We start from the raw sequence: 72,089 nt of genomic DNA on the forward strand, positions 1-72,089 counted from the left end.
CACCGTCAAAAATCTGACTCAGACCGTCAAAGCAACTCGACGGACCGTCGCAACGTCAATCCTCCCCAACAGCAAACAGTATAAATACGACACTTCATTCTAGAAAATTAGTTTTCATGAATCCCAAGCCTTAGCACGAAGGTTTTCTCTTCCCAACCATCTCCTACATCAAGGTAAGTCCTTTCCGCGCATTTTCAGGCACTTCTATCATAGTATCAATTCCTAAGCGTGCTCCACGATTCTTAACCTAGGATTTTCAAGCAAACCCATCTCAAGGTTCAAAGTTCAAGCTTTTGGAATTCCATTGCAAGTTTGGAGCAATAAAAAGTATGTAGGGTTTCTATCTACGTGTGGGAACAAGTCCACGCCACGTTCTTCCATGAAAGTATGAAGTTACACCAAAACTAGGGTTCTAGCCATGTTCATGATAACCCTAAGCATATTTACTATGATATACCATGATTGTACAAATAATTCATTATTGTTTTCTTAATACTCCATTTTGGTTAATGAGAATTTGACTGTAATCCATGAAAACCCATGCTTTGAATTCCATGGGCTCTTAAATACAAGTTATGAACTATGATGCTTAATTTCATGAACACGTCTACACTTTTTCATGCAAGTATGTTATATAACTATATTCATGTTATAATACAAGTCATTTTATGAAATTCATGGGCTTCTTAGCCAACTATATCATGTTCATGTTTTTTAGAGTTGCACAGATTACCTAGAAGGTTTTATACCTGAAACTACATTTGCCAGCGTAGGATAAGGATAGCTCCGCCCAGTTAGGACGATTCCTTCATATTGTCCCATTGAGGGATTTGGATCCATTCATGTTATGTTTATGTCTTGTACCCGGACAAGGTACAAGATGGCTTAGTTGATCAGGCAGAGATCAGACGCCACATACTAACGTGGTGGTTTCCTATGTCATGCTTATTTCATTCAGTTGCTTTACATACTAGTACATTCAATGTGTTGATGTCCCCTTTCTATTGCCCAGGAGCGTACAGTTCCCGATGCAGGTACGGACTTACAGGACAGCGCATCTGCTCAGTAGGACATTGCACGTATCAGCTGTTGGTGAGCCCCATCTGCTTCGGGGTCTTGTTATTATTTACTTTTACAATAGTTATGCAGTTAAGGTATGCTGGCCTTGTCCCAGCAATCATGTTTAGCAGTTCAGACTCATGTTAGAGGTTTCGTAGACTAGTCAGTTATGTTATGTCAGATGTTCAGAGTCGTCTAGCATTTTGGCTCATTATTATTATGATATTTTCAAACTTACGATTTATGATCTCACGCTTTACTTAAATTATGCATGTTCATAGTTTATTCCGCATCAGTTCATGTCCATGTTGAGTCAGCAAGCCATGTGGTTCACTCGGTCACATGCAGTCAAGCATTGGGTGCCATGTTACGCCTAAGCCATGGCTCGGGGCGTGACATAAAAACTCTCTTATTTTTGGCAAAAGAAAAACTGCCATAAAATATTTTGTATATTCTTATATTATTTGTTTTGTTTTGGTTTAGTCGATCATTGTGAATCCTTTAGGTAATTGAGACGTTTAATTATTTAATCAAGAGGCATGTGTTACGCTGACTAATCTTTTACTTACGTATATATATATTGTAAATATTTATTGTCAAATGATGTATGCGTGTTGATCACGCGCAAAGCACGTACTCTGAAACTAGCATATGAATAAATGTGACCATTTCCCTTTTACTTAATGTGTCGGAAAAAGGAACAAATATTTCGCCATGAGCCAAAGGAAAACGAGGCAAAGCAAAGAAGAGAGAGACACAGTGTGGTCATTATTAGCAGTCACTAATTGACTAGAATAAAAGGGCAGCCCGGTGCACTAAGCTCCCACTATGCGCGGCGTCCGGGGAAGGGCCGGACCACAAGGGTCTATTGTACGCAGTCTTACCTTGCATTTCTGCGAGAATGAGTTCCTCAATTTAATCATATTTCGTTTCTTAATGCGTACTAATCATTATGTTATCCCTTCACTATCTCTTCATTTCTCATTCCTTTTTGCAGCTTCCTGTTGGGATAATGGCACAGAAGAGTTAGCATCACATTTATTTAGTGAGAGAATGAGATCCTCGTTGCAAGTTCAGAAAGAATACACAAAAAAAATATTTAAAAACATATGAAGGGCCAAGCACTCTTGTTTTTTTTTTTTTTCTTTTTCAGAATCATTTTCTCTCGCAAATATTCAAAACCTAATGATTAGTGATTACATCAGTTTCAACTTCAAAACTACGCCACTGGCTCTACAATTTATTATAGTAGGAAGTTTTAGAATAAGACAAGGTTGTAGCTTGAGACAGTTTAGTTTACAACCTGACCTATGAAGAAAGCAAAAGCTACTAAATAATTGTCAAGACGTTACTAGAAACCACAGGGTCATTTTGCACTTTGAAAATTGTCCGCAGTTCAAAGATTCAGTTACAATGAATTAAAGTTACATGAATCTCGTCTCTTATTCTACCTCAAATTAGAGAACAATATTTTTAGCATGTACAGATTGCCAATAAACAGCCAATCTCGATGTGAATAGTTTCATAACAAAGCTTCCTGAAGAAATATTATCCGGTGATCATGTCCCTCTAAAAGCATTTTAAATAAGTGAAACTTCTAATTGACAACCTCAAGTACCAGCTTCCGCGACTTAAGAACAGACCACCTCAAACGCCTGTAGTAAGCATTTTGAAGTGGCGCAAGGGGCAACATTTGAATCCCATCTGCAATGGAATACAAGTTCATCAGAAACTGACATTTAGTAACATAAAATGTATTCTATAGAATACAAAAACCTGAATACCAATTTTCTTTCTTCCATCTCCGGTTCAGCAGCCCAACCTAAAGTGGATACCACATCTTTTCCCATCTACAATATCAATATGGAGGACAAAGTGAGTTTGTAGTTTTGCAAACGAACGTAACAGAAGTGTGCAAAAATATATGCTGTCCTAAGTAAGTAACATGGGAGCCAACCGGAGAAACCATCTTCATATTCGACAGCTCCTACAGAAAGCATTTTAATCATTGTAATGGTACCGCCAGGGAAGTAAGGATTATAGTGCAGTCCATTACTAATTTACAAAAGGTATGAGCTTGACTGGTTGGAGATAACAAGTTCTGCTTCAATTAAAGATAGAAAGAATGCGGAGAAAAGAAAACATAAGGGGGGAATAGGAAAGTAGAGCAATTGCAAGCATAGCAGCTACACGCAACAGAAATACACAAATAAGAAAAACCAGATGATAAAAATGACATAGTAAGGGTGCAAGTGGAATTGAATTGTGGATGTACGGATTCCACTGCAATCCTATGTGATCCTGCCATTCTAAACAATCCCAGGTTGATGCTACTCCTACCACTTTTTAGCTCCATTAATGATATGCAATGAGATGAACTTAGAACATACGATTATAGGATCATACCCTCCAGATCCTGATTCCAACATCAAATAATAAAGATGCCTAAAGCTTGAGGTAAGGAATCAGTTAAATAGATAATACCACCCCCTCTTCTCAGTGGGATGAAAGATACTTTAACTGAAAAAGTCTGCAAGCAGAAGCAAGAAAGCAATTAGCCATCAAGCTCGTAAATCAGAAGTTAGCGGTAATTTATTTTTAATCACAGCCACAAAAAAAAATTTATAAAACTCTAGCTTGAAAGTAACAGATGATTTCAGGTATTAGACAATTTTAGAGGTATGGCCATGAATTATTAACTAACCTCAACATGTGCTAGAATTAGTCAGATGTCTTATTTAGACAAGATGAATCTTGCCAGCAGCTTACGGATTTTTAGCAAAGAGGATGATAATTTGGAACTCTACCAATATATACTTAGCATTCAAACTCAGTATGAGAAACAAGAGTTAAAAAGTCGCACTAATTTGGAGACAAAGTTTTAACCATGGCCAGGATATGGAAGAATTTTGAATGCTCATGATGTTCAGAATATTGGCTCTTCAAATTACACAACAAAACAAAACACAAACTGCTCTCTTTCCTAATCTGCTACTCTTCCCAATAACTAGGAAAAATCATATAAATATGAGGGAAGAGATGAAGAAATTCTGATAGAAACATGAGAATAGAAAAAATACTTCTACTGTGCAAAGTTTACTGGCTTCTATTGCGGCACCACCTGTAATAACTTAAAAATTTATCATTGGGAAAGTAGAGCAGTTCAGAGCTTTTAAGACTTCATGAGCACAAAACTAGTGTTAAGGAGAATTACAAATGTTTATGAAACTTATCATACCCTACCACCAGCAGGAGGATCACGATAACCAGTTAGAAGAGCAAACACATAGTTCTGACCATTATGATGAGCCTGAGAAAAAGGAATGAAAGATAACTCAGGCAGACAACAGGCCTGATTTAAATTAGAATGAGAAGGAAGGCAATACTTTAGTAATAAGAATTAAATCTGGAGGATAAGCGCCCCCATTAGCAAATCTAGCTGCTTCATTTGCATATGGCTGAGGAAAACGATCACTCAGCTTACCAGGACGAGTAAACATTTGACCCTCATAAATAGGCCCATCAACAAACTCAATCTCAGCTAGCATAGCTTTTACTTCCTCCACTGTATAGGCCACACCAACCAAGTCACAGTATGAAATAAGTGACACTGAGTGGCAGGATGCACACACTTGTTGTAAAACCTGGTGACCATGAAGAATCCTGTTTGCAAAAGAGCGACCAGAGTGATCCAACTGAATATAAGTTCAAATCACCAGTTGAATTCCTTAAGCAAGCTACATAACTGCTTGATCATTTCCCAGAAGGTGGCAACAGAATAACATGGAGTTCGGTTCATTAAATAGAATCCTCATCCAACCCTTCCTGATCAAGTCACAAATCACTTCGCCTTGTTCTTCCTTAAGATGCTCATTCCAGCTATTTTGGTCCTTTGTCTCCCCATTCTTCATTTCTTTTGTGAAGATTCCATGTTTTCAAATTGAAAATTGAACAAGCTTCTTATTTGCTAATAACTATCATTCCATGGAATGCCTACCCGAGCAAAATGTCACATAATGTGAACAATTCGGAGTTCTTATAATGGATCAAGTGCACTTGACAAAAATCCTTATCAGAAAACCCACAACTAGCATGGAATTAACATTTTTGAATGGAGAAAGGGCATGAGGGGACAGTAGCATTAGACGCTCAAAACAGTGTGAAAACGAAGTTATTATGAGTTTTACAGCTGAAAGCAGAGACCAAATAAGGCAGGGGAGCAATGGAGGAGCTAGAGATTTAGCTGAAACTCATGAAGCATGATCATATGAGCTGAGAATGCCTTTGTGGGGCCAAGGATAGCTTGGACACTCCAAACTTTGTTGAGCTTCAGCAGCTGATGCTATTGCTGCAAAACTTAAGAGGCCCGATACACCCACTCCTATGAGTGTTAAGGCTATAAGGGACTTCATGCCAAAAGATCCAACTACTTCTTGATCTACCTTTGAAACAAAGCATGATAAAATTGGAGAACTTCTCATGACATGAGCTCAAAGACTGCCACTCTGGATTGCTCAATAACCAAGATCCATTTGTCTTGTCGTTGCAATTAGGATGCTACATAACTAACCATATAACTTCCTGCACAAGCAGGAAAGATGCAGACTCCAATTGGAAGGAAAAAAACAACTCAACATTCCAGTCCACTCGAAGTCAACTTTTACAGTAACTAGACAAAATTCAACCACTACCACATTCTTTCAGCAATATGAATTTGCCAGTTCTCGATCATGTGAACAATATAACCCAATAATTCAGTGAAATATGTGGTGATCATGTTTAAGCACTTAAGTTTGTAAAATAATGTCCTCTTTCATCCTTTACAACAACAACAACTACACCTTAATCCCTAGCAAGGGTCGAGTATAGGAATCCTCACAAACCATGTCAACCCAATTAATCTCATATCTCAAACCGATACTGCATCATACAAAATGAAATAAAAAGGGCCAGAAGTTCGCTATATTTTCTACCTTTAAGTGGTTTTTTATTTCTCTATCCATTCTTACGACCTTTATCAACTAATTTCTAATAAAAATTGAAAAGCCGCTAATAATAAAATTGATCTTCATGTTATATTCACAGTGCACCATTTTTTCATTCTACCATTTATCTGAAACATATAAGTCAAACCTGAATTTATCAACTAAATGTTTTTGTTGCCTTCAAATAATTCCTTTAATTTCGAAAAGTTTTTATATCAGTATCATTTGTTTCTTTCAGGCCAACTTTGCTGTTACCACACTGTCCAAGTATGCACAGCATTCTACCTGTACATAAATACATTATTTTTTTTTATTTTTTTTTTAAAACAAACGACCATTTTGAAGAGAATGGCAAAGAATAGACATTGTTAAAAGAAATGAGGCTTTCTTAATTAAATGACAATAGGATGTGAAATAAGGCCATATTGTGAATTGAGATTGAAGTTTCCTGCCTAAAAACTGATAGATCCTTCTTCCTCCCAACATGTTAGTCAAAGCCTATGTAAATTAAATCAACAAATAGTCAAATAGTTAAAGAAAAAGAAAATAATTCAAGGAGGACAATAAAGTGCTACTTTTTCGACTTAATTGTGTACAAACGAGATATCCTTAAATTCCAATTTTCTAAACGCATGACATATGTAGAGTCGAAGCATGTTTTGTTCATAAATCAACACAACAACAACAATTGTGTCTATCCCAAACTAGTCAGGGTCGACAAAATCGTTTCTTTAGAATCAGAAGATTTGCGACCAGCTTTAAGCTATAAAAATGGACACTTTTAATTTTCATAAAATATTTTAACAAAATTTATCTATTAGAATAGAGAATTGTGAAAAAAAATAACCAAAAACAACAGGAGATTTCCATCAAATGTTGGAAAAATGCAACACAAAAAGCTGCATTGTACATGTTAGTAGAATTGCAGGAATTCAATACAATTCGAGTAATTCTGTGCCAATACAGGAGTTATTCAGAGATAACTCGAGTTGATCAGCTATAGAAATGAAAGAGAGGAAATGGAATAGAAGTAGAATAGAATTTGTGTATTGTATTTTCATAGATGATTCCCATGTAGTGTATTACAATGCTTTATAGAGAATGGATTACTAATCTAAACTGAATCTAAGTCATAACCAACTAACTAACTTCTAACAACTTGCTCTAACTAACTAGTGTAACAGTAACTAACTTTCCTGCCAATAGCTAATTCAACTAACTACCAACTAACTTTTGGAATTTCACTGTAACTAACTCATTTCCAACTGCTTATACTAATTCATGTATCAGTACTCCCCTCATCAAGAGATCCTTGACCTCAAGGATCGAATTGAGGGAACCTTGTCTTGAGACTGTTGAAAAATTCCCAAGTAGCATAGTCTGCAGATAAACCATGCCATTTAACAAGCACTTGAGCCACAGCTTTGTTCCCACGCTTGACCATCCTCCTTTGTAAGATAGCTTCAGGTTGAGGGCAATTAGGATCAGCAATATCAATAGAAGGTGGAATAGAAATTTGAGCAGGTACTGCGTAACACTTCTTAAGCAGGGACACATGAACTGTAGGGTGAATCTTGACTGTTGCTGGTAACAAGAGAGTATAAGCCACCTGACCAACTCTTTTAGTAACCTGAAATGGACCATAGAACTTAGCAGCAAGTTTATGATAAGGGTGTGTAGCAATAGACACCTGCCTATATGGTTGAAGCTTGAAATAAACCCAATCACCAACTTCAAAGTTTCTGTCACTTCTATGAGAATCAGCTTGTTGCTTCATTCTAAGCTGAGCCCTCATTAAATGATGCTTCATTAACTGCAACTTGAATTCTCTATTCAACAAGGTATTATCCACTTCAGCTGAATCAGACTCACCAGGAAGGTATGGCAAGTGTAGAGGGGGAGGTCTACCATACAAAGCTTCATATGGTGTGGTCTGTATAGCACTATGAAATGATGTATTGTACCAGTATTCAGCCATAGGAAGACAGTCAAACCAATCAGTAGCACTCTCATTACATGAGCATCTGAGATAGGTCTCTAAGCACCTATTCAAGACCTCAGTTTGTCCATCAGACTGAGGATGGTAAGCTGTAGAAGTATTTAATTGGACTCCTTGTAAGGCAAACAACTCTTGCCAAAAAGAACTTAGGAAAACAGCATCTCTGTCACTAGTAATAGCATCAGGAAAACCATGTAGTTTGACAATATTATCTAGAAATGCCTTGGCTACTGTTTGAGCAGAATATGGGTGTTTGAGAGGTATGAAATGACCATACTTACTCAACCTGTCCACAACTACTAAAATAACCTCATGACTTTTGGACTTAGGCAATCCATCAATGAAATCCATGCTAATCTGAGACCAAACCACATCAGGAATAGGCAATGGTTGTAATAAACCTGGATAAGCTGCAAGATCAGCTTTGTTTCTTTGGCATATGTCACACTCCTGCACAAACACTTTGGTATCTTTCCTTATGCCCTTCCAGTAAAACAAGGTAAGAACCCTTTTTAATGTGGCCTCTACACCTGAGTGACCACCTTGAGGAGTGCAATGCCATAGTGAAATGATGGAAAACCTCAGTTGTGGTACTCTACCAACCACAAGTTTACCTTTCCTTCTCAGCTGATTCTGCACCCATGAGAAGTGAGTAGGACCCTGACCAGCCTGTAATTTTGCAACAATGGCCTTCAAATCAGCATTTGTTTCCCAACTGTGAGCAATATCACCCATTAGCTGAGAACTAGTTGTTGAAACTACAAGGGTGAGTAACTCAGCACTAGTTACCCTTGACAAAGCATCAGCAACCTTATTCTCAACCCCCTTTTTATACTCAATAACATAATCAAAAGGCATGAGCTTAGTTAACCACATAAGTTGGGAGTTTGTGTGTAACTTTTGCTCCATTAAGAACTTCAGGGCCTTCTGATCAGTTCTTATGATGAATCTCTGGCCAAGCAAATATTGAGACCATTTGGAAACTGCATGAACAATTGCCAGTAATTCTCTATCATAAACAGACATTGCAACATGTCTATTAGATAAAGTCTTACTAATGAATGCAATAGGGTGCCCTTCCTGCATCAATACAGCACCTATACCAAATCCACTAGCATCAGTCTCCACTACAAAAGTTTTATTAGCATCAGCTAGGGCCAGAACAGGAGCCTTAGTAAGTGCTTCTTTCAACTTCTCAAATGCAGAAGTAGCAAGAGTAGACCATTTAAAACTATCCTTCTTTAAAAGATCAGTTAATGGTTTGCTGATAATCCCAAATCCTTGAATAAATCTCCTGTAGTACCCAGCCAGACCAATAAAGCCTCTCAGTTGCTTGATAGTAGAAGGTAAGGGCCACTTCTGAACAACACTGATCTTCTGAGGATCAGTAGAAACCCCATCCTTTGTGATAAAATGGCCCAAGTATTCAATCCTTGCTACTCCAAAGAAACATTTACTCTCTTTGGCTAGAAGCTGATGTTTCTTCATCTCAACAAAACACTTCTAAGATGTAACAAATGATCCTCTACTGTTTTACTGTAAATGAGTATATCATCAAAAAACACAAGCACTGATTTCCTCAAAAACTTCTGGAAAACAGTATTCATCAAGCCTTGAAAAGTAGCTGGTGCATTAGACAAACCAAAAGGCATTACTAAGTACTCAAAATGGCCTGAATGAGTCCTGAATGTAGTTTTGGGAATGTCCTCTTCAGCCATCCTTAGTTGGTGATAACCAGCTCTTAAGTCAATTTTTGAAAAGATTGTAGAACCGCCCAGTTCATCTAGTAGATCTTCTACAATGGGGATAGGGAATTTATTCTTAACAGTGTGCTTGTTAAGATCCCTATAGTCTACACACAATCTCCAAGTCCCATCCTTCTTACCAACTAAGACCACTGGTGATGCAAAGGGGCTGCAGCTTGGTTGAACAATGCCTTGTTCCAACATTTGTTGCACCAAATTCTCAATAATGTCCTTCTTAACAGAAGGATATCTGTAAGGTCTCTTGTTTATAGGTTCAGTACCATTATGCAACACAATTCTATGGTCAAATACTCCTCTAGATGGTGGCATTTGAGTTGGTTCTGCAAATAATTCCCTAAATTCCTGTATGACTACCAAGATTCTAGGGTCTGTATTTGCCTCTTCTTTAGTCTCCAAAGCATATAATTCAGTACACATGGTAGGAACTACTTGAATCATGCATAGCTGAGACTGATTACCTGAATGTTTCTCCAATTTGCCAGCATTAGCAGAAGTGATTTGCTTCCCTGCACCTCTGAGTAAATGTTTCTTCCCTTTGTACCAAAACTCCATAGTTAACTTGTTGAAATTCATCTTGATATCACCCAAAGTTAATAGCCATTGGACCCCTAACACAACTCCACAAGACCCCAATGGTAATAGTAAGAAATCAGCAGCAAATTCAGCTCCTTGCAGCAACCATGTGACATGGCACACCTTATCCACTCTGATCATATTACCATTTGCTGCAGTAACCATTTGAGGTGTAGTTGACTTGGTAGCACATCCTAGAGTCTTTGCTAGCTCCGGATCCATGAAATTATGTGAACTGCCAGTGTCAACTAAAATATTCAGAGGTTTCTTGGAGTGATAACCTGTCACTCTAAGAGTCCTGAACCCTAGTGACCCATTCAATGCATGAACAGAAATCTCCATCTGTTCTAAAGGTTGATTCACTTCTACCATCTCCATTCCTACATCACCTATCAATTCCCCTTCTTGTTGGGTGTGTTCTTCCTCCAATTCCTCTACTTCTAGTAAGTAAAGTTGTTTTAAGTTTTTACACTTATGGCCTGGAGCATATTTTTCTGGACAAAAATAACACAGCCCTTGTGCTCTCTTATCATTCATTTCTTCTATGCTAAGCCTCCTTCTGATGAACCCTTTATTGCTTACAGAACTTTCAATTGTAGGTGTTGACAACAAAGGTTTACTTTGGAATTTCTGATCACTACTTCTCTTATAACTAGGTCCAGAATTTGCTGTTGGATATGGAAATTGTTTATAGAACTTAGCTTGAGCAGTTAAGAATGCTTCTTGCATCCTAGCAGTTCTGTACAACTGAGATAAGGTGGTTGGATTTGTCAATTTCACAGCAAGGTTTAGTTCATCTTTAAGGCCTCCAATAAAGCAACTAATTGCATTTTCTTGAGAGAAATTTACCCTAGTCAACTTACTTTCAAAAATTGCTTGGTAATCTTTCACAGAACCAGTTTGCTTAATTTTCTTAATTTCTTCCATTGGGTCATCATAATCAGCCCCAAACCTTTCTACTAGTGCCATAACATACTCATTCCAGGTGGGAGGAGAAGTATATTGCATGTACCTCATAAATGACTGATGCCACTGTATTGCTTCACCCTCCATGTGAATTGCAGCCAATCCCACTCTTTTGTCCATAGCAATGTTGTCAAAATCAAAGAATTAATCAACTTTGAACAACCAAGACTTCAGATCTTCCCCATTGAATTTAGGAAAATCCAACTTTGAATACCTGGATATTCCTGGGTAATTCTGGTAATTCATAGTTGATTTCTCCCTAACTTCTTCTTCATTTACTGGTCTCTCCCTTGAGTTCCTTTCTCTTGAAGTTCCCACTCCATTAATCACAGGTGAATCATCACTCCTAGTTCCTTCGATGTGTTCCTTCAATTGGGCAACAGTTTGATCCAATCTTTTCAAGGATGCCATTTCTCCATTAAGAGTACCAATTTCTGCCATCAGTTTCTGCAACATTTCCCTCACATCTCCACCTTCTTGGGCAGAACCAGTGGGGCCTTGATCTCCATTTGATCTAGTTCCCTTAGCCATTTATGCCGAGAATCTAACTGCTCTGATACCAATGTTAGTAGAATTGCAGGAATTCAATACAATTCGAGTAATTCTGTGCCAATACAGGAGTTATTCAGAGATAACTCGAGTTGATCAGCTATCGAAATGAAAGAGAGGAAATGGAATAGAAGTAGAATAGAATTTGTGTATTGTATTTTCATAGATGATTCCCATGTAGTGTATTACAATGCTTTATAGAGAATGGATTACTAATCTAAACTGAATCTAAGTCATAACCAACTAACTAACTTCTAACAACTTGCTCTAACTAACTAGTGTAACAGTAACTAACTTTCCTGCCAATAGCTAATTCAACTAACTACCAACTAACTTTTGGAATTCCACTGTAACTAACTCATTTCCAACTGCTTATACTAATTCATGTATCAGTACACCAAAAAAGAGCATAAGTTATGCCTCTAACCGGTGCATCGGACTCTAAAAAATAGACCACAATAATTAGCAAAATTTGCACCTCCAAATATGAGTTTTTGGTGGATCTTTTTCGCACAATTTTTAAATGTTACTTTGAACCAAACTCAAACGTAAGATAAGTTGGACCATAGGCGATTTGCTCGGTATTCTCCTACTGCAATTTCAGTCATAATTTTTTGTCTTTCTACTCAATAAACATTCCAAAAGGACACTGCTACGATTAAGATGTCATATTTTGGACTGTGGTGTCTTGATTTCCACTAATAGATGTTATTCAGTTGCATCTTCTCTGCTGCAACTTACCGGTATGTGGAACAAAAGTCAATTGCATTTCTTTTAATTAAAAAAAAATATATATGTTAAAGCAGCTAAAGCTGTTGTCTAGCGATCAATAAAGTGAAAAGAGTATAATGAGGCTTCAACTTCAAATCTCATAGAGGCAAAAATCACTTTTGGCATGAGTGATTTTTTCTCATTTGCCCAAGCCTTGATTACACAACAATTTGGCACAAAACTAAGTGAATTTTCTGTTTTATACACAATTGTGCATGTGTTGATGAATACATTTTTCGTACCCGTATCAACTGGGAACTAATCAAGCACTCATAACGTTTGAAGTTAGTGCAATTGACATATTCAAATTTTCAAGCCAACGTATAGCCTCTTAAGAAGTTTATTTAAAGCTCTCCTACACCATTCATATTTCTCATTCAGTCCCACTTTAACAATCATTACTATTCCTAACATTGATCTTACAGCCAAAAGATGCCAAGCAACAGCACAGGACAATGCATCATCTCTAAAGCAAAGCCCGTCGTTACATCCGAAGTTTTAACTAGCTACAAGTTTCCAATACAGGTGAAGATTCCAAGAAAAAAGATCACAGATCATTTCTCCACTGCCATTGGAGAGTTATATTTCTGAAGAAAAGCCCAGTTTTCTGCACTCTTCATGCACTCCGACATTGGTAATACCTCTCTTTGGTAATACCTTTCTCTTGTGAAATCGCTTTGATTGAAAAGCAAGTCGATGATGCCATAAGTCAAACGGGCGGGTGAGGCAAAGGGAAACAAAGCTAGATCCTAATAGCTTTGAGTCCATCTGTTTATGTAATATCATCTCTGACAAATGTGGTGCTCAACATACGATGTCGACTTATGAACATGTTCATAGTGCATTACATCAGATTGAATATGGTACATCAAGACCAATATTTACAAAGAATGATTAAAATCACATAGATGGCAACACAATGATGCACTGCATCGAGTAAGAACCTTCTCTTTATACACCTAAATGCATCATCATTGTAACTCAATGTGTACGAGAAAAAAGAAGAAAAGAAGACAAAGATAAAGAAGGCTAATACACAGTTAGGCTCAAGGAGAATGACAATGAAGAGGAGAGCATTGGTCTAAGACGGATCTTATAGAACTGCCAGCATATTGTACAGAGCAAACGTGTATATATCCTTTTGGACTACTCCATTGGTTCAGTCTCTTTAAACTACCGTCTATAAGTTTCACCTGAAAAAAATCAAAAGCAAACCCACATTAAGCATAGTGCCAAATAACTTCACCGCTTGCTTTAAAATAAAAAAATAAAAAGAGGATAGTATTTTGCAGGAATTCAACTTCTTGGAGAAAATATAACACCGGTACCATGACATCTAATTATGCCAAAACAAAACTAATTTTGATTGCTTATTATCTCTCACAAACGTCAAGAAGTGACACGTGACTCCATTTAAACAAATTCAAGCTAATTTCACAGCAATTTCATGAAATCCATAGTCCATTTCTTGTTCTGGACCAATGGCTTTAATACAGCGTTTAATGACCAAATTACATGACAACTGTCATCTTTTTTTCCTCCCAGTTCTCAGTGTTTCATTAGAAGATACAATACGAATACTTAAATTTAAATTTGAAGCAAAATCATCAGTGACACCGAACCATTTTCTAGTAAAGGATGCACAAAAAATCATTATGAACATTCTAGATACAGTTGAAACACCATCTCCACTGACCTCATTGAGGAGCAGTCTAGTTGGCCCAGTATCAATACACTTGAGAAAGATGCTCAATCTATCCACAGCTTTTAAAGTGAAGATTCATCCAAAATCTCTGCAATTGAGTGTTTTTTCAGAAAAAAAATAATAATAACAATCGATGTAGAAATTATTCTGAGGGGAAGATAGGAGAGAGAGAGAGAGAGGGAGGGAGGGAGGGAGGGAGGGCGGGGGAGAGAGAGAGAGACCTATATCATTTCAATGTTGGAGCAAAAGGAGCCGGACACGGAGATATGGAGTCATCAGGTAATTGATTAATGAAGTTCACTGCAGTTTCCAGGCAAGCATTTAGAATTTTCTTTTCCAACCTGACAAGCTGTGTAGCAACTCGCCTTTTTGGATCCAGATCAGCATCAGCCAACTATGAGAAGTAAACTGACATTAGACTCATGCTGATGACCATAGATCAATGTTCAACCTCTAAAAAGCATTAGAAGATTACCAAAGCCTCATCTTCACTTAGAGTGGTCGGATAACAAGCCAGCCTTGCCTTGAAATAATCACTTAGCTGGTCAAGAACTGCTCTTTCCATACAAGGACTCATCTGTATTGATTAAAAATAGAGGTAAGATTTTCACATTTTGTTAATGTGTAACTGGATAACAGCAAATTTCAATTGTGGTTTAAGTTGGGATGCTATGAATATTTTTCTTTCTCCTTTTATTCTCTTTTTATCCAGAGTATGGTCTTCCATAGTTACGAGCTAGACGCCATGAAATAAGTTTTAGTAGAACTGGGAGCATGATATGCATAAAATAGGACACCATGCTTCTCTGGGTGGCATCAAACTCCTCACTTAGAAAAGCACCAAATGATCCATGCTACATGACATGATACACTACTGAACTACATCAACAGCTAGCTGACTATGACATGTCAGTGACATGTAAACAATCATCTGCACTTGGCAGGAATTAGTAAAAGAGTATCAGATGACACAGGAATTGGAAACCGTGCTTCTCTGGGTAGCATCCTTTTGTGATTTCAACCTGTTCTACAACAACAACAACATACCCAGTGAATCCCACAACATGGGGTCTGGGGAGGGTAGAGTGTACGCAGACCTTACCCCCACCTTAGGTAGGGAGGTTGTTTCCGAAAGACCCTCGGCTCAAGAAAAGGCATATGAAAGGTCAGATACGGGCAAACAAATCAAAGCAATTATGAAAATGAAAACAATGAAAGTAAATAGGCCATTATAAACCAACAGATACTCGCAGAGATACTCGCAGAAATCAAGAGACAAGAAACTATAGAGCACTAAAACTACTCGTAAGAAAGGATAAACGCGACTACCTACTAGCCTTCTACCCTAATATGAGTCCTCCATACCCTCCTATCTAAGGTCATGTCCTCGGTAAGCAAGAAATGCGCCATGTCATGTCTAATCACCTCTCCCCAATACTTCTTCGGCCTACCTCTACCTCTTCTGAAACCGTCGCTAGTCAGCCTCTCGCACCTCCGCACTGGGGCATTTGCATCTCGCCGCATCACATGTCCAAACCATCTCAGCCTCGCTTCCCGCATCTTGGCTTCCACTGAGGCTACTCCAACCTTGTCTCGGATGACTTCATTCCTAATCCTATCACTCCTAGTGTGCCCACACATCCATCGCAGCATTCTCATTTCCAACACTTTCATCTTCTGAACATGAGATTTCTCTTGACTGACCAACACTCCGCCCCATACAACATAGTTGGTCTAACAACCACTTTGTAGAACTTGCCTTTAAGTTTTAGTGGCACCTTCTTGTCACACAACACTCCGGAGGCAAGCTCCATTTCATCCACCCTGCACCAATACAGTGTGTGACGTCATCATCAATGTCCCCATTTCCTTGTATAATAGACCCAAGATACTAGAAACCATCTTTCTTCTATATGACTTGGGTGCCAAGCTTCACTTCAACGTCCGCCTCATGCACTATATCACTGAACTTGCACTCCAAGTACTCTATCTTGGTCCTACTCAACTTGAACCCTTTAGACTCCAGAGTTTGTCTCCAAACCTCCAGCTTAGCGTTAACTCCGCTGTGAGACTAGTCAATCAGGACTATGTCATCCGCAAATAACATTCACCATGGCACCTCATTCTATTGAAATTATGTTGCCTGGTTACAGCTAAATATATCACATCGTTTACATAGGCACCTATTTGATTCAAACGAGAGAAGAAGTTAAGGTCAACAAGAATCTCTACTTTCTCTGGTCCATGCAATTATCGTTTCACATAACTATGCTAGAAGCTTACAACAGCCAGAAGATTTTACCGGACAAATAGGGCCTTGAGATGATAAGACAGTCTGCATTTCCGAAGGATCTGAAACATATCCCAGTCTCAGATAAGGAAGCATCTCCAACACAGCCTCTCTTTCTTTTCCCACACATACCTGTTGTTGTATGGGAATGTTAAAACTTTTTAAATTAAAAACAAATCACAGACAATATTCCTCAAAACTGAGAATTCTACCTGGAAAGCTTGCACTGATAGTTTACCATTCCGTTGAGCAGCCAGTCGCTTGTCCTGATATTGTGGATCCTCTGTATTTAATGCTGCCTGAATTGTATTAAAGGCAATTATTTCAAACTGAAGACCTAATACAATTGTGTGAAGATTGGTTTAAACAATAAATATTACCTCCACCATGAGACGGTCGTACGGATTATCTTCATCAACAAACCCATAGTTAATAAGTAATTTTGAATTAGGTTGTGGTCCACACCTAAAAAATGCAGTAAAATATTGTTAAGAGATATCTTGCCAAACAACAGCCATAGGACAATACATTTGGTTATGCCTAAAGCAAAGTCTATCTATCTATCCCATTTTTTATTTTTATTTTGATAGTTAAGTCAACAATCCATACAAAGTTTTAACTAGTTACAAGTCTTCAATAGAGGTGAAAATTAAACAAGAAAGGATATAGACCATTACTAGTTCTTTGTATCTCCACCATATTGGAGTGCCATCCTAGATTTGAAACACAACCATGTAGTAATTGCTGTGGTCTGAGTTGAAAGAAAAACTTGAAAAATAACAAAAAGTGTAGAAGGCAGATTTCATACCACACGACAATTGGATCTCCTGCGCTATAAGAGCGGTCAACGGCCAGTTGCACTGCACCATTAACAGCTGCTAGCATTGCTTTGCAGTTGCTACAATAGGACAATAGTGGTGGTCCCAAGGGAACTAGTGCAAACCTCCGGGCAAGACTAACTTTCTGGTTTTGATAAGGACTTCAATTGGCTTAGTCATTCTTACACATGGAGCTATAAGAAATATAAACTTAACAAAATCCCATTATCAGGGTGTGACGAACCTGCAAATGTACAACACATGACTGCACTGCAACAAAAGCTTGCTTGAAGATCTCAAAAGGAAATGCTTCAGTGGGTATATCATATGGATATTGCTGCACAAGAATGATTGTTGTTAACATCAGAATTAATCAGGTAATAGGCTAATCGCTAAGACGACTGAGATGGTGCACAAGTGAGAATATATCAGAATAGAACGAATTATAAAACCTGAAATAGTGATCCAGCCATGAACCAGACTGTATCAAGCTCATTGTACTCTCTCTTGATCCCTTCAGCCCTCTCCAAAACTTCAGCCTAAATTTTCACCAAAATCTTGTTTAGCGATGAAAATAGGACTTCTGATATCTATCAGCAGATGGAAACTCAAAATACCTTAGTTGGACTCCCGGTCAGGTAATCAAGTTCAGCATCTGACCAGAGAAGAGGTGATTCCACAGCTAGCTGACCTCTTGCCCGCTGGCGATCCAGTTCTCTTATATAAGGGTACCAGAACGATTTCTTTCCTTGTTTCTTCTCATACATCAGATAAAGCGCTAAGCAGGCTAGTTCAGACAATTTGTTTGTTGTCAAGAGTTCCGCTGTAAAACAAACTTTTCTAATCAACTTTCTATTTTGCAAGCACAAAGACAAACCATACATCATGTATTAAATCGCCCATTATTTCCAACTAAGCATTCTTGGCCAACCATCACTTGCATAAAGCTATTAAAAATTAGACTCTTTTTGAATTGCTTCTATCGATTGCACATCTATTTCCCGGACTTTAGAATAGTAAAACGGAAAACAGGGGTCGGGTGCAGAGTGGGAGGAGAAGAGGGCGAATGCGTTCTCTAACTTAAGAGAGTCCGTAATCCACACAGTTTTCACTTACTAACTCCGCCCCCAAAAAAGAATGACGTTGAGGAGTACAAGGGCCAATGCATCTAATTTTTGTGTGGATTTAGAAACTGATTTCAAGCTTTTTTTTTGTACAATAAAATTTACATATTTACAAGCTAAAACTATTGGTTTATACTTAAAATATGCTTGTAAAAAATGTAGCAAAACAATCTGTTTGATTTCTCAGATAGCATTAGTGCCAAAAGAAACGGGAACGAAGTAGCGAGAAAATGGAAAGTGTACTTGCAAAAAAACAACACAGCACTTTACCAATGGTCTCATTTCCCAAAACTCTCTCAAGCGTTACCACCAAAGAATCCGGAACAGAAAAAGCAATATCACCAGCCTGCAATAAGCACAAGTTGACCTCAACTTATCAAGAAAATTAAATAAACAACTACTCCCTCCTTCCCAAACTAAGTGTCCCTTTAGCTTTTTTCACTCCCATTAAGAAAAACAATAAATACAAGGTATAGTTACTCTTATCTAATAGTAAATGTTTTTTCAGAACTGCGCAATATTCAAGAAAACTGTTTCTTTAATGTTAGGGGCATAATTGGAAACACTTGCCAACTTTGATCTTGAAAGTTTGGGACAATTTTTTAAGCTAAAGCGACACTTATTTTGGGACGGAGGGAGTAAAAAGCACAAGTATCAAGAAAATGAATTAAACTAATAAGAAACACAAGTTGACCTCAAAGAAAAATTAATCAACCTGAAGATCCTCACTAGCAGCAACATAGTGAATGGGCAGATGTTTAGCATTATGAGAAGGCCTATCTTTAATAACAACTTTACAAGAAGGTAATCCATTGTCATGCATCCAAGATTTCAAGTCCCCATATTCATCTTCTTTCTTACTAACAACTTCAAGAGATTTATGCCCTTCAATAAGTGTATCCGAACTGGAAGAAGCAGAACACATCTTTGGGCGAGAATTCGCATATTTGGGCGAAATGGAAACCCTGGAAAACAGTGCAAGTGGTGGTCGATGAGTGAAAGGAGGAAATGGAGATGAAATGCATTTAGCCATCGGTGAATAAACCAAGTCCATGAAAGAAAGAGGAATTAGGGTTAGAAAAAGGGAAATTTGAAAATTGGGATGATTGAATTGGTAGTAGTATAAAGAAACTGTTTTTAGGGTTTTTTTTTTAGAGCTATGAGTGTCTGTGTTTAGGTAGAGGAGAGTTGCAGATATTTTTATGGCGGATGATGGATTGATGGAGGGAAACGTGGATAACTCGGTTCATTTCTACTACTATTTGCTACGTGTGAGTTTGGGTCCTTTTTTAAATCCTTATATTTTCAACCAATTTTATTCATTTTGTATTTCAACCCAATTTATTTATTTATTTATTTTACCACGCATTAAATCTATCTATATATAATAGGAGGAGTTAATTCCTCAAATGGTCATTGAATATATAGGAAAATCACACTAAAGTCACTTTTGAATTTTTTTGGACAATAAAGTCATCAAACTATGTCTATATTTCCAAAATAGTAAAACAATTCATTGTTGGATATAAAACCCCTTAACTCATGTTTAAATTATAAAATTTGATATTTCTATTTTATTTTCAAAATGTGAATATTAATTCGGAAAAAAAAATCAGAATATTGCAAAATTACATCTAGGTAAGCAATAAAAGAATACAACTGAATGATAATAGAACAGAGCATAGTGCTTAACTATAGGGTTTTTAACTGATTGTAAATAATTTTTCCTGGTATATCAAATTTTCAATTATCAAAACAAATGTTTACTGTTTTTATTTTTTTGGAGATGAACTTGTAATATTTTGATTTTTCTTTAAGTTTTATAAATAAGTGGAATACAACTAACATAAACATTCTATATTTTTGGAAAGCATATATCCAACAAATTGTAAAAATGTTTTCATTTTTCAGAAATTAATTAGTAGTTATATATAAACCAAAAAATAATAATTACATGCATCATGGATTTATATAACGTCTCATATGTTTCAATTATGTCCAAGCACTTACATTCAATAAAATGTGTAGCTTCAGACTTTAAGTAATAGAAAAATATCAAGATAGTTCAAAAGAAGTTGATATAACAAAGAAAACCTTATAGCATACTTAAAGTTTGAACAATTCTATTTTTTTATTTTTATAGCTTGAAATATTACGTTGATTAAAACATTAAAAATATTAAAGAATTCTGGAGAATCCAAAAATTGTGCATACATAATATATTTTATAATTTAAACATGAGTTAAGGGGTTTTATGTCCAAAAATAAACTTTTTTACTTTATTGGAAATAAGGACATAGTCTGATGACCTCGTTGTCTAAACAAATTCAAAAGTTACTTTAGTTGAACTTTTCCACAAATTCAATGATCATTTGAAGAATTGACTCATAATAGGAGAGACAAAAGAACAATACGACGACAAGTGTCATCACCGCAAAAATCAGAATTTAAAAGTTTTTAAAATCAAAAAAAAAAATACAGCAGTTAAAAAAAAACTGCAATGAGTAAATTACTCAGCAAAATAAAAAAAAAATAAAGAAAAATGCAAGGAGCGTATGAAAATAAAAAAATTCCAAACCTGCAAGTTAACTTCCCACATCCCAAACCCCAGAAATTAACTTTCAGTTTCAACCGTCAAAGCCTCTCTCACTATCGCTATTGAAGTAGATAGAAAAGCTATTCAGTTTCTGTCTCTTTTTATTCACTACTGATCTTTGATTTGATCGGTAAGATTTCTCCCTCCACTGTGTCTGTATAAATATATTTACATATACAACATTATTTTCAAAATTGGAATTGTTTTACATACCAAATCATTAAAAGGGGTTAAAAAGTGTTATTACAGATAATCGAACCCACGACCATGAGCAAAATAATAAGCACCTCAGCCGCTGGGCTAAGTTCTTCGATATGTTAGGGGATGCAATATTAATATTTATACATGAATTAAAAAATTGATCCCATATACATAGTGCAATTTTCGGACGAACCTGCACCCCTATAATTCCGCCCCTGATTAATTCCTCTTTGGAAATTAGTTATAAGTGATATAACTAGAAATAATTTATGTATTGGGTTTACTAAACTTGATTCTCTCTTATTCACGGCAATTCCAGAGAGGATATTTTTTTTTTTATTATAAGAACCGGCAATTCTAAGAGGATTATGAATAACTCTTTTGATTTCTATTGCTGTAACAACAATTTGGTGGGAATATCTTAGTTCCCATTCTTTTGGATATAACTTTTTGCTAGAAGTTTGGATGAACGTCAGTAATTGTAAATTATATTCTTCGTGTCTTTAAGTTGCACTGTATTTTTGTCCTAGTGCTGCGGTATTACTACTATATAAACCTTTGATTCTATATTTCTTAGAGATTACTGGTATATATTTATTACTACTACACAACATCAGTAAGCAATATGTCGTTACTTTAAAGAATGGCTTTTGACATAATTCTCATTTGCTTTCATGTACATTTCGATTGTATTATCACTGTCTAATACCTTTGTGTTAACAAAAAAACTTAGCTATAAAGAAATGTAATCAAGATTCCCATGTGATTTTGCATTGACAAAGTAATTTTGGCAAGACAGGAAGGAGATAAAGCCTAACTATCAACAACCCATGATTAATTAGCAGATGACTTTTCACTTGATCTCTCTTTTATTAATGGATGTGAGAATATTATTTCTCTAATTATATGAATGCTATAAGTGTTTTCTAGATGTTTTTGTTACTTGATGTCTATGCTTTAGGCTTATATATCATTTTTTGAATATTCTGTTGTAACAATGGAAGCTTGAAGGAAGCAGGAAGAAGTATCACTGATGTATACATTTTCCGTGTCCTAACCTATTCTCTGATGTATAATTTTCTCAGGTGAACCAGAGTCGTGGCTAGCTAGAGGGAAGTAAAAATGTCAATCTCTTTTACCGGTGAAATTGAATGTTGAACTAGAGTATCAGAACCCAATTAGCCTTGGCACTTTCTCACGAAATCAGGGTAAGTTCACTCTTCGCGTATGTATATTCATGTTAATGTTGTAGATTTTTGGTGGAGAAACTAAACATTCTTGGACAATTTACTTTCATGAATCACTTTAATGTTTAGATCCAGACAAATAATGTTGAATTACTCAGTGACGAGTATGCTGTATGTTGACTTTCTGTTTTGATCAATTTATTTTGTTTAGGATTCTGTGTCGTTTGCACTGTTTGAACATCCTCACATAATGAGACTTGCAAAACTCAAAATCATCCCAATTTGATAGGACTAGAATTTGATTTGTTGATACAACTAATGTATGCAATTTCTGTTAGTTCACGTTTTCTCAAGTGATATTTATGTTCGAAAAAATTCCCTACAGGGAGAACTTTCCCATAACACCAGCATTTGGTGTTATTTACTCAACGGATATGAAAATCGTATACTAACACAATCGAACTCTGGATGTGGGACGAGCTATAGTTCACTTTTTCTCAAGTGATGCTTATGTTCAAAAAAATTCCCTACAGGGATACCTTGCCCACAACATCAGGATATGGTGATGTTTACTCAACAGATATGAAAGTCGTCTACTAGCACAGTCGAACTACGGATGTGGGACGAGCTACAGATTGCAACATGACAATTTATTTGGAAAAACTATGACAACTCCTGAAATAGAAAACATGTCTTATTGTAATCTACTTGGCTTTAGTATATGAAATCCAGTAGATCTTTCGTACGTAGACTACTAATTCCTGAAAAGAAGAAAGCTAGGATGTTGTCTACCAAGAAGCTTTCTTTACACCTTGCAAAGCACCACAAGAAGCCAAACCACAGAAAATAGTATGGGACATTCGAAACTTTTCATAAACGGCATAGGGACGACCCCAGACGGTACTGCTTCATCAGTCTCTCTACGTTTTGAGCTATCGCCGGAGTTTTACAGTTTCTTGTTGGATTAAAAAATAAATGGACCCTATCTCTTTAACAACTTTTGAGTAAATTACAAGCATTTTCAATGAAGAGATACACAACTTCTGAAATAGCTCCTAATTTTAGCAGTTGTAACATCTTTTCAGCTTACAACCATTGGTTTGGCTGCCGATGAGAATCCACTAGGAGTTGTTCTTGGAGGAATACTCTACTTTACTCCTTTGCCTAAAGCCTTATGTTGTTGACTTCTTATGATCTCAATTATGAATGATATTCTACTATTGTATTTTGGCTCCTATGCCGCGTCTGAAGTCAGAAAAAGATGTCAATTAATCTTTCTGGTGAATAGGATTTATAGTTGAAAAACATAATGAGTCAGATACATTAATACAAGCACACTCAGATATAAATAGTCACATAATTGAGGTCAAGAATCAGTTAGATTAGCTGTTATATGATATAGTTAATCTTTCTCAGGGGACAAACTTTATGTACTACACTAATTTTGAGCTAAGCACATATAAGGGGGAATGAAGCTCCGAGGCTGAATGGAGGTAATATTTTAAGGCTTAACACATTTTGACTCCAGTATGATTGTTTCCCCTTTTAAGTCCTGCACATATCGTGTTCAACGACATGTTTTGTCCATCCACGTGCGACTGCCATCCGTAATCTAATGAACTAGGGAATAGCCCCATCTATTTTACCTAATGACCATGCATTTGCTGAAGTATCTTGGGATGACGCTAGAACTTCTAAGGAGTATAATTGGCTGAAAAGGTTGGTTCTTAATATGGCTTAAAGTTATGCACTTCACTGTCGTCGTAATTCTAAGACCAATTGCCATCCACTAAAGTCAGATTCTGCAGTCTCAATGTAACAAGAAAATTATGTCAATATTAGATAGGTAACTATATCAACTGGATCACTATGGGGATTGTTCAGAACAGCAGCATTTGAGTACAATCCTTTCTTGATTGTGAAAATGATGTACATCTCTCACTGATATCTGCTTCTTTTGTTATCTTCTTCAGGATATGAGGCGGCAATCAGATGAAAATGGCAAGGCAACAATAATATAAATTACTGTGTGGCCATAGTGAGGTTGAATCGAGCTCTTGCAAGAATGAGTTTGTAAGTAAAGACGATTATAAGCTGCTTCTTTGTGATCAAATTCTTCGAGGATTGTTTCATCCTCTTATTAGCTATGCCATTTAAGCTGTTTAGGAGAATTTCCTTTTTCAAGTGTTTCTTTTCAATATAAACTTTATCCTTTAAACTTAGCCTATACAAACAGTTTTTAATCAAAAATTGAACTCTTTTTTATCATGATTTTAGCTCCCAAGTTGCAAATGAGGATCGCGTCTTGGAAGCAATTAGGCTCTTCAAAGGTTCCACAAATGATGCAGCACGATCTGGAATTAATCAACACATAAACCTTACTTTTGAGATGGGTAATGAGATAAAGGTTTTGACTTTGTGCAACCAATACTCACAAAGTTTCCAGCTATATGTCCTGTCAGTCACAGTTTTAATAAAGTTAATTTTTTATGGATGAATAGTAAGCTGAAGCCCAAATTAAGATAAGAATGGGTATTGGTAGCCACATATCAGAGAGATGGCTAATTGATGAGCTGACCAGGATAGGCATGAATGAATCAATTGTAAGAGTCGTCCTTACACTGCTTCACATATAAGCCTTTTTCATCATATATACACTTAATTCTCCATTTATTTGATTTGGTGCCAATCTGACGACTCTTTTGGTAGTAAACTAGTAGACACCTAGATTTATATAACAATACTCTTAGACCTCCTTGTGCTAAATATTGTCAGGTAAGAGGAGCACCGATATTTATGCATCAACAAGATGAAGTGGAAGTACAAACGAGATTGGAAAGTCATAGTTCGAAAAGCCTAATGATCGTACTACTTTGTAGATTTCTAAGCAAACTTTCAGCAAGTTAATTCCACAAGGACACTATGCCCACTCAATAGTCAAATCCCATGTAACTTGATGATATGATGCCCTCACCGAAATCAAGCAGAAATATTTAAATTGCGGATTTAGTGTTGTGATACTGCCACACAACACCCATATACATTAGTTTGTATTGATTATTGAACTGAAGTGTCTAAAGGTAGAAATGCACATCCATTCGTGTCAAATGGTTTGAACGATTTTGAGTCATCAAATATATTTTATCTGTCTAACCACACCGCATGCTTATGTATTTACACTTTTTCTTAGGAATTGAATTTTTATATAATTGTGTTTCATAGTAAACTTTGTTACAATGGACACTTAAGTTCTTTGGTGTAGCTTATTTGGGACTGGTGTGCGAGCAACAGTAACTGTGCTATTTGGAGGTGAGCACTTCAGAATGGTCCAAAAAATTGAGAGTAAAAATTTCGCAATATGTAACACATGGTTCATATACATATATTTCTATTTTATCTCTCCACTTTTTTTAAAAAAAAAAAAACAATCTGCGCATCGCACGGGTACGTATACTAGTATAAAGTAATGAATGTCATCCTATCTTTACATCTATTGCTTTAAAAAAAAAAATTGCACAAGCTAAAAACACATGAAATATGAGATATGGCAAGTTAATTTGTACATCACAATAATCAGAAAATATATATGTCAGAAATACTTAACTAATAATGTATTGCTTACCTAGATATACAAGTTTTGAAGTACTAAGTAGGTGTTTGGCCAAATAACAACATGCCCAATATAATCTCACCAGGTGGGGTTTGAAGAGGATAGAGTGTACGCAAATCTTATTTTACCTTTTGACGGGTAGGGAGGTTGTTTCCGATAAACCCCCGGCTCAAAGAGAGATGAAAAAGCCTCAGTAATAGTACACAATAATAATAAGCATTAATAGCACAATATAATAGGACAACCTAGTAAAAAAGAACAAGAAATCCAAAGCAATATAGCAAGGCAAGGCAAACTACTATCAAAGACAAGGGCCTACAAGAGTAATACTACGACTACCAGTATGCAAGGATAAGTAAGACCACACTCAATTACTAACTAACCCTCTACCCTATTACGTGTCATCCATAATCTCCTGTCTAAGGTCATGTCCTCGGTAAGTCAAACTTGCGCCACGTCCTGTCTAATCACCTCTCCCCAATGCTTCTTCGGCCTACCTCTACCTCTCCTAAAACCGTCCATAGCCAGCCTCTCACACCTCCGTACTTGGGCCTTCGCGTATCTCCTGTGCATTTGCCCGAACCATCTCAATCTCGCTTTCCACATCTTATCCTTGTGCCGGATAACTTAATTTCTTATACTATCTCTCCTAGTATTTTTCACTTTATTTGGTATTTTGGAGTTGGAGTTGGAGTTGAAGATGGAGTTGTGTTTGGTTATAGTTTTTGCAAAGAATATTTGGTTGTTTGAATGTATTGAAAGTGAAAAAAAGTGAACACAAGTTTTTTGGTGTGTTCCAAATTTCAAATATAACTTCAAGTTGATTTCCAAATAAAGTGAAAAAAAATCCTGGCCAAACGGGCCCTAAATCTAAAGTTGTGTCGAAATCTAAGATCGGATCTTAAAATCAAGTTTAGAAAATGTTAGGGTTTCTTCCGAGACGAACAAGCTCATGATATAAGTTAAATGTTATACATAGTAATTTCCTGCTTTCTTATTGCATTAAATGGAAGTTTGATTTGTTAGAAGAGCTTGAAAATCCTGATTTTGATATAATTTCTGTAGTTATTTCGTGAATGAATAATTAACGATTACAATATCGAAATTGACTGGAACTGCAGCTGGTTATAACAGCAAGAACAACTCTAATTATTTCGAGGCATCTTCTTTTGGTTGCAATTACAAGCACCTGATTTGTTGCCTAAGAACACCTTTAATTGCTAATCAAAAAAATTATATTTGAAGTATTAAGTAAAACAAAATTGAATAACTTTATTCGTGTGCTAAGTAGAAGATATAAGATGAAATTAATGCAATCCTACATTTACCTACTAATTTTCTTAGCTACTAATGGTACCTTTCTTATTTAGATAAAACATAACTATGTTTCATTGGTTATTAAGTGTATGAATTAACTTAAATATATTTTTCTCTCTTTATTGAAAAAAGTGATAGTACCTTAATTAATCATCAGGATGCTGATATTTTTGTAAAAAATTTTATGACCATGCGAAGAGCGGATAGATTCACTAGTTAAAGCATATAAAAGAAGCATCCCTCATTCCAAAACCTCCGATCTAACAAAATAAGAGAAACGAAAAATACTGCACTTGGTGCAATAGATGTGATGACAGTAAAAAAACCAATAACAGCAAACAAATACAATGAAAAATGCAGCAATCCACAACAAAAGCAGAAAAAGGGAAATGCACAATCCATATTCCACAAATGTGCTAGCGGGTTCTTTACACAAAGGAGGGGTACCAGAAAACTAAGCTATCTAACTTTCTTCACAAAATTGCCAAAGGGAACGATATTCACCACATTCATCTTCATTGTCCTCTTGAAGCATATATTTGCTGAAATGCTGCACCCTGAACTTCCATTCTCCTTTAACTGGATCATATGACACAAATTCAGCACCTTGATCTCCTGCCTTCCTCTTAAGCATATCCTTATATTTCTCGATTCTAGGACCCTCTGTATAGTGTTGTCCAGTCTTCTTATCAAAACATTTTATGTTGAGAAGTGTCACCTCGGCGGGCTTGTTAAGACCTTGGCCAACAGGAGGTTTCTTACTTTCATCCATATAGACTATCACCTCCCGATTGTTAAACTGAATCAAAGACTCCAGATCAAGCCGGCGAACATCTGTTTCCCCCATGAACTTGATGCTACCATAGCCATGTCTTCCAACCACAAAATCCTTCACACGGCAACAGAACCCAGGTTCAGCCCTTTCTTTCGCTGCCAATTCCTGAATCCGTGGCTCTGTGTAATAATCGGAATGGCGGAGCTTTGGCATCAGAGCCTCAATGTCAGCCCCATGTTCGTAAACAATTGCTGCCTCACCAGCTCGATGACCATTAAGGGTAATGGAAGACCCTCCTTTTTGGAGGTGCTGCCCTTCGTGGACGCCATTAGGTTTCTGGTTCAGTTTGGCATTATGGAGACCCTCTTTATCAAGGCCATTCTCAACCAAATCTTCTGCAGGAACGGATAAAATACAGCTAATAAGGCCAAATGCTATACAGAATTTTGATTCTGCTGACAAATGGGTAACTGACATTGCAAGACAGAGGCAACATTCATATTAACAAGTCATAACGAGCTTCTAACTACATACAATTAACAGCTATTATCATGATAGCGGAAAAGAGCAAAGGGCTAGTTCCAGGTTCTAGTTCCAGGTTTTGTTTTCTTTTTTTTTTTGGGGTTTGGTTATCAGAAGATCGTCTAATTGGGCAAACAGGACAGCATAGTTAAAACTTTTAACTGTTGGACTAACTCAATTATGTTTGTGAACGTTATTATGAATGTATTATTTAATTATTTTTTTTGAAACAGATTACAAATGTATTACAGCCTCTCTATCTGGCAAGATAGGGGTAAGGTCTGCATACACTCTACCCTCCCCAGGCCCCACTTGTGGGATTACACTGGGTATGTTGTTGTTGTCCGAGCACTTGGGTGCATTTCGATTAACTCAATTATGTTTGTGAACGTTATTATGAATTTATCTTTTTTTTTTTTTGAAACAGATTATGAATGTATTACAGCCTCTCTATCTGGCAAAAGATAGGGGTAAGGTCTGTGTATACTCCACCCTCCCCAGACCCCACTTGTGGGATTACGCTGGGTATGTTGTTGTAGATTATGAATGTATTATGACCCGACAAAAGGTTTAAAAATTCTAATTTCCAGATCTCTTTTTTTCATAACCGTGGTGTCCGAGCCAACTTGGGTGCATTTCGACTAATTCCACGGGATACCTGCTATCTTCCACCAGCAACAGATACCACGTAACTCTGTCCACCAAGGCTTATAGTCTATTTAGCCAAAGCTTATGAAATCAACATTTGTTTAGTGTTTTTGAAAAAAGTACTTATAGTGAGAAGCAGTTTGTGTTTGGCTATTAATTTGGAAAGCCCTTTTGAGCAACTATTAATGTTTGACCAAGCTTTTGAAAAGTGTTTCTAAGTGTATTTTCTCAAAAAAAGCTTTTGGACTAGAGCCAAGGATGATAGACGTGAAAGATGCTGGAGTTTCAATTAAGAGCTCAATCCTCCTATGCTTGAGAAAGAAGCCTAAACCTTTGTACAGACAATCATGGAAAAGAATGTGCAAAGTTTACCATACCTTATCATTCATTGTTACGGAGGCAGAGCTGTTACTGTGCCCTAGTCATGTGGCGCCTCTCAGGGGTCTGATTGATACTTTGTTTCCTAGTTGTTTCAGAGGCCATTTTCACTGTTCCTATTCCAGCTATTAAAGTTAGATTCTCTTGGCAAGGGGATTTTTTTTTTTAAATAACCGAGAAATATTCAAGGGCCCATTGGCGCACAATTCCAAGCTAAATCCCTACCCCTCTACCCTTCACTTAAATACCAAATCTTTCATCTGCGGCACGTTCATACACGTAACGTGCGCCTAACCCATAAATCCATGTGTTGCGCTCTTACATTCAACCAAAGTCCTAGGGACTGTTTCAGGAGTTCTCTCATGCTACTTATCCCTTTCCTTTCAATCAGTTTAATGGTTGATGAGAATTAGACACCCTAGATTTTTTAGGATCATATTACTGTGTTGAATTAGTTTGTTGTATATAGTACTTATAACTTTGCATTCTAAGAAATGTTCACATCAAATTTTTCAGAACCAAAATTCTTTTGACAAATTAATACTCAGAAACATTTTCACTTATTGAAAATTTCAACAAGGTATGAGAAAAGAAATAACCCATAATTCCAACAATTACTTACTGCCTTTATCTTTTGCACTGGTCTCATTAACTGGAGCACAAAAAACTTCAGCGATTTTACCTGAACAAGAAGTGCATTCTTCAGCAAAACAAGACCCAACAACAAGAACACTTAAGCATCAATACAGTTTTGAAAGCAAGACTCGACAAAGATTACATGGCCTAAAGTTTCTTGTTTTAACGCTGTTTGTTTAAGGGATTCTTGATTTTGCTCGCTCCGGGTTATTTATAGATTACATGGCCTAAAATTTTCTCCTTCGCTTCTTGTTTCCTAGCTATAATGAATTGAAAAATTGACAGTTCACTGGTCTCTTCATCCCCATTGATCTGATTTTTCTTCGTCTCCATTGATCATTCAGCTGCGCGTGAAGAAGATATTAGTTTTATGTGTGGTTCCAGTTGGGGGTTCCCGGCCCCCTCTTCATTTCAAATTCTTGTTCCCTAGCCAGCCACCGGCTCCTTTTTCATATTCTCTGGTGACTTCATCCAAGAAAAGTGAGGAAGAAAAAAAAGGTGGTTGACAAGGAAAAAGGCAAATTCCAAGCTCTTTCGTGTAAAACTGTTATTTCATTTCAACCACCAAGGGCAGAAGTCACTAGGGGTTCCTATCAGTTCAAAAGCAACATGCACTTTAACGCAGTACAGAAAATCAGAAATTTGCATTATATAAATAAAGCGCAATGTATTTCACATGCTGGATGAGTCAAAGTCACAATCATGTGACTATTGTATATTGGAGTGTAACTTGGGTTGAGTGTGGTGGTATCTCACGTGCTGGATGAGTCAAAATAAAAAATGAACAGAAATATCGAGACCCTACCACGTGTCTACTGTGTATTGGGGTGTAATTTGGGTTGAGCGTGGCAACTATCCACACGCTCGAGCTATCTTTCTCGCTACAGATCCGAGCACTCCTTATAGCAAGAAGATGCCTAGTTAAGAATGCCAGGACTGATCGAAACTCCCCAGGTGATGGTCAAAATCAACACAAATGACAACCGCAAGCATAATCTCAACCTTAGAGCTATTGCATCTTAGGGATATGATTCGAGATGAGGTTGGTACGTCCCTATAATTTTGGAGAAAACTGGGTAATTGCTCTATCATTAAGGAAGAAATCTCTCTTCGACGAGGACTGTTGTTGGCTTTAGAACTACGTAGTAAGTAAAACACAATCCATAACATACCATCCTCATGCGCTGGGGAAGACGTGTGCTTTGATGGGGTTACTTTCTCCAAACCACCTCTAGAAGGCCACTGGTCCAATGGACGAATTACTAAAGCTCTTGGATTCTCTCTCGGAACAAACAATGCATCTGCCTTAGGCGTGCTTGGCGTTTCCTCATCGTCACTAAAGAACGGTACCTACAAAAAAACATAAGTCAACTAAAGTCAGTCAATGTGTTGCACTTAAAAGTAGATTCAGATATTCATTTAGGATAAATTAGAGGTCTAAAATAAATTAAACATCATTTCACCTTATTGCCCTCAGTTTTAGGATGATATTTCCTTGCCGGCAACCGAACCCGTCTTTGAGAAAAGTGTCGAGAAGTCAGTAATGATGATATCCTGACAGGGACAGGTTTGTCAACCACCTGTTAAACAATAAAGAGAAAAGCATGTAAGTGCAACAAATTATGCATCCGTTTTTGTTTATGTTAATATTATAAAAAAAGAAAAAGTGGAGTAGAAGTAAACAAAAAGGCATACCCCATCCACAAACCAAAATAAGAAAAGCATAGAGAAACCATGCAGGGACTACTGTCTCTTCACCACCCCCCACAACCCCTTTTAAAGTAAAGTAGGCATGTCATACACACTTACTGGTAAACTAGAAATCCCGTACTGTATAGAAGAAGAAGTGCCAGTACGACCAATTGACATCTGAGGCATCGCTGGTAAAGTTCCAAATGGATTAGTAACAACTGCGGGTTGTGCGACAACTGAGCTCTGGATAGCTGGCCTGTAGGCAACAGGTATTCATCAGTTCCATGTGGATAGTCATGAAAGAAGAGAAGTACATGGGGAAAACTGAAATAAAAAGGATCAAGATGTACAATAAGAAATGAATATGTCCTCTGGCAGTACTAATGCAAGTCTATTATTCATGAATCCACACAGCTCATGTGTACCACCATCTTGATAACAACATCATACCCAGTGAAATCCCACAAAGTGGGGTCTGGGGAGGGTACAGTTTATGCCATCTTGATAACATAAACTCTTATTAAGGTCATACTTCTATGGTATGACGGATTACTATGGTGGTATAGAACTCACTACTTAGAAGTCCTATAGACTGAATAGACACAGCCAATTTTTGAAGGGAAGTCACGTGAAGAAACGATCCACCCCTTACCCCCTTTTTTTTTATTTTTTGAAGCTGGTAACTACCTTACCCCTTTTTCTTCATTCTTTTTGGGGGTGCGGATCAATTGAAAGAAAATTGACAAATCTTAAAGGAAATTACTGCATAATGCAATAATGATAAATACAGGCTAAATGGAAGCAACGCTACAGATAAACTGATAGAGCTGTTAGTGGCATCAAGACTATATTCACGAATCACAAGTTAGACAAATCTAAATAGCAACTTCCTGCAATGCTGCATAGCATGTGCTTACAGGGCAAAAGAAATTTTAAGAATCATTTAAAGGGCTGTTACTTACGGCTGATTAAAAAGGCCAGGTGTGCCACCAAAACCACTTGCACCAGCTGTAAAGTAGAACAAGAGACATAGATTTAGTAGTCGCATACCCAACCTCACCAACTATAAGAGGAACTATCACATTTCAATTACCTCCTTGTGTCGAACCAAAGTTACTGAACCCAAAAGCAGGAGTACTCTGAGAAGGCTGAGTGAGTTGAAAAGGAGTCGAAAGAGAGGGCTTCAAATTCAAAGAAAAGGTGTTTATTAGGCTTCATTAGGCGGACGACTGGATAAAAAAAAAAAAACCAGCTCCATCTATAACCTAGGGAGCATCTGATATAATTTTACAGCAAGAAAAAAAGAAAACAAAAAATTAATCAAACAGATATATTAAGCAAAGTCAACCTCGAGAGAGAAATAACGACAACTCAAATGACAAAGCATTGAATATAAATGCATAAAAATTTAGGTGCTTTGCTTGCTCAGACGTGATTGCAATTCTTAATAATTTCCCCGCGTTGAACACCCTTGCAACCATATCAATAATGGCCTATGTAATGTTATCACCCCGTGGACTTCTCCTTTAAATGAGGTCCACTTCCTACTTAAATAACACAAATCAAGCATGAATGCATGCTCACTTCCAAGTATTTTTTGCCAACAGACACCTTTATTTTCTACAAATGACCACAGTGTTGCATTAAAAATGGAAGTAACTGCCCACATCTCCCTGGCTTCGGGTCAGGGCACACGCCTCTGCCCCCAAAAAAAAAAAAAATGCACCAAGGGGTGCTATCCTTTACCAGCTTAAATGCTGAAGTTTAAGCCAAGATGACAAAGCAGCCCAAGGTCGATGGCAAAACCTTGCGATTTTATCCGACAGTCATGTTCATCATACAAAACCATACAGCAAATATTTGTGAAAATCATCTGACTACCATGAATGCAACGGAACCAGAAGATAGAGAGATCGAAAGAAGTTACATAAGAACATTTCATAGAATTCAATTTATGATTAATTTACCGTTGTTTGGCCAAATCCCATCGTATTGCTTGTATTTAGCAATGGTGCACTTGAAAACAAGTTACCACCAAAGCCAGTAGAAGGCGTACTGAACAAATTGGATTGACCAAAAGCCGGTGTACTCTGGGGAAAAGATGATGCAGTCTGTCCAAAGGCCGAGCTCGTCTGTCCGAATGAAGGGGTAGTTGATTGGAATAACGAAGAGGATTGGGTGTTACCAAAGCTTAAGCTAGGAGCAAATGCTGGAGCAGTAGCCTGAGCTGAAGAGGAGCCAAAAATTGATGCTGATGATCCAAAACCCGAAGCACTAGATGATCCAAAGAGGGTGGGATTTGTACTTGGGGCAAAAGCTGGAGTTGATCCAAATAAGGAAGGGGAAGTCGAGGATGTAGAGCCAAAAGGATTAGATGCATTGGAGCTTGGAAAGGCAGAAGAATTAAAAGCAGGAGTACTTGAGACTCCAAAACCTGGAGAACTGAATGTGGATGGTTTGGGGGCAAAAGGGTTGGAAGATGTGGAGGACGAAAATGGATTTGCAGAGGACTGGCCAAATGGGGAAGTTGATGATGATGCAAAGGCTGAGCTTCCAAAATTAACTCCACTAGTTGACTGACCCGCAGGAGCAGGACCTCCTGTAATGTGAGATTCAAATTATCAACAACATAAAAATCAACAAGTGACGAGTATAATTTACATTAAAACTTACCCTTGTCTCCCAACTGGTAATCCTCCCACCTAAGTTCTTCATGGCTCTTGTCTTTGTAAACTGGCATGGCTGAAATAGACTCTAGTTTCCCACCAGGCTGGGTACCACTGCCACCATCTGCTTCAGGTGTTGCCTGGTATGCAGCAACTCTAGTTCCACCCCGTTGACCACCAACAGCAGTCTGTCCAAAACCAGGATTTCCAAAAGTTGCTGGAGAAGTTTGGGCTCCTAAACCATATGAGACCAAGCATCAGAGACGAATAGCATGATAAACTAACTTTGATTTTCAAACCTCTCATTAGAGAAGAGACAAGTAATATCAAGAAACATACTCCCTCCAGCCAAATTTATGTGACTTGTTTGAATCGGCATGGAGTTCAAAAAAAAAAAAAAAAGATTTTTTAAACTTGTGGTTTAGAACAAGCCATATATATTTGTGTGGCTACAACATCATTTCATTAAGAGGGATAGTTTAAAGTTAAATTGTTTCTAAATGTAGAAAGATATCAATCTTTCTGGGACGGACTAAAATGAAAGCATCACATAAATCGGGACGCGGAGAGTGGCAAAACTATCATCTGTCTTGCATGAATAAAAGCAGCTTACCAAATGCAGAGCTTTGAGCACCAAAAGTTGATGTTGTTGTGCCAAATGGGCTACTGCCAAAAGCCGATGTTGATTGGCCAAATGCAGGAGAGGATCCAAAACTAAATGAAGGAGCACTAGGAGCACCAAAAGCAGGAGTTGACGTGGCGCCAAAAGCAGGAGCAGTGGTGGTACCAAAGGCCGGGGTGCTGGTGGCACCAAAGGCCGGGGTGCTGGATCCAAAAGGAGAACTTGAAACACCAAATGGGCTACTTGTACTGCCAAAGGTCGGGTTAGGTGTAGAACCAAAGGCTGGAGTACTTGATGTACCAAATGTTGGTGTACTCGTGGCACCAAAAGCAGGGGTGCTGGATGAACCAAAGGCCGGGGTACTCGGAGTACCAAATGCAGGTTGACTTGATGCAGCAAAAGGTGTAGATGAACCGAATAGACCACTCCCAAATGCCGGCTGTGATGCCGGCTGTGATTGTTGAAACGAGCTGCCGAATGGACTTGTTTGGGCACTGCCTGACCCAAAGCCACCAAAAGCTGGCTTTTGCCCGAATATAGATGAACCTTCACAATCAAGACAGTTTCAGAACTGAATAACAAACAAATACTGTTCGATCTACATTGAGTATATGAGACACTTGAAAAAACAAAATTACACCAATTACTTAAATAATGTCAAATTGATTCCCGCTCTAAGGGGCAAATGCTGGAAAATGCACACTGCACACATACAGGTTAAGCCACAAAAATATTAGTACACGGGGTTTCATTGACCTCGGACAATTAAGAGAACATGCATTCGCTGTTGGACCAGAACAGAAAAAATGCAACAAAAGGACTACAAGGAGAGAAGGAAAAAGATATAATATATAGAAATCACTTCCCATCAAAAAAGACAAGTGTCCCTACAGTGGACTCAAAAAATTGCATTAGCATTTAGCACTAATAACCTTGCCAACAAGAAAATCAGAAATGTTTTTTAGGAAAAAACATTAGCACTCAAATTCACAATGGTAGAGGTGCACGCCCACTATGTATCGCGTTTTGAAGCTCGAAACAGTAGATTTTTTGGTAATCAAACAAATATTTTTCAGGTACAAGGTTTAAATAGGATATATCATTAATGTAATCATGTAAGAAAATTACAACAAAAATTCGCCCTGAACAGACTAATTACACACTTGGGCTCTATGCAGGCACTAGTACTTATGTCTCCTTTTGTTTTTATTAAGATTAAACGTCTGAATATTAAGATGAATATTAAGATGTTGTATTAAGATCTGAATACTAAATAATTAAAACTGTTTGTTTTAAACACTAATAAATATAAAATTTAATAAAATACTAAATCAATCTAACACAGTATCAACAAAATATTTCTAAAAATCACATGATGGTTGGTGGTAGTTGTGGGTGTTGATTGGGGATGGTGTTGGCTAATGCACGTGTTGGGGGTAGTAGCTAGTGGTGGCTGGAAGTGTGGTTAATGCAGATGGTTGGTGGTGGTGGATGATAGTGATAGCTGGTTGTGAATGATGACGGTGGCTGGCGATATATAATGGTGGCTGATAGTTGTGATTGTCGGTAGTGATTGGTGGTTGTTGCATTAGTGGTGATTGGTGGTGATGGTTGTAAGTAGTGATGATAGTTGATTGTAGTAATTGGTAGCAGCGGTGGTTGTGACTGGCTGACTGCTGAGGATGGTGGTTGTGGGGGTGAGAGGGACGATGGTAGCTGATAATGGTGGGCGATGGCGGTGCGGTGAATGGATGAAATCGGTGAACTGTTGTTGGAATATTTGAATAAACATCTTAATAATATTAAGACTTTATCACAGATCTTGATCATTCAAATATATTCAGATTCATTAAGTGGTTGTCACATAAAAAACGCATTTAATAGATGAGATCTAAATGATTAAAATTCAAACCTAAAAAAACAAACAGACTTAATGACTGATATGACTGATATCTGAATAAGAGAAATTCAGACTTCCATTAAGTGCAAACAAATAAGGCCTTAGTTTTTGAAATGGAATTGAATCCCTATTGGCACCTCTATGTCAACACTATGCGAAGACATAACAGAACGGCAAGCATAGAGTAGACTACTTATGCCAAAAGCAAAAGGCATCACTAGACAAGAATAAGATCCCTCGAATACATTGTAAGAGGAGACTTCACTACAGCCAGCCCCAATGTCATTGGAACATGCATAATAACTAATCATTAACTATCGACCTCCCAACCCACTGAGATGCGAACCCGGAACCGTGATGAATGGTATTAAGCCAATTGGCCTTAGCAGCACTGGAGAATAAAATAGAGTATTGACGGCATTCTTGAAAAAGATATGCACAATACAATTTTGTAAGGAAGCTTGTGGAAACAAATACTCACCCCCAAATGCTGAAGACGAACTGCCAAAAGTAGGAGTTGAAGAAGCTCCAAATGCAGGTGTAGTGCTTCCAAATGCAGGTGAGGATGATGCACCAAAAGCTGGTGTGGACCCCAGAGGTGAAGAAGATTGGGGGGTTCCAAACACTCCAGTGGAGGTGTTACCAAAAAAGGAACCACCTGATTGCGAACCAAAAGGATTTGTACTGCCAAAAGGTTTGGGAGCAAACGGGTTATTACTTGTCTGCCCGAACCCTGATTGCGACCCAAATGGGCTAGTAGATGACTGCCCGAAAGCTGAAACAAACAGAAAACAGTCAGCAGTGAACATCTTCACAGTATAAGATAAGAGGAAAAAGAAGACAAACAATTGCATCTTAGACAACAAAATTCCAGAAAACACAACACAAGTCGGAAAAAAATAACATTACAACAACAACAACATACCCAGTGAAATCCCACAATGTGGGATCTGGGGAGGGTAAAGTGTACGCAGACCTTACCCCTATCCCGAAAGATAGGGAGGCTGTTTCCGAAAGACTCGATAAAAAAAAAAAAACATTGCTTCTGAAAAAATGAAGCATATAATAAATGGAAAAGTGACAGGGTGCACCGAGAGACGTCGAGGAAAAGAACAGCTATTGAAAATAAGAGAGAGCAAGTCCTTTTTTAATCTTTTATTTCTTGTTAGGAGCATCAGTTAAAAGGAAACTATGAGGAGTAAAGATACAAGTCATGACTTGCTTCAATAGAAATAAGTAAGGCTTAATACATAGCCAACCCCTTAAACTTGACAAGATTTTCCATTTAGACACTCGAACTAAGCCCATTCCAATTGAACACCTCAACTCCTAATATTTTGTTATAATTACACTTTCGATTCCAATTTTGAAATTAATTTTTGCGTGTGTTCTCATTCATCTATTAGGAACTTAAGTTAACCACATAAAATATGTAATCTCCTTCAATTATAGGCAATCGCCTCAATAGTAAAATCCCGGATATTTTCTACTCGAGGTTGATGCGTATAATTTAAAGGAGATTACATATTTAATGCGGTTAACTTAACTACCTAATAGACGAACGAGAACACACGCAAAAAGTGTCCAAAATTAGAACCGAAAGTATCTAATTGGAACAAATTATTAGGAGTTGAGGTGTTCAATTGGAAAACCCTGAGTGTCTAAATGGAATATCGTGGCAAGTTTAAGGGGCTGGCTATGTATTAAGCCAATAAGTAAATAAGCGGGAAAGAAGGACGAAATCAATGCTTACCATTCGTGGACCCGAACATGGTTTGATATGATAGTCAAATCTTTCGCAATAGCTTTTGAAGGTCCAAAGTTGAGCTGCAAAACACGTAGATCATTCAATTTGCTTGTTGAAGCATAAGGATACGTCTACAGCAAGTTCAACAAAACTAAAGTCAAGGAGATTTATTCCGCGTACATGTAATGCCTCCAATAAAGAAAACTAATTCAATACATCAGGTGTACGCTACCGTGAAACGAATAAAAACAAGGAAACGATAAGAAGAATCCGATAATAAACCAGAATACAGCACGCAAATCAATCAATGTAAAGAAAGAGGGCAAAAATGACAACATTGTACAATTTCTGGACCTAATTTTGTTCCCTATCAATTAAGTAGGGGAAAAAGGAACCTCAATATGTCAAAAACGAAATCGAAATCGGAATCGTAAGAGGTAGGGTTAAGGTTATACCTGAGATGTGTTGACGATCGACGGCTAGTTACTCCATTTTCGATCTATAAAGCAACAAAAATACTTCCAGTGTAAGTGTGCGCTTTTTTTGGTTGGGAAAAAGCCCTCTGAAAGAGGTATCCGTAACATACAAATGGGCAAAGATAGCAACTTATTTTAGCTTTTAAACAACGCTAATTATTGACGGTTCGGTTCTTGGGCTGACCCGCCCCTCTAGCCCACTTTCGTATCTTACTAGTTAAGCGGTTGTCCGTTGCTCGCGTCAATAAAATTGTTCTATGTGTACCTTGTATTGTGAGTACTCAAACTTTAAAAATTTTACGTAAATACTTTCAAGCAATGCTTATAAAACAAACTAGACGGTCTATGCCCGTGCTGTGCACGGGCCCAACACTTTAGGTTATAGTACATTTATGTGTATGTAATTGTCTTTGAATAGTAATTATATATATATATATATATATATATATATATATATATATATATATTATGTTTAAAACATGATTAATATAACATTGTAGTTTGTGCTCCGTATCTAAAATTTTATTATATTAATGTTTGCTACGAATACAAAATTGGCAAATTTATTAATATTTTTTAAAAGAGAAGACTTGTTTAAAAGAAAACTATTTCCTCTCTTTGAGATAAAACAATAGCAATATTTAAGCATACTTTCAATTTTAATTCGATTAATTTAAAGGTGTAAAATACTTATTATTTTTTATCAAATTTTGATTTGGATAATTCAAATTCAAATTATTAAATTAATTTTACATGTTTAAAACGAAACAAAGTAGAAATTGATTTTCTATTTAAACGAACAAATACTTATTTTAAATTTTTGGTAAATATTCTCGATTTAACTCATTTTACTTGTCATGTTGTCTTTTGCATTAAATTCTATCTTATGTTAAAATATAAATATTTTAAGTATATTTATTTTAGTGAACATAACAACTTGATTTTGTCAATATGGGATACTATGTTCAAAATACGATTAATATAACATTGTAGTTTGTGCTCCGTATTTAAAACTTTATTATATTAGTGTTTGCTACGAATACTCATGGTGTTTAATATGGGGCCCCCATTTTTTTTTTAACATTGTTTGCTTTTTAAATATGAGATTCACTTTTTTTTTTCAATATTGCTTGATTTTGTTAATATGGGGTCCACTTTTTTTTCCAGTGAGTTTGGATGTGGTGAGTTCCACTTTTTTTTTTTAATACGGGATGGTGTTTAATATGGGGCCCACAATTTGGGATTCATTTTTTTTAATATATATTGCTTGATTTTATCAATACGGGATACTATGTTCAAAACACGATTAATATAACATTGTAGTTTGTGCTCCGTATTTAAAACTTTATTATATCAGTGTTTGCTACGAATACGCATGGTGTTTAATATGGGGCCCACATTTTTTTTAACATTGTTTTTTTTAAATATGTGATTCACTTTTTTTTTTCAATATTGCTTGATTTTGTTAATATGGGGTCCACTTTTTTTTTCTCGTGAGTTTGGATATGGTGGGTTACACCTTTTTTTTTAATATTGGATGATGTTTAATATGGGGCCCACAATTTTTATTTAATATTAGTTGTTGTTTAATATATATGGGGCCCACAATTTTTTTTTAACATTGTTTGTTTTTTAAATATGGGATTCATTTTTTTTTTTCAATATTGCTTGATTTTGTTAATATGGGGTCCACTTTTTTTTCCCGTGAGTTTGAATGTGGTGGATTCTACTTTTTTAAAAAAAAAAAACTGGATGGTGTTTAATATGGGACCCACAATTTTTTTTAATATTAGTTGTTGTTTAATATATATGGGGCCCACAATTTTTTTTTTTAACATTGTTTGTTTTTTAAATATGTGATTCACTTTTTTTTTTCAATATTATTTGATTTTGTTAATATGAGGTCCACTTTTTTTTCCCGTGAGTTTGAATGTGGTGGGTTCTACTTTTTTTTTTTAATACTGGATGGTGTTTAATATGGGGTCCACAATTTTTTTTAATATTAGTTGTTGTTTAATATATATGGAGCCCACAATTTATTTTTTTTGCAATTTTTTTTTTATGACCTGTTTAATATGGGGTTCAAATTTATTTTTTTTAATGGGGGCGTCCACAACGGACGACGAAAAAGGAGCACCAACCGGCGCTTCTAATATAGTAGTAATATTAAATTTTGCCCATCAACTTGAAGACATGGTTCTTTCTTAAAGTATTACGTAGCAAATATTTAAGGGAAGTCAAATAGATATTTAAAATTACATAATGATGTGGAATAAGGAGCTTAAGAAGCAATAAATTACATTAGCTTGCAAAAAGAGGTCTTTCATACGCACCTGTTTAATCTAGACTGACAAAATTAATGCAAGTCGATTAATCTCTCAATTAGATTCATAATTGACTTTGGAAAAAGATGCTTGCGCGAATTTAATCATTTACAAATTCTGATAAAGTCATCCGAACATAGATACATCTTGTGGATTACACGGATTTCCTTTATAAAAAAAACATTAATACAAAAAATTTATCTTTATGACCCTGAAAGAGTAATACTATTAGAAACATATTGCTAATAAAGACAGCTGAAAGTAAATACAATTTTATTATGAAATATAGAGTATGGATGTCCACTATACAAATATAATGTCTCTTCCATTATCTTCCACCATCTTAATGGTTTTTCCATTATCTCCCACCATCTTAATGGTTCTTCCATTATCTCATATATTAAATGAGATGTTTATTGTTACCCTTTTGTATGCCTATATGTAGCAATATAAATAGAGGTATAAGCTTTCATATATTGAAGTGACTTGAACACATTTGGATGAATAAGAAGTCTCTCCTTTCTTGTCTCTCTATTTCTATTGTTTTCATCCTTTACTATTGTTACTCTTTTAGCTTAGTTTTATAACACGTTATCAACACGAGTTTCTAGCCAAAAGAATTAATAACCTTCAAATGTGGAGCTTGACACCGGGTGCAGAACCTTTCTGCTACTTAAGTTGTCCAAATTTAGTTATTAAAGTATCGTGTTTACTGGCCGATATAATTCATATCTAGATATGATACTAAGGTAAGTAATTTATCTGATTAAGTTGAGTTATGTGTGTTGCGCTGCTTTGATGTTGGAATACATATTACTATATAAAGATACTGGAAAATTTCTGTTTAAATACATAGTTCTTCAGACCATAAACATGCAGACTATTATACATGTAAAGATAGTAAATCATAATGAGCATAGTTATGGCAGTAATGACTATATGATTAGCCACAATTCTACTGTCAACACGTTGTTCAAGTACTGATGTGGCAAAGGATTATAGCACAATATTTTCATCTAATTTATCCTTTATTAAATCATTATCTATTTTTTTGTTTTCAATTCTTTTTGGAGGCTCATTATGAAAAAATTCACGTTAACCACCTGAAGTGGTGAAACAGTCATAGTTTTTTTTTTAATACTAAATTATGCTTATAACCACCCGAAATGGTAATATTTTAATAGTCTTATTGTGATTATATTGAGGATAAGTCATCTATATTGTATGCATATTTTGATTTGCTCCTGAAGTAGCAATATCTTAAAAGAAATTTTAAGCTATCACAATTTGATATGCTTAAGACCTGCACGTTTAGATGATTGTGTTCCATTTTTTAAGAATAAGAACTTTTGATATAAGCTATAAATATAGATTCATTCCCTGAAGTGAATGTGATAATATGTAGTAAAGCCTATAAATATAAACGTGCATTTGATTGTGAAAATATCATGATCCATCTCCAGAAGAGGTAGAATAATTGAGAAGAAATATTCTGAATATTATATGTTTTCCTCCCGAAGTACTAAACTCATAATTTTGCTCCACGAGTAGCAAACTTTGAATTCTACTCCAGAAGTAGTAAGCCTATGTATTTTACTCCTGAAGTAGTAAGGTTTTTAATTCTACTCCTGAAATAGTACAACTCTGAAATCTACTCCCGAGGTAGTAGAATTCAGAAATTTACTCCTGAATTAGTCAACCTTTAAACTTTACTCCTGAAGTGGTAAAACTTGAAACTTTACTCCCGAAGCAGTAAAACTCTGAAACTTTACTCCTGAAGCAGAAAGAATTACCAAAATATATGAGAAATACTCTGAAGCAATGTCTTCTTGTGTTTGAGCAAAATAACGAGCTATTGATGAACGTCGTATTTCAAGCATATTTAAATAATCAGGTTTCATTCCCCGAAGTGAATGAACAAATACTACAACTTATCTTCTGGAGGGATAAAATATAAGGAATGTAGATGTTATATTTTTGTGGTATAAAATTCAGACATTACTACACGTACATGTCGTACGTCGAAACATTTAAAGCATCATTCTAAGGAAAAAGGAAGCAGAGTAGAATGTTTTCTCCTATAACCACATTAATACATTATGGTTAGTTGTTATTGATTTCCTTGAAGGAAAATAACAATTAATGTATCTCTTTATGAAGGATTTGATTACTATGTATTTGAGCTTAGATACAAAATACTCAGTTAATGATGAATCTCCCTGAAGGAGATGTTTGAAATATTGAAGTTTAGAATTCAATGTTTATTTCGTGACACCAGTAGTGTCAAAATTTGCTTTCATGGTACCAGAAGTATTTAAGAAATATTTGGTAATGGAAATTAATGATCAAAGGCTCCAGAAGAGATAATTATTTATTTACAAGTATCATGACACTAGCAATGTCCAAATAATATCTGATTATGATAAATAAATTGAAGTCTCTTGAAGTTGTTATATATGATAATACCATTCATCGTAGATCGTAATTGGTACGATCGGAACACTGTAGTAAACCTGAAGTTTACTAGCAATAAAAATGGTTATCATATTGAGACTACAAATGATCGGAATATTAAAAATCTTCAAGTTATTATGGGTAAGAAATACACAAGTGAAATGTTACCCAAGCATGATGAGATTATATACCACGATAAACCAGAAGTTTATTGATATACAATTTCATGCAATAGTAAACCAGAAGTTTATTAAAAGAAATAGCACTCGTCATAGTAAACTTGAAGTCTACGGGTACAGATAATTTTATCAGTTGACAAGACCATTTTGATCGTCCTGATTTAAATCTGATGTGCTAATTGAGTATTAAAAACATATTGAAGAACTAGAAGATTCTTCAAGAATTTGTTTGTGTTGCTTGTTCTCATGATAAGATGATTACACCAGCTAATGTTGGGACCGAATCCCCAAAATTCTGAAAAATATAAAAGGTGAATGTGGGCCCCTTCACCTGCAATGTGATGTCTTAAATAGATGCATCTATGAGACGGTCAAATGTATGTTTATTGTCAACTGGCAGTTTGACATTTACGAAGTTGCTTGCTCAAAATGATTGAGTAGGAAGCACAATTTTCAGAATATGTAAACAAGACAATCATCTTGATAATGCTGGTTTATAGCTAATTTGGTTTGGCATTAGATGCCTCCATAATACAGCCAAACCATTGCTTATGAGAACAGAGTTTCAGATGTTGGTCTGAGATATGATATATTGCATGCAACAGCACTTGTATGCTTCAGATCAATAAATTTTGATAAATTCTCCCCTCATATTTGGTTCAGGGTCAGGAACTAGATATTTCCATCTTTTAGCATTTGATGTGCGGTACATGATTAATGGATATACCATGATACACACAGATAGATTTTCCCAAAGAAAATGGGGACATATGTCACTAAAATAAGGGGGAGAGAATAAACAGCTAAGAAATATGTTGTGAATTATCATCAGTATGATCCTCAGATAATTCAAGTCAAATGCTAGAAGCATTTGCTGACCCAACTATTTCATATTTCATCTGCAAAATGCTCCTAATGTCCCTGAAGGACAGAGTCTACAACATGCATGGAGCATGGTAGACCAATCGGTTCCAAATATAATAATCCTTAAAAAAGAGGAGGAGCAAATGATCATAATAAGGAGGCAAAGTGCTCTTGAAGAGCCGACGACATAACAATTCATGAAACCTTATGCGAGGTTCATGTACCTGAAAATAATGAAGTGATGAGATCTCAGTAAGTTATGTCGAATTGCGAACCGATACAACATGATATCTTGTCGACAATATTTTGATACAATATAGCGCAATATTGTATAAGGTTGTGAGGATTTAATTTCTACGTATCTTAAAGCATGTTAATGTAGAGATAATTACCAAGTAAAATGATGCATCTTGGTAAACGTAATGGTTATTGGGCCAACAGTCCAAACATTAGAAAATGTCACATTATTTATAATGATGGAAGTTGTCACAGCCTATATGGCTTACTTGACAAAATTTATATGAAAATTTCTGAAGGGTTCAAAATGCCTGAAGCATATACAAATTCTTGGGAAACTTGTTTATAATCCTTAAATGGATTAAATGAACCAAGGCTGATGTACTGAAATCGCCTTAATGAATATTTATTGACGAAGGGTACCAATAAGATCATGTTTACCCTTATCTGATAATCAGAACCTTTCATATTATTATGCAAGTTGATGACTTGAATATTATTGGAGCTTTTGAAGAGTTTCCAAAAGCACTTGATTATATCTGCTGAAAGGAGAAAATTGAAATGGTCTTGAAGTACCATATATTTGTGCAGTTGATGCATTTATATATCTTGCTATAACTACAAGCATGATATAATTTACTCCAACATGGAGTTATTGAAATAGATCAACTGCATATTGCAAATGAAAGCCCTGACATGAATGTATTTGTCCTAACCAATACTGTCAAGTGTTTTGGACATACAAGGCATTCATCTAATCGACATAAGAATTCAATCCAGATGTGTTATCTATTTCCATGAAGGGTTATTGTCATGACAGTCAAATCATAGAAAGACAACAACAGATTGTGAAGCAAGTCATGATGTACTTGTCCTGATTGCAACAATATTATACGGCGATGATGCAACTCTATCTGAGAAAGGAAGATGCAGATCATCAACCAGTTCGTCAAATGATCATTTGACAGATCTGATAAAAGCTCTGTCAATCTCAAGATATGATAAGTTGGTATACAAGATTTGTTACATCATCGTCAAGAATTATGTGATGCTTTAATCAGGGGGAGCAAATACGCACTGTACTCTTTTTTCCCTTGACCAAGGTTTTGTCCCATTTGGGTTTTCCTGGCAAGATTTTTAATGAGGCAGCTCTCAAAACGTATTACCAGATATGTGTATTTTTTTTCCTTCATTAGGACTTTTTCCCACGGAGTTTTTTTTCCTAATAAGGTTTTAACGAGGCACATCATCTATTAATGGTTTAAAGCAATCCGGGCGCATGTGGTATAACCGCCTTAGTGAATATTTGTTAAAGGAAGGCTATACAAATTATGCAATTTGCCCATGTGTTTTTATAAAGAAAGTAATATCGGAGTTTATTGTACTTGTTGTATATGTTGACGACATAAACCTTATTGGAACTCCTGCAGAGCTCAAAAAGGCAATTGATTATTTAAAGAAGAATTTGAGATGAAAGATCTTGGAAAGACAAAATTATGCCTTGGTTTGCAAATTGAACATTTGACAAATGACATTTTTGTCCATCAATCTGCCTATACAGAGAAAGTGTTGAAACGATTTTATATGGATGAAACACATCCATTAAGTACTCCGATGGTTGTTCGATCACTTGATGCGAATAAAGATCCGTTCCGACCTCAAGAAAAGAATGAGGAAATTCTTGATCCAGAAGTACCATATCTTAGTGCAATTGGTGCACTAATGTATCTTGCCAATACCACAAGGCCTGACATAGCATTTTCAGTTAATGTGTTAGCGAGACATAGTTGTGCTCCTACAAAGAGACACTGGAACGGAATTAAACACATATTGAGGTATCTAAAGGGGACTATCAATTTCAGCTTATTTTATTCTAGCAATTGCAGTCCCGATCTTGTTGGTTATGCCGATGCAGGGTATTTATCTGACCCACACAAAGCTAGATCTCAAACAGGCTATGTATTTATTTGTGGGGGTGCTACCATATCTTGGCGATCTACAAAGCAGTCTATTGTGGCTACCTCATCAAATCATGCTGAGATAATAGCTATTCATGAAGCGAGCCGTGAAGTTGTGTTGCTGAGGTCAATGATACATCTCATTCGAGAAAAGTGTGGTTTGAAATGTAATAAAATACCCACAATCTTATATGAAGATAATACAACATGCATTGCCCAATTGAAAGGAGGATTCATAAAAGGAGATAGGACAAAGCACATTTCACCAAAGTTGTTCTTCACACACGAGCTCCAAAAGAATGGTGATATCAACGTGCAACAGATTCGTTCAAGTGATAATATGACTGATTTGTTCACCAAGCCTCTACCAACCGCAACTTTCGAGAAGATGGTGCACAAGATTGGAATGCGAAGACTCAAATATTTGGACTGAAGTTCTCATCAGAGGGAGTTAATACATGTTATATTCTTTTTTCATACAAGGTTTTGTCCCATTAGATTTTTCTTGTAAAATTTTTAATGAGGCAACCAAAATGTATATTATTAGAAATATGTACTCTTTTTCCTTCACTAGAACTTTTCCCATTGGATTTTTTCTAGTAAGATTTTAACGAGGCATATTATCTATCAATGGACATCCAAGGGGGAGTGTTATGAAATATAGAGTATGAATGGCCACTACACAAATATAATACCTCTTTCATTACCTTCCACCATCTTAATGATCCTTCCATTATCTCATATATTAAATGAGATGTTTATCGTTACCCTTTTGTATGTCTATATGTAGCACTATAAATAGAGGTATAAATTTTCATATATTGAAGTGACTTGAACACATTTGGATGAATAAGAAATCTCTCCTCTCTTGTCTTTCATACTTTACTATTGTTACTCTTTTAGCTTAGTTTTATAACAAATTTATGCTAGTTAAGAAGTTATTAGATACACAAAATACATTATATTTATACAACATTTTTCGAAAACAACAACTGAAAGTGCATCATCAGACTCCATAAAGATAGGACAATAATAATTGCAAGCATATAATAGTTAGAAATCCGACAATATTCAGGATCATCTAAAATGGCCAGGTGTGCCACCAAAACCACTTGCACCAGCTGTAAAGTAGAACAAGAGACATAGATTTAGTAGTCGCATACCCAACCTCACCAACTATAAGAGGAACTATCACATTTCAATTACCTCCTTGTGTCGAACCAAAGTTACTGAACCCAAAAGCAGGAGTACTCTGAGAAGGCTGAGTGAATTGAAAAGGAGTCGAAAGAGAGGGCTTCAAATTCAAAGAAAAGGTGTTTATTAGGCTTCATTAGGCGGATGACTGGATAAAAGAAAAAACAGCTCCATCTATAACCTAGGGAGCATCTGATATAATTTTACAGCAAGAAAAAAAGAAAACAAAAAAATTAATCAAACAGATATATTAAGCAAAGTCAACCTCGAGAGAGAAATAACGACAACTCAAATGATAAAGCATTGAATGTAAATGCATAAAAATTTAGGTGCTTTGCTTGCTCAGACGTGATTGCAATTCTTAGTAATTTCCCCGCGTTAAACACCCTTGCAACCATATCAATAATGGCCTATGTAATGTTATCACCCCGTGGACTTCTCCTTTAAATGAGGTCCACTTCCTACTTAAATAACACAAATCAAGCATGAATGCATGCTCACTTCCAAGTATTTTTTGCCAACAGACACCTTTATTTTCTACAAGTGACCACAGTGTTGCATTAAAAATGGAAGTAACTGCCCACATCTCCCTGGCTTTGGGTCAGGGCTCACGCCTCTGCCCCCCAAAAAAAAAATGCACCAAGGGGTGCTATCCTTTACCAGCTTAAATGCTGAAGTTTAAGCCAAGATAACAAAACAGCCCAAGGTCGATGGCAAAACCTTGCGATTTTATCCGACAGTCATGTTCATCATACAAAACCATACAGCAAATATTTTTGAAAATCATCTGACTACCATGAATGCAACGGAACCAGAAGATAGAGAGATCGAAAGAAGTTACATAAGAACATTTCATAGAATTCAATTTATGATTAATTTACCGTTGTTCGGCCAAATCCCGTCGTATTGCTTGGATTTAGCAATGGTGCACTTGAAAACAAGTTACCACCAAAGCCAGTAGAAGGCGTACTGAACAAATTGGATTGAACAAAAGCCGGTGTACTATGGGGAAAAGATGATGCAGTCTGTCCAAAGGCCGAGCTCGTCTGTCCGAATGAAGGGGTAGTTGATTGGAATAACGAAGAGGATTGGGTGTTACCAAAGCTTAAGCTAGGAGCAAATGCTGGAGCAGTAGCCTGAGCTGAAGAGGAGCCAAAAATTGATGCTGATGATCCAAAACCCGGAGCACTAGATGATCCAAAGAGGGTGGGATTTGTACTTGGGGCAAAAGCTGGAGTTGATCCAAATAAGGAAGGGGAAGTCGAGGATGTAGAGCCAAAAGGATTAGATGCATTTGAGCTTGGAAAGGCAGAAGAATTAAAAGCTGGAGTACTTGAGACTCCAAAACCTGGAGAACTGAATGTGGATGGTTTGGGGGCAAAAGGGTTGGAAGATGTGGAGGACGAAAATGGATTTGCAGTGGACTGGCCAAATGGGGAAGTTGATGATGATGCAAAGGCTGAGCTTCTAAAATTAATTCCACTAGTTGACTGACCCGCAGGAGCAGGACCTCCTGTAATGTGAGATTCAAATTATCAACAACATAAAGATCAACAAGTGACGAGTATAATTTACATTAAAACTTACCCTTGTCTCCCAACTGGTAATCCTCCCACCTAAGTTCTTCATGGCTCTTGTCTTTGTAAACTGGCATGGCTGAAATAGACTCTAGTTTCTCACCAGGCTGGGTACCACTGCCACCATCTCCTTCAGGTGTTGCCTGGTATGCAGCAACTCTAGTTCCACCCCGTTGACCACCAACAGCAGTCTGTCCAAAACCAGGATTTCCAAAAGTTGCTGGAGAAGTTTGGGCTCCTAAACCATATGAGACCAAGCATCAGAGACGAATAGCATGATAAACTAACTTTGATTTTCAAACCTCTCATTAGCGAAGAGACAAGTAATATCAAGAAACATACTCCCTCCAGCCAAATTTATGTGACTTGTTTGAATCGGCATGGAGTTCAAAAAAAAAAAAAAAAGATTTTTTAAACTTGTGGTTTAGAACAAGCCATATATATTTGTGTGGCTACAACATCATTTCATTAAGAGGGGTAGTTTAAAGTTAAATTGTTTCTAAATGTAGAAAGATATCAATCTTTCTGGGACGGACTAAAATGAAAGCATCACATAAATCGGGACGCGGAGAGTGGCAAAACTATCATCTGTCTTGCATGAATAAAAGCAGCTAACCAAATGCAGAGCTTTGAGCACCAAAAGTTGATGTTGTTGTGCCAAATGGGCTACTGCCAAAAGCCGATGTTGATTGGCCAAATGCAGGAGAGGATCCAAAACTAAATGAAGGAGCACTAGGAGCACCAAAAGCAGGAGTTGACGTGGCGCCAAAAGCAGGAGCAGTGGTGGTACCAAAGGCCGGGGTGCTGGATCCAAAAGGAGAACTTGAAACACCAAATGGGCTACTTGTACGGCCAAAGGTCGGGTTAGGTGTAGAACCAAAGGCTGGAGTACTTGATGTACCAAATGCTGGTGTACTCGTGGCACCAAAAGCAGGGGTGCTGGATGAACCAAATGCCGGGGTACTCGGAGTACCAAATGCAGGTTGACTTGATGCAGCAAAAGGTGTAGATAAACCGAATAGACCACTCCCAAATGCCGGCTGTGATGCCGGCTGTGATTGTTGAAACGAGCTGCCGAATGGACTTGTTTGGGCACTGCCTGACCCAAAGCCACCAAAAGCTGGCTTTTGCCCGAATATAGATGAACCTTCACAATCAAGACAGTTTCAGAACTGAATAACAAACAAATACTGTTCGATCTACATTGAGTATATGAGACTTGAAAAAACAAAATTACACCAATTACTTAAATAATGTCAAATTGATTCCCGCTCTAAGGGGCAAATGCTGGAAAATGCACACTGCACACATACAGGTTAAGCCACAAAAACATTAGTACACGGGGTTTCATTGACCTCAGACAATTAAGAGAACATGCATTCGCTGTTGGACCAGAACAGAAAAAATGCAACGAAAGGACTACAAGGAGAGAAGGAAAAAGATATAGAGCCCGTTTGGATTGGCTTATAAAGTTGCTTAGAAGCTGTTTTCAGCTTTTTTGAGTGTTTGGCTAGCTAGCTTAAAGTCATTTTGTGCTTAAAATAAGCTCAAAAAAATAATTGAGCCCATTTGATTAACTTATCTAAAGCAGCTTATAAGCTGAAAACAGCTTATAAGCCAAAAAAAATAAGTTAGACTACCCCAACTTAATTTTTTTAGCTTATAAGCTGTTTGCAGCTTATAGGCATAAGCCCATCCAAACAAGCTCATAATATATAGAAATCACTTCCCATCAAAAGAGACAAGAAGTGTCCCTACAGTGGACTCAACAAATTGCATTAGCACTAATAACCTTGCCAACAAGAAAATCAAAAATGTTTTTTAGGAAAAAACATTAGCACTCAAATTCACAATGGTAGAGGTGCACGCCCACTATTTATCGCGTTTTGAAGCTCGAAACAGTAGATTTTTTGGTAATCAAACAAATATTTTTCAGGTACAAGGTTTAAATAGGATATATCATTAATGTAATCATGTAAGAAAATTACAACAAAAATTCACCTGAACAGACTAATTATACACTTGGGCTCTATGCAGGCACTAGTACTTATGTCTCCTTTTGTTTTTATTAAGATTAAACGTCTGAATATTAAGATGTTGTATTAAGATCTGAATACTAAATAATTAAAACTGTTTGTTTTAAACATTAATAAATATAAAATTTAATAAAATACTAAATCAATCTAACACAGTATCAACAAAATATTTCTAAAAATCATATGATGGTTGGTGGTAGTTGTGGGTGTTGATTGGGGATGGTGTTGGCTAATGCACGTGTTGGGGGTAGTAGCTAGTGGTGGCTGGAAGTGTGGTTAATGCAGATGGTTGGTGGTGGTGGATGATAGTGATAGCTGGTTGTGAATGATGACGGTGGCTGGCGATATATAATGGTGGCTGATAGTTGTGATTGTCGGTAGTGATTGGTGGTCGTTGCATTAGTGGTGATTGGTGGTGATGGTTGTAAGTAGTGATGATAGTTGATTGTAGTAATTGGTAGCAGCGGTGGTTGTGACTGGCTGACTGCTGAGGATGGTGGTTGTGGGGGTGAGAGGGACGATGGTAGCTGATAATGGAGGGCGATGGCGGTGCGGTGAATGGATGAAATCGGTGAACTGTTGTTGGAATATTTGAATAAACATCTTAATAATATTAAGACTTTATCACAGATCTTGATCATTCAAATATATTCAGATTCATTAAGTGGTTGTCACATAAAAAGCGCATTTAATAGATGAGATCTGAATGATTAAAATTCAAACCTAAAAAAACAAACTATGCGAAGACATAACAGAACGGCAAGCATAGAGTAGACTACTTATGCCAAAAGCAAAAGGCATCACTAGACAAGAATAAGATCCCTCGAATACATTGTAAGAGGAGACTTCACTACAGCCAGCCCCAATGTCATTGGAACATGCATAATAACTAATCATTAACTATCGACCTCCCAACCCACTGAGATGCGAACCCGGAACCGTGATGAATGGTATTAAGCCAATTGGCCTTAGCAGCACTGGAGAATAAAATAGAGTATTGACGGCATTCTTGAAAAAGATATGCACAATACAATTTTGTAAGGAAGCTTGTGGAAACAAATACTCACCCCCAAATGCTGAAGAGGAACTGCCAAAAGTAGGAGTTGAAGAAGCTCCAAATGCAGGTGTAGTGCTTCCAAATGCAGGTGAGGATGATGCACCAAAAGCTGGTGTGGACCCTAGAGGTGAAGAACACACGCAAAAAGTGTCCAAAATTAAAACCAAAAGTATCTAATTGGAACAAATTATTAGGAGTTGAGGTGTTCAATTGGAACACCGTGAGTGTCTAAATGGAATATCTATGTATTAAGCCAATAAGTAAATAAGCGGGAAAGAAGGACGAAATCAATGCTTACCATTCGTGAACCGGAACATGGTTTGATATGATAGTCAAATCTTTCGCAATAGCTTTTGAAGGTCCAAAGTTGAGCTGCAAAACACGTAGATCATTCAATTTGCTTGTTGAAGCATAAGGATACGTCTACAGCAAGTTCAACAAAACTAAAGTCAAGGAGATTTATTCCGCGTACATGTAATGCCTCCAATAAAGAAAACTAATTCAATACATCAGGTATACCTGAGATGTGTTGACGATCGACGGCTAGTTACTCGATTTTCGATCTATAAAGCAACAAAAATACTTCCAGTGTAAGTGTGCGCTTTTTTTGGTTGGGAAAAAGCCCTCTGAAAGAGGTATCCGTAACATACAAATGGACAAAGATAGCAACTTATTTTAGCTTTTAACAACGCTAATTATTGACGGTTCGGTTCTTGGGCTGACCCGCCCCTCTAGCCCACTTTCGTATCTTACTCGTTAAGCAATTGTCCGTGGCAAGTGTATGTCACATCAATAAAATTATTCTATGTGTACCTTGTATTGTGAGTACTCAAACTTTAAAAATTTTACGTAAATACTTTCAAGCAATACTTATAAAACAAATATTAAATTTTGCCCATCAACTTGAAGACATCGTTCTTTCTTAAAGTATTACGTAGCGAATATTTAAGGGAAGTCAAATAGATATTTAAAATTACATAATGATGTGGAATAAGGAGCTTAAGAAGTAATAAATTATCTTAGCTTACAAAAAGAGGTCCTTCATACGCACCTGTTTAGTCTAGATTGACAAAATTAATGCAAGTCGATTAATCTCTCAATTCGATTCATAATTGACTTTGAAAAAAGATGCTTGCGCGAATTTAATCATTTACAAATTCTGATAAAGTCATCCGAGCATAGATACATCTTGTGGATTACACGGATTTCCTTTATAAAAAAAACATTAATACAAAAAATTTATCTTTATGACCCTGAAAGAGTAATATTATTAGAAACATATTGCTAATAGAGACAGCCGAAAGTAAATACAATTTATGCTAGTTAAGAATTTATTAGATACACAAAATATATTATATTTATACAACATTTTTCGAAAACAACAACTGAAAGTGCATCATCAGACTCCATAAAGATAGGACAATAATAATTGCAAGCATATAATAGTTAGAAATCCGACAATATTCAGGATCATCTAAATGGCATTAAGGAATGTCATCAGAGTGCACCCATCTTTTGCCAAGATTGCTTCCAACGTCTATATTGTACTCCTAGGGCGATAAATTTTTTAACTAACGTCTTTGATTGAGCTACCTTTGAATCCTTTTATTGTCATTCAAACTAATTGTTCTACTCAAAGTTATAATTAACATATGCTATTCAATGACTAAAAGAATATGCATTGGAATTAAATGACTATTTTGTCTAATGTGAAATCTATTTTTAAAGGGTAGAAAAGATGAATGTCATTTCGCTAAGGGGAGCTTCTTTAATTCTAATTCTTGCTTCATTTAAATTCGTTTGGGTTGACAAATGCACCAGCAGCTTTCATGGACCTCATGAACAGGGTCGTTAAGCTGTATCTTGATTTATTCGTCATTGTATTTATTGAAGATATTTTGGTGTATTCCCGTAGTGAGATTGATCGTGCAGAACATCTCAGAATAGTGTTGCAGACACTTCAAGATCGTAAGCTTTATGCTAAATTTTCAAAGTGTGAATTTTGGCTTAAGTCAGTGCCATTTCTAGGCCATGAAATTTCAGGTGAAGATGTGAAGGTTGATACTCAGAAGATAGATGCCGTAATGAATTGGCCCAAACCTACCTCAGCATCCGATATAAGAAGTTTCTTGGGTCTGACGGGTTATTATAGACGTTTTGTGGAGGGATTCTCCTCTATTTCAGCTCCGTCGACTAAGATGACTCAGAAAAAGGTTAATTTTCAGTGGTCAGACGCATGTGAGCAAAGCTTTGAAGAGTTGAAAAAAAGGTTGACTTCTGCTCCAGTTTTGACGCTGCCAAAGGGAACCAAAGGGTTCGTAGTTTATTGTGATGCTTTGGGAATTGGTCTCAGATGTGTCTTAATGCAGCATGGTAAGGTTGTAGCGTATGCATCTCGTCAACTTAAGGTTCATGAAAAGAATTATCTGACTCATGACTTAGAATTGACAACCGTGGTTTTTGCACTTAAGATATAGCGTCATTATTTGTATAGAGTGCATGTGGATATTTTCACCGATCATAAAAGCCTGCAATATACTTTCAAGAAAAGTAAGTTGAGTCTTAGGTAGAGAAGATGGCTCGAATTGCTTAAGGATTATGATGTGGATATTCTCTACCACCCAGGGAAAGCGAATGTAGTAGCCGATGCTCTTAGTCGGCGATCCATGGGAAGTTTATGTTATATCCCGTATTTTTGCATATTCGGGAAATTTGAAATAATTGTGACTAGTAAGAGATAAGGCAATATTTTGATCTTATTTAATATATATGTTGTTCATGAAAATATTGACGCGAAAATATGGAGGAAGACTAAGGGCAAAATTGAAATTTTGGAAATTAGTTTCATGACTTACAAAATATTAACCAAAGTAATTGGGCTTGGAAAAAAAAATCAAAAAAATAAGAGGCCCAATGTGTGTGTGGTGGCCGGCCATGGAGAAAAAGAAAGGGCCCAAGCCCATGTGTTAATTTAACCCATGTAATAAATAAAAAGGGGCCACTACTTAGTCATCACATTTAGAACCTTCAAGAGAGATTGAGAGCACAAAACAAAGAAGAGAAAAAAAAAAAAAAAAAAAAAAAAAAAGGCCCTTCGGCCGAAAAAAAAAAGAAAGGGAAAAAAATTGGAAGCCTTCCAACTTTGATCCAAAAATTCCTTTCTTCTTGAATTCTTACTAAGTTCAAGACCCTCTTCAACGTGGTATAATTTTTTAGGCAAGAAAATACCTTTTGTGGCAAGTGGAAATTTTTAGAAAAGGTAAGAATTCTATCCTTTTTATGTTATGGAAGACTTATATGTATGTTGTAGTATGTGGAAATGAATAAAAAGTATGAAATTTGTGTGTTGTGGGTGTGTATGTGTGGCCGTGTGGTTCATGTTGGTGAAGGAAGATGAATTAAATTTATTTAGTATGTTAATTATGTTGTTGTGGCTTTGTGATGTAAATGGAAGATTAATGGTTCAAGTTGGCATGGAAATTGGTTGTGGGTTGTTGTAGGAAATTATGTGATTTTAATGTAGTTTTTATGTAATTATGGAGGTGGAGTTGCTAAAGTGTGAATTGTGGTTGTTGTTGATGAATTTGAAAGAAGAAAATGCGTCGTCGTAATTTCATTGCATTTGTAGAAGGTTCGGGTGGAATATGGTGTTATTTGGATTGTTTGAATATTGTACAAATCGTTTAAAGTGCTCTTGAATTGTATTTGAATGATCTCGGACTATAAATGAATATGTGAGCGTTGATATTAGCTTGAATGAACGTAGTCGAATTGAATATGATAAGCTACGTAAAGAAGAAAGTTACTAATCTTAGAATGCGCTTTAAATTGATTCTTGATGTTATTAGTATGGTTGTTGGTATGGTTGTTGATGAATTTGGCCGAGTTAAATTCTCGGGGATGTTGAATTTACAGGGGAAATGCTGCCGAAATTTCTGTAGACAAGTACTAGTTAAAATTGGACCTCTAAGTACTTGTAGCTAATGTTTGGTAATTGATAACGTTATCGTAGATATTGGGGAGCCCGAGACTTGAGTCGGGATTTGGTAAGCGAGCGATCGAGGTATGTAAAGCCTACCTTCCTTTCTTTTGGCATGACCTTTATGAAATGAACAAATAACGTATATGCATGATTCTAAAGAAAATCCTATTCTTAGAGCCACTAGGATGGCCGATGTCTTTGACTTCCATAAGCCGTTCCATATGGTTGGAAATGTATTTATGATGTTCGAAGAATCCTAGTTGATATGTTTCCGAATGTTGTTCGAAAGATAATTGATATGCCTAAGGACTTTGATATATATTTTGATACGTATACATGGTTCTAAAGCCTCCGTTTGACTTGTTCCATAATGGTATTTGAAAGTTACCTAATATGATTGTTACTTAAATTTTCAAAATGGCTCATGAAACGCTTCTAGAAAGCTCCGTACTTCAAAAGCTCGTAACTTTCGTATACTAATTTCGATTGACCCGATACTTATTTCTGAGCTTTCTGATATCGGTATATATATTTATTTATCAAGTCTTGAAATTTATTTATGTACTTATATGCATATGATTTCCTCACTACTCCGCTCGTGCATACTACTATGATATCGTTCGCCGGATCCCGGGCCGGTTTTGTCATCGTGCGCACTATGTTACATTCGGCAGTATGATGTGTTACGGTTCCCGAGTTCCTCGCCATAGGGCCGGGTACCGCTTATATACGGCGTTATGATATGATATGGCATATGATGTGTTATGATGTTGTGATATGTTATGATGATACGATATGTTCGGGGATTGTACGGAGATTTGAAACCTTCTGGAGTATGATGTGTTGTGGCGCCAGCGTCGGAGTACGTTCCTGAGCCCTATGCATGATTTTTATTTGCATGATTTATGTTTTCAGAAAAAGTTTTGATATACTAACTCTGTATCCATTTTCCGTACTTCTCACTTCAGATATGATTTGGATTACTGTACTTCATGCTTTACATACTCAGTACATATTTCGTACTGACCCCCTTTCTTCGGGGGCTGCGTTTCATGCCCGCAGGTGCATACGTTCGTTCAGCTGACCCGCCAGTGTAGGATACTTATTCTGCTATTTGGAGTACTCCTTTGATCCGGAGCTCAGATTTTTGGTACATATCTTCTGTTATACATGACTATTTGGGGTACGGCGGGGCCCTGTCCCGTCATATGTTTCTGTTATGGTTTTGTCACGACCCGACTAGGGGCCGTGACGAGTACCCGATACTTGTACCGAGCACCCCTTATCTCGTGTCATGTTCTTATTACTAGGTGGCCATATGAACTATACCATATATTTTTTTTTTGTTACTTAACATTAGCATTAGCAGCATAATTATAAATACAGGCCATTAAACTTTACTAGCACCTTCTACAGTGATGAGAACCACAAAAGCACAAAACACCTGACTGTACATATCTGTCTACGAGCCTCTAAGTATAATACATAGCATCTCGAAAAGGACCGGATACTGCCGAGTCCGGACATGTACACAAAAGTAGTACCGAATAGCTGAAGCCCCGAAAGAACTGGAGCACTCTCAATATACCGCTGGTGGAGCTCCTAAGGATCAAGTCCGCCAACCTGCTTACCTGCGCGGCATGAAACGCAGCGTCCGCAGGAAGGGACGTCAGTACGAATAGTGTACCGAGTATGTAAGGCATGAATAGTAAAATAAGATCATACTAGAAAGCATAAAACATAGCATAGAGAAGGAGGGATATAATCTGTACCTCTGTTTGCCTCTTAAGGCAGATACTTATGCAATTTAACTTTACCTCTAGAAATAACATATAGTCATCTCAAGTACACTGCCCGACCGCGTAGGTACGGTGTAATACTGCCCGACCCCATAGGTACGGCGTAGTGCTGCCCGACCATAGAGGTATGGTGTAACTTTATCTGAGCATACCATGGGGTAGAGGAATAAGATGTTCATCTGAATGCCCCTTAGGGCGAATGCCATGCATGCTAGCTTTAAAAATAATATGTAAAAATCTGTAAGTAAACTATCCGACCATATAGGTGCGGTGTAATGCTGCCCGTCCCAATAGGAACGGTGTATAGACTGCCCGTCCATATAGGAACGGTGTGTGAGCCCGCGTCCAGGCCTCCCGCGTCCAGGCCTCCCGCGTCCGGGGTATAAGCTGCCCACTATAGTGGTGTGTATATCTGTCCGGCCGCCCGTGGGACGGCACAGTGTCATAAAATAAATAATACATAAGTATAAAGCATGCATGAGAGCCCAAGTGAAAGCTACAACCCTATCGGAGTGACATAAGGTCGGAAGCCTCCGATTGCATTATGGAATAATCATCATGACTTTGCCTCGCCTTGAAGGGACTAGTAATATAAGGCGAGACTATCAACGAAGAATAGCGTTAAGGGAAAACATAGGACAAGGTCATCATCATCATAAGTCACTTACTTGAAGTCTTTAGAAATCAGAGTCATAACCCAAGAGTAGCATTAAAGATCAATAACTAGCTTGACACTTTCATACTTATTTTGAGTCTTTAACTTAAGGCTCTTAGTCGTGGAATCACTCTTGTCATACTCATCATAGACATATTCCTTTCTTAACATCACCGCTATCATTTTTATCATAGAATACTCTCTTTAGAATAATTGTAACACTTATCGGGTAATAACTGAACATTAAGGAAGAATCCGAGAACAATGGGCCCACCTCGGGTCAAATGAGGCGGCGTACTAAATTTACATATGTTACGTGTCATGGCGTTACTTGTGAGGGTTTTAAGGTAATCGGGTCCTCTTTATGCAAGTTCTAGAGGTTCAAGAAGGTTTTTCAACATTTTGCACAATTTCTAGTTCAATTCTACTGAAGGAAAAAGGGAAAACTTTAAGTGCGGATTCCGGGGAATAGGGTTGTCCCCGAGGCTCGTACCCGACTTATTACGTCTAAGACATGCCATAGAAAGAAGGGTGAAGCCTTACATACCTCTTTCCTCCCTTTTTGTTATTCCAAATTCGAGTCGCAAATCCGTCAAAATCTACAAATTGGTCAAATTTACCAAACTTCTATTAGAACTTTTAACATTGGAAATCTTAAGATAGTACTTGGCTACCGAAATTTCGGCAGCATTTCCTCTGTAAATATACCATCCTCAGCATTCAACTTAGTCAAATTTTAATCAATCACAATCCGGGAATTCAAACCCGGCCAAACTATCAACATAACTCAACAACCACACTAGCAATTTCCATATTCAACTCAAGGTACATTCCAACACTTCAAGTAGCATTCTACTTCCTTAAAGACTTTCCAATTCCAATAAAACAACAACAATCTTATAATATATATTCCAACAACATCATACCAATATCATTACATACCATCCATACAAGAACATTATTTTCAATTTACACAACTTCCAACTACTAACACTTCACCAAGCTCATCAAATCTTTATTTGTAATATAAAATCCACAACACAACAACTAAAATGCTAAATAAAACTTGCTCATTATTCCTTCACAATTCAACATATATGCACGGCCACACACACACCATGCACACACGGCTTCAAACATTATGCATGCACAACTACAACTTCTCCAAAATTCATTCAACTTCCATTATCACATAACATTCATTGCAACAACCAAGCACTAAATGAAATAATTACATCATGATTCCTACACATACATAGGCATAAATGCACGGCCAACAACACCCTCACACGGCTCAACACCAACATGCAAGGTTTCATGAATTTCATTCACTTTTGCATACTACAACATGCATAACATCCATAACATATAAAGAAAATGAATTCTCACCTTCTTCTTTGATCCTCCAACTTGTTTGAATCTCCAACTTGTGAATTCGTGTTTTTCTTGTTCCAACAACAACTCCACTTTGTTAAGGACCCTCTACTTGGTAGGAAATGATTTTTGAATGAATTTTTGTAAATTTTCTTGTTGGTTTTTGCTCTTGGCCGAAATGGCCCTTAGGTTTTTCTCCTCTCTCTCTTGTTCTTGTTTTCTTGAATTCTCTAGAAAATTTGATGAATTAAGATGACTTCCTACATATATATCCACAAGTCTTTCACCAATTTTCATTATTTATAAATAGGTCCCCCAAAATAAAAATATGGTCACATGATCCCTCTCTCTCCTTTTCTAGAAGATCCTTCCATTTTCTTGGATTTTCTTAAAATAAATAAAGAAGACTAAATGTCTTCCTTTGTAAGATTTAGTCCACATTTCCTTATAGTGTGTAATTAGCCCCCACTAATTAATAAAAATGTGGGCATATGCCACCCATGCCACACGGCCATATTGGAATTTTTCCAAGAATTCTTCTTGAACACTTGTGAAATTACCATTTTATCCCTTCGTCTTCCTCCATAATTCCACGGGTCCTATTGCGCATTTCCCTTCTCGCCCCTAGCCTTTCTTAATATTTCTACTTCAAAATTCTTCATAAGCGACTCATATGCTTAACAAAATAAAAGTAACTCCTTACTTGTCATCTCCCCGCAATCACCTTGAATTATCCGATTGTACAAAAATGCGGGATATAACAGGTTTGTAGAGGCCTGTAGACATATGTGGGTCATGGATCACGTTTGTTCGATTATGTTTGTGATTCGTGCCTTAAGCGGTCCCGTTTGCTATTATGGCCATAACGGCCCACATGTTTGTATATGTCTGTATATTCGGGTGATGTGTATTCCGCCAGCCTATCGGTTTTTGGTATGATATTTCTGTACAGGTGACCGCTTAAGATGATATCTGTCTTCAGTATCTGTTCAAAATAACGTATGTTAAATTTGAATAAGTCTTCGATGTGTCGATTTGGTAAGCGAATGAGTTTGAGTGTCCAAATAGGGCACCAGTCGCAGCCCACGGGGTTGGGTCGTGACAGTTTAGCTCACGCTGAGGCAGATAAGAGGATTATGACAAGGTAAGTTCACTGTTTGGCAAGCTTAGGAGTTCGACTCTTGAACTCCAAAGATGGAGGTGTTGTTGTCTAGAGCAGGGCTTATTCCTCCTTAATGGCTGAAGTAAAGGAGAAGCAGTTTGATGATCCCTTTTTACTGCAGCTGAAAGATGGGATTTATAAGCATAAGACAACGGCTTTCGAACAAGGGGGAGATGATGGTACTTTAAGGTACCGAGGTAGATTATGTGTTCCAGATGTAGATGGGCTCAGAAAGCCAATCATGTCAGAAGCTCGCAACTCCAGGTATTCCATGCACCCGGGTTCCACTAAGATGTATCATGATCTTAAGGAGATTTATTAGCGGAATGATATGAAGAAGAATGTAGCAGATTTTGTGGCTAAGTGTTTGAATTGTCAGCAAGTGAAAGCCAAACACCAGAGGCCTAGTGGTTTGGCCCATAATATTGATATTCCTGTATGAAAATGGGAGATGATAAACATGAACTTCATAACAGGTCTACCTCGCTCATCCCGTAGACATGGCTCGATTTGGGTGATTGTGGACCGACTTACTAAGTCAGCGCACTTTTTGCCAGTCAAGACCACAAATTCAGCCGAAGATTATGCCAAGTTGTATATTCATGAGATTGTCAGATTTCATGGGACCAGTGTCCATTATCTCATATCGTGGTGCTCAATTCACAACGAACTTTTGGAAGTCCTTTCAGAAAGGATACGGAACCAAGATAAACCTCAGCATAGCTTTTCATCTGCAGACAGATGGCCATGTAGAGCGTACTATTCAGACTCTTGAGGACATGTTGAGAGCATGTGTCCTAGCTTTCAAAGGTAATTGGGATGACCATTTGCCTCTCATTGAATTTGCTTATAATAACAGTTATCATGCTAGTATCAAGATGGCAACGTTTGAAGCTCTTTATGAGCGAAAATGTAGATCACCCATTGGTTGCTTCGAAGTTACTGAAATAGAACTGCTACGACCAGATTTGGTCTATTAGGCTATGGAGAAATTCAAGTTAATTCAGGAGCGTTTGAAAATGGCTTAGAGTCGCCAGAAGTCCTATACAGATGTAAGGAGAAGGGACTTAGAGTTTTCAAGTTGAGGATTGGGTGTTCTTAAAAGTTTTACCTACGAAAGGTATGATAAGATTTGGCAAGAAACGGAAACTTAGTCCCAGATACATTGGACCTTACAAAATCCTGCGAAGGTCTTACTTCAAGTGAGTTTGCTGAAGGTCTTACTTCAAGCGACTACAACCCCTTTATTAATTGGGAATGTGGGAAAACTTCCCAAATAAAAGTTGCAGCCCTTTGAAATACTTTTCTAACGGTATATTATAGAGGTCATATGCATATCTGTACAAAAAATTATGGCCGTTTTACCGAAACTACATGCAACCAAGCCAACATCAATAATTATACGTTCAATACCAACCCGAGACTATTCAAACAAGGCTCGAGAACACTCCGGACAGCCCCGCACCGTATTCCAAACAACCCACATTCAAAGTATTCGAATACAATACGACTACTACTTATTCAAGTTATCTTTAATGATCCATAGTCTTAACGTTTTCATCGAAACAATTTACAACAGCCCAACCAACATAAATACAACGTATATCCTTAACTATCATTAATCTTCCACGTTCAACAAGAATAACAACAACACATTCTTTTCTTCCAATTTTATGAACTATACCAACAATCCACACGTTACAATATTATTCATATAAATGCAAGAAACGATATTAACATCACATTAAAGTCCTCCTAAACGTATAGAAAAAGAAGATCAAATTTTTACCGTAATACACTTGCCCTCTTAGTCTTGCTAACTACTTGAATCTTCACAACACCTTGATCATCACATCACCATGAGCTTGAAATTTCCTTCAACACTATTCTCGGCCAAACCACCTTGGCCGAGAGCCTCACTTCTTTTTCTCCTTTCAAATTTCAATTGTTCAACTACAATGAAGATGTAATGGATGAATTACTCAGCCAACATACACTCCTATGCCTCTCCTAAGCTCTCTCTCGGCTTCAATTTTTTTTTTGTCCATGGCCGAACCTCCCTTCAACTTGCTCCTCTTTTTTTTTTTTTTTTTTTTGCAATGTTGAATATGATGACTATGAGTCATATTGCCAATTTTTATATGTATTGTTTAGGCCCTACACGTGCCCTTCTAAGGTGGCATGCATTTGATGACTTCATTTTTCTTTCTCTGAAACTTGCTTTGCAAAATGTGAGATGAAATGTTCATCCACTCTTCATTTAACTATACATATTTGGGTTCCAATTACCCTACACGTGTTTTCCCCATGATGACCCACTAACTTAGCTTTGTTTAATTATTATATTTGTTTCTTTTTGTTTTTGAAGAATGATCGGGTGGGGCTCACCAAACCTAATTAAGCTAATTAATTTTTAATTAATCACTAAATATTGTCTAATAATCTAATCACAATTAATTAATTCCTAATCTCCAACAATAATATATTTACACTAAATACAATTTATAAACAATTTATGTTCTAATTGAAAATTAAAGGTTTCTACTTCGTGTCCGAAAATAATTCCGCCTTTAACTTGATTCGATTTTTCCGCAATTAATTTCGTAGTGCTCATCCCATAATTTAGCTATAACCCGCACAAATTTAAATATATCAAGAATAGGAGAATTCTTACCTTATGTGCCAAGAAATACTCTTCTTCAATCTTACTTTACTTCGAAGGAATCTCCAATTTGCCATCACCCGAACAAAACGGACATGGACATAACCTCTACCCCGCTCTTATCTCTGTACTACCGCGTAGAAATAATACCCTTCTTGAGCTCCATATGTACAGAGATGACGACTCGCTGGTTTTATTTATTTTCAGTCCGTAAGACCACAACTTTGCTCACTAATTTGATTAAGTAATTTCTTGTATTCAAGAAAGAACCATCAGACCAAGTTCTTGACTTCCACGCTAGAATGTGACCAAATATTCCGAGCTCGAGTAAATTTGCCCATGCCGGATGGCTCAGTTTCCTAGTCCAAAAATACGGGATACTATAGCTTGGACCGTATTTTATTCAAATAAATTTTGAACCTCGGAAAAATTTAGTTTTCTTCGATTTGTTTATCTTCTAATATTTACAAACCATCTGTACCATCACTCTAACCATCTATAAGCTTGGGGAATAACCTCGTTTCAGTTGCTAATGTCATTTAACTCGCACGCTTTCCAACGTATGAAAACGCGAGATGTAACATCCTTCCCCCCTTTTAGAACATTCGTCCCCGAATGTTAAACTTTCCCTGTATAAATATACTGGTTATAGTGATCTTATGACGAATCAATTACTCTTCTGTCATATTGTGCCTTTTCTTGCTTAATTTAATACCATTCTCCACCTAACTTTAGTTATCATTCAACTTCCAAAGAGTGTGGTCATATTATAGCTACTTCAATTCTTGATTTAGGTCTCATAGTCCGCAGCGTACCTTCTTCTTGGAGTCATCATTTTAATCTTCTGACATGCACCACCTATAATATTCCTTTATATCATTCTTTTGTCAACATCTTACATTTGCTTTTTGTTTCTTTCATTTTTCTGAGTTTCTGTCTCTTTCACTATCTTTTGTCATTATTCTAGTTCCTTATATCACATACATTAAATCAACCATTTTATTTCTTTTTTTTTTGTCAACCCCTATTTTGTTTGTAAGTCACTTTGTCTATCTAACACACTGTATGTCTGTATTCTTTCCTCTCCTCTAGTTCTCGTGTCTTATCTATACATTGTTTGTTTTACTGTAATTGTCAACAATATCATAAATCTAATATTCATTATATATTTTCTCTATAGTAATTTTCATCCTATTCATAATTTTTGTTGTTTTTCCCCAACACCGTTTTATTATAGTCTGTATCATGTTTCTTACGATTATTTCTATACTATCTCATCATCAACATTATATAATAAGTCTTTTCATCAATTGCTATTTTTACGCCTTTATTTACTTGCTGTTATTACACGTATCATTATATCTATTTATTTGCTATGTTTTTTTTTGTCACTTTCTATCTTTTGTAAGTTATTTTTCTCCCTTTTCTCTCTAGTATCTCTTTCACTATTGATGCCTTTCTTTATCCCCTTTACTAATCACTGTTTCTCATACTATTTCTTCATTTTTCTATGTCAATTTTTTTTTTTTCAAAATTAAATCATTTTACTACATACATAAAAACCTTTAATCTTCCTCTCTCCGTATATTTTATGTTAGAAGGAAAACAAAAGCTGCCTGGTGATCAATACCCTTATATATTGGGTATATTTATCAAAAACATAAATCTTGATTAACACAGAAGACCAACATATATACTTTAGAGGGATGCTCACGTGCGAGATATCCTTACTAAAATCTTGAAAATTCTTGGATCATCGTGAACTAACAAGTTTTCATGCTTTTTTTTTCTTTTCATTTAAATAATTCCTAGACAAATGTGCATATTACTTTTCATTAAACAACAATTGCGAACACACTACTTGTAAACATTGTAGTTGTAGGACCACGCAAGAATAAAACCAAGTGCACCCCCTCCAAGAGACATGGGACCACAAAAGAAAACTTTACAGACGATAATTATTTCAAAAGACCAAGATTACTTAGTGGTGGGACTTGGGCCCTCATTTGTAAACCACTCTAACAAAAATGTGCTCAGACATGTGAATAAACACAAATAATAGATTTGAATTCAGTAAATTATTTACCTTGTGATATAATTTTGAACGAGGACCACTAAAATTAAAATATTGAATACACTTTGACTATTGTAACTTAAGCATATATACTTACAAGAAGTTTTCTTATGAAAGAAAGTGGAGGTTTATTTTTACTCAGTGAATGTTGCCGAATCTCTCGCTCTATAGGAGCAATAAGCGAAAGGCGTTTCTTTAGGCTACTCCGCGGAAGAGTCAACGCGAAAGAATGGTAGTATTCAACTTCCTATTGTCAATGTTCAAGTTCTTTGTGTTAGCTTATCTTATTCTTCTTGAATTGTCTCGAATTAATGTTTTTCTTACTGTTGTCATGTATATTCTTATATACATTTTTTTATTTTATTTATACATATATATATATATATATTCATTACTTGATATCATACACAACCAATACTTTCCACATACAACACTACCCCACTTACCACTCTCACGTATTACTTCTCAACATACGCTATTCTCAACAACTGCAGTCTACTTAATGTTTTCTTCCATCATTTATTTATTTTTCACATTACATAGCTCACCATTATTAAACAACGTGTAATTCTTAGTTATATGCTATTGCACATGTGTATCTTCTTTATATAATACCAGCACCCCTGTTCATCATCATCTCTTGACACTTATACAATCCACGGCCATCATATTTATTATTCACTTACATCAACGTCATTCCCCCAATTCTTTATCTTATTCGCTGTATATTTACAACTTTTTGACTACACTACACATTATGTCCATACTAATAACATCATTTATTACACACTAATATACAGTAAACGTATTTTATATTATTTCATTTTAACACACATCCATTATCATGTCACAATAATTTGTCATACTTTTCATTACTTCCTTTGTTATTCTTTTACGTGCTGTATCATTATATTATAATCTCTATATTGTATTTCTTCTGGGCAACACCTCTTTTTATCCTTGTTCCTGCATGTGCCGCTATTGTACTCATACTCTTCCATTTCATGTCATCTTTTCATATATTAACCTTCAAAAAATATTATGAACTTATACCCCATTCTTTTCCTTTTTCCTATTTCTGGGAAAATTTTGGCAGAATTTCCTCTGTATTTCTTACTATCCCAAAACCTGCACGCAGGAAATACCAACAATGCCTCACAGGGCCAACATATATACGTATATATTCTATCATATCATAGCCACACAGGGCTCCCAATTTCAAGTAAAAGTATAAAGATGTCGAAACTTACCTCACATATCACACCCTGAGACGTACCTGATCCTTAACGATCTGTCCTGTTATACCTTCCTATCTACCTTTCCTTTCATTCTTCAACTTTACATTTCAATCATACTTCAATATTCTTACCATATTCGACATGCGTCTTTCGGACCGTTGCTTACCTGTGTACTGCGTAGCATCCAATATCATCAGTCGCTTTCTTCTATCGAGGTCGTCCTTCAGCTGAAATCAAGGGTTAGTACAAGGAATTTCGTTTCCATGGCTGGGCTCTATCGCACGATCTTAGATATGAAAGAAAGGTAACATCCTAAATGTCCTGTAGCTTCCTGTTTATAGATGTGGTGCACAACACACCGATAAACAAGACTCTACTAGACACTGTCTGTAGACACTCCGAGGATAAACCGCTCTGATACCACTTTTTTCACGACCCAACCCCGTAGGCCGTGACTGGTGCCCGGCCTGGGCACCCGTATACCAACCTGTTACATATAACATCAAACTGAAACTACGACAATGCGGAAACTTATAAAGGAATTCCAAAATTCGTAACATCATCATATATATACTTTTCCATATCATCTGTCTCCTGAGGAGTCACAACTAATCATATCATAAAATAATACGCAGGCCGACAAGGCTGCCATCACATATCAATATCATATGCAAGCAGACAAGGCTGCCACTATAGACGAACATCATATCACAGCACATCGTATAGACACAGCTGAACAGAACCCATACACAACCCACACATATATCTACAGACCTCTAAGAGTATGAATAGCGAAATATGACGGGACAGGGCCTCGTCGTACCCCTGGATAACATATACATATATATATATATATATCATAAGATTCAAACCAAAAGTCTAGACTCCGGAACAACGGAGCTCTCCAAGACAGCAGAAAGGGAATCCTAAGCTGGCGGATCACCAAAGCGAGTATATGCACTTGCGGGCATGAAACGCAGCCCCCCGAAAAAAGGGGGTCAGTACGGAATATGTACTGAGCATGTAAAGCATGAAAAACAATAAACAGGAGCAAAACTGAAACAGAAGTATAGAAAATAGGTACAATGTCCAGAATATCAAAACACTTGCCTTTGAAACATAAATTATGCATGTCAATATCATATATCATATCCGGTCCCATTATGGGACTCGGTAAACATGGTCGCCACCCTGTCTTTGGCGCCATAACACAACATACTCCAAAACACAACATAACTCCATAACACAGCATAACTCCGTAACACAACATAACTCCATAACACAGCATAACACCATAACACAGCATAACACCATAATATATATACCGTACCCGGCCCTCTAGTGAGGGACTCGATGAACAATGCAGGGAGACTGTGCACGAAAACATACCCGGCCCGGTGTCACACTCTAATCCCGCTAGGGTGTGATGGGCACCCGACCCCATACTCGGAGCCGAGCGAACCCACTGACTCTTATTACATACATAATCCTTTGGACTTTTAAATCAAATGAAGATGATACGCATAGCACAACTTTCAGAAATATTCTTTTTCGTTGCTTTCAAATCAAACAAAATTTGTAATCATATAGAACTTATATCATAACACAAATGACACATCGGCTGATGGAGCCGCTTACAGAACTGACAACCAATACCCACGACTCTGTCTGCAAAGTATCTAACTTCGAACAAAACTTCATAGCACACATACTCTGACTCGGCAACACTCCAGGAGCAAATGGAGTTGCTAATCCAGCTGAAGTATCTTCTAGCAATGTCCTTTACTCATCTGGGTGTACCTGCGTGGCATGAAACGCAGCCCCCGAAGAAAGAGGGTCAGTACGGAATATGTACTGAGCATGTAAGGCATGGAATACAGAAAAGAGGATCATAACTGAAACAGAGATTTACCAGAATCAAGTATGACCTTTTAAAACATCAAAGCACTTGCCTTTTGAAACGAAAATCATGTATGTCATCATTATAAATCATAAATGAAAGTCATGTATCAATATAATGTCGTGGTACGTACGACCCGATCCATATATCATAATGTATCAATATAATGCCGTGGAACGTACGGCCCGATCCATATATCATAATATATCATCTATGCATGACGTGTCCCGGCCCTCCAGTGAGGGACTCGGTGGATAAAATTATGCATGTCACATCATATATCATGTATACATATAACGTGTCCCGGCCATCTATTGAGGGACTCGGTGGATAGAATCATGCATGTCAGAGTCATATACCATATATACATAACGTGTCCCGGCCCTCTATTGAGGGACTCGGTGGATACATATAACGTGTCCCGGCCCTCTTTTGCGGGTCTCGGTGAATAAATCATCATATGCCATCCTGGCCACCATCCCCATATCATCATACCATCATGTACATATACATATAACGTGTCCCGGCCCGCAAGTGAGAGGGACTCGGTGAACAATGTAGAGAAATACGCTCGAGAACATGTCCTGGCCCGGGGCTCAGTGAATAGACATATTGAGACTTGCACGAACAGAGTCGTGAGAAACTATATGCATATAAACCAAGACTCGATAGATAAGTATACTTACCGACATCTGAAGGCTCAGAAACAAGTTTCGGGTCAATCCGACTTAGTATGAGAAAGTTATGAGTGTTTGAAGTACAGAACGTTCTACAAGCGTTTCAGAAGCCATTTTTGAAAAATCGAAGCAACAATCACATCAAGTACCTTTCGGACATCGTATGGATCAAATCAAATATAGCTTTTTGGAATCATATATCATATATGCATATAACAGATTCATGCATGCATACTCATAGAACATCATACAGTGTATTGCTGCAGAACATGCAGCCCGGTCCATAAATATATATTGCTGCGGAATGTGCAGCTCGATCCATAAATATCTATTATATGACTACCGAGGAACGTTTGGCCCGATCCAAAACCGTATGAAAAAAGTTAGAAACATTAATACTTACAGAACCGTTTTAAGGACATGAACTCTTATACTTGGCTCGTTATCCAATCATGCAATAACCTCAACCATACTAAGTATGCTCATATCAACAGGCAAATAAGAGTCGTAAACACGTTCGGAAACATATCCAATAGAACTTTGGAAATCATAGATTCGTGTCAAACCATATGGAGTAGCTTATGGAAATAAAAAATGGTGGCCATCCTAGTGGCTCTAAGAATAGGAAACTCTTTGAAATCTTACATATACGTCATTTGTTCGTTCCATAAAGATCATGCCAAAAGAAAGAAATGGTAAGCCTTACATACCTGTGCCACGCCTTATTAGCTACGCTTATTTATCCAAGCTTGCTATTCTACATTCAAGAAGATTTTACATAATCATTAGATTCATTGTCATTTGCTTGCCTTAGCTTCTCAAACAAATTCACTTATAACCTGCCGAAATTTCGGCAGTATTTTCCCTGTAAACACATAATCCCCGAGAATCTAACTCGGCCAATTCAACAACAAGCCCGAGAATGCAACTCGGCCAATTTGTCAACAAAAATCCGAGAATTCAACTCGGCCAAACTATCAACAACAATACCAACAATCAATCCAAAACATATTCTATCATTAACAACTCTTGTCATACAATTCAACGGCATTTCATTTATATTCAATTCAATCACATATAATCAAGCTAACATCAATAATCCCACATT

The 72,089-nt window shown here is 36.8% G+C and overlaps 3 protein-coding genes, 1 long non-coding RNA gene and 1 pseudogene across 9 annotated transcripts; 1 reads left to right on the forward strand and 4 right to left on the reverse strand.

Moving 5' to 3' along the window:
* Positions 1–2,630: 2,630 nt before the first annotated feature.
* On the reverse strand, positions 2,631–6,695 carry LOC132624386 (cytochrome c1-2, heme protein, mitochondrial-like; annotated as a pseudogene).
* Positions 6,696–13,466: 6,771 nt separating this feature from the next.
* LOC132621859 (uncharacterized) lies at positions 13,467–19,886 on the reverse strand. The gene is made up of 13 exons (XM_060336324.1): positions 19,321–19,886; positions 18,876–18,951; positions 18,099–18,304; positions 17,934–18,020; positions 17,726–17,818; positions 17,472–17,626; positions 17,044–17,128; positions 16,876–16,962; positions 16,676–16,795; positions 14,849–14,950; positions 14,595–14,767; positions 14,365–14,461; positions 13,467–13,861 (listed from the first exon to the last, which is right to left on the reverse strand). The coding sequence occupies exons 1-11, from the start codon at positions 19,657–19,659 to the stop codon at positions 14,600–14,602; spliced, it is 1,518 nt and encodes a 505-aa protein (XP_060192307.1). The 5' UTR covers positions 19,660–19,886; the 3' UTR covers positions 13,467–13,861; positions 14,365–14,461; positions 14,595–14,599.
* Positions 19,887–20,949: 1,063 nt separating this feature from the next.
* On the forward strand, positions 20,950–26,004 carry LOC132622269 (uncharacterized). 3 transcript variants are annotated; one of them, XR_009575857.1, is made up of 6 exons: positions 20,950–21,331; positions 22,488–22,610; positions 24,006–24,082; positions 24,563–24,662; positions 24,867–25,192; positions 25,365–26,004. It is a non-coding gene; the product is annotated as an uncharacterized LOC132622269 (long non-coding RNA). The 3 variants fall into 3 exon arrangements; XR_009575856.1 differs by lacking the exon at positions 24,006–24,082 and having other exon boundaries at positions 20,960–21,331; positions 24,867–24,982; positions 25,091–25,192; positions 25,365–26,000; XR_009575855.1 differs by lacking the exon at positions 24,006–24,082 and having other exon boundaries at positions 20,961–21,331; positions 25,365–25,998.
* Positions 26,005–27,790: 1,786 nt separating this feature from the next.
* On the reverse strand, positions 27,791–39,716 carry LOC132622268 (nuclear pore complex protein NUP98A). 3 transcript variants are annotated; one of them, XM_060336845.1, is made up of 13 exons: positions 39,558–39,716; positions 39,109–39,182; positions 37,837–38,130; positions 35,447–36,001; positions 34,841–35,068; positions 34,135–34,766; positions 33,261–33,348; positions 33,130–33,175; positions 32,285–32,423; positions 31,939–32,055; positions 31,648–31,825; positions 30,462–30,521; positions 27,791–28,686 (listed from the first exon to the last, which is right to left on the reverse strand). In XM_060336845.1, exons 2-13 carry the CDS (start codon positions 39,125–39,127, stop codon positions 27,980–27,982), a joined length of 3,063 nt encoding a protein of 1,020 aa, XP_060192828.1. In that variant the 5' UTR covers positions 39,128–39,182; positions 39,558–39,716; the 3' UTR covers positions 27,791–27,979. The 3 variants fall into 3 exon arrangements, with proteins under 3 accessions (XP_060192828.1, XP_060192830.1, XP_060192829.1); XM_060336847.1 differs by lacking the exon at positions 30,462–30,521; XM_060336846.1 differs by lacking the exon at positions 39,558–39,716 and having other exon boundaries at positions 39,109–39,205.
* Positions 39,717–48,532: 8,816 nt separating this feature from the next.
* Positions 48,533–54,134, reverse strand: LOC132621531 (nuclear pore complex protein NUP98A-like). Of its 2 annotated transcripts, none has more exons than XM_060335839.1 (8): positions 53,978–54,134; positions 53,757–53,830; positions 53,469–53,579; positions 50,982–51,512; positions 50,376–50,603; positions 49,670–50,301; positions 48,801–48,888; positions 48,533–48,715 (listed from the first exon to the last, which is right to left on the reverse strand). In XM_060335839.1, the coding sequence occupies exons 2-8, from the start codon at positions 53,773–53,775 to the stop codon at positions 48,672–48,674; spliced, it is 1,653 nt and encodes a 550-aa protein (XP_060191822.1). In that variant the 5' UTR covers positions 53,776–53,830; positions 53,978–54,134; the 3' UTR covers positions 48,533–48,671. The 2 variants fall into 2 exon arrangements, with proteins under 2 accessions (XP_060191822.1, XP_060191823.1); XM_060335840.1 differs by having other exon boundaries at positions 53,757–53,881; positions 53,978–54,121.
* Between the last annotated feature and the right edge of the window lie 17,955 nt (positions 54,135–72,089).

This window comes from Lycium barbarum, chromosome 12 (genome assembly GCF_019175385.1).
Source record: "Lycium barbarum isolate Lr01 chromosome 12, ASM1917538v2, whole genome shotgun sequence".
NCBI classification, from domain to species: domain Eukaryota; kingdom Viridiplantae; phylum Streptophyta; class Magnoliopsida; order Solanales; family Solanaceae; genus Lycium; species Lycium barbarum.

Coding starts and splice junctions, on each gene's coding strand:
- LOC132621859 (XM_060336324.1), bottom strand. CDS start 19,659: ATGGACTTGGTTTATTCACCGATGGCTAAATGCATTTCATCTCCATTT. Junction 18,952..19,320: donor CTGCTAGTGAGGATCTTCAG/GTTGATTAATTT, acceptor TGCTTATTGCAG/GCTGGTGATATTGCTTTTTC. Junction 17,627..17,725: donor CATGTGTTGTACATTTGCAG/GTTCGTCACACC, acceptor TATCAAAACCAG/AAAGTTAGTCTTGCCCGGAG.
- LOC132621531 (XM_060335839.1), bottom strand. Junction 51,513..53,468: donor TTCCTCTTCAGCATTTGGGG/GTGAGTATTTGT, acceptor TTGATTGTGAAG/GTTCATCTATATTCGGGCAA. Junction 50,302..50,375: donor TTACCAGTTGGGAGACAAGG/GTAAGTTTTAAT, acceptor CTCACATTACAG/GAGGTCCTGCTCCTGCGGGT.
- LOC132622268 (XM_060336845.1), bottom strand. Junction 34,767..34,840: donor TTACCAGTTGGGAGACAAGG/GTAAGTTTTAAT, acceptor CTCACATTACAG/GAGGTCCTGCTCCTGCGGGT. Junction 28,687..30,461: donor CAGTGCAAAAGATAAAGGCA/GTAAGTAATTGT, acceptor CCGTTCCTGCAG/AAGATTTGGTTGAGAATGGC.